The sequence below is a fragment of the Gossypium hirsutum genome, chromosome A03 (assembly GCF_007990345.1).
Source record: "Gossypium hirsutum isolate 1008001.06 chromosome A03, Gossypium_hirsutum_v2.1, whole genome shotgun sequence".
Taxonomy (NCBI): domain Eukaryota; kingdom Viridiplantae; phylum Streptophyta; class Magnoliopsida; order Malvales; family Malvaceae; genus Gossypium; species Gossypium hirsutum.
The window spans coordinates 104707268-104779356 of NC_053426.1; the positions used below are offsets into that span (position 1 = coordinate 104707268).

Consider the following 72089-nt stretch of genomic DNA (forward strand, 5'->3'; position numbering starts at 1 on the left):
CAAGATAGTTCTCGACGTATTCTTGGATTATCACAAAAGAGCTATATCGATAAAGTACTCAAAAGGTTTGGCATGCAAAGTTGTAGACCAGGTGACACCCCTATCGCTAAATGAGACAAATTTAGTCTTACTCAATGCCCTAAAAGTAACCTTGAAATTTAGGAAATGCAAAAGATTCCCTATGCATTAGCTGTTGGGAGTTTAATGTATCTCAAGTATGTACGCGTCCAGACATTGTACATTGTTAGGATGTTAAGTAGATATTGAAGCAACCCTGGTATAGACTATTGAATAGTAGCCAAAAAGGTTTCATAGAACAAAAATTTACATGCTTACTTATAAGATATCAAATCTTTTAGAGGTCGTAGGGTATTCTGATTCTGATTTCTCTAGGTGCCAAGATAGTAGGAAATCTACATTAGGCTATATTTACCTGTTAGCTGAAAGAGATATATCTTAGAAAAGTGTCAAACAGACACTTGTAGATTCGTCCACTATGGTAGCAGAGTTTGTAGTATTCTATGAGGCATCAAACAATGGAATATGGTTGCGAAAATTTTTCATAGGGCTGCGCATTTTGGAGAATGTAAAAAGACCACTCAAATTATTTTGTGACAATAAGTCAACAGTGCTATATTCCAATAACAACAGGAGTTCATCTAAGTCAAAGCATATTGACATAAAATTCCTAGTTGTAAAAGAAAGAGTGCAAAATGGTCAAATGTCCATAGAGCACATTGAGACAAACTCCATGATGGCGAATCCACTCACAAAAGGTTTACCACCCAAGGTCTTTCATGAGCACACTGCTCACATGGGTGTTACATTGTTTGAGGGTATCATGATTTAGTGGGAGTTTATATTTTATTTATTTTCAGACATTTATGTATTTGGTTATTTTCTAATCAGAAATGAAGTATTCAGTTTATTCACTCTGTTTATTGTTTTGAAACTGACCTCGCTTAAGGTTAAAGAGGACCAGTTGAAAATAGACATGTTTAGATCATATTGCATGTAATTTCCATGCTACACATCCATACTTGATCTATGTCATTTGGTTGTTTAATGTACGTGATCATGGATGGATTCAGTTACGATATATGCAACAAAAGTAGCCTTGGTTCTATGGTAACATAATTAATAGACGAGATTGTTCGGAATACCTTTTGGATATGATAGTAAAATTTTGAGCTCATAAGGTTATATAATGACATGTAATTATAGAGTAATTAGTATATATATATGTGTGCGTGGTCCAAGTGGGAGATGTTGGAAAATATGGGCATCACATATATAACAAAGGTAATTACATGTTATTATTTACTATCATGATAGGTTAGCCCAAATTAAAAGTGATCTAATTTGGTTAGAATTTTATTGGGCTTTAATTTTTAAATAAATTATGGGTTAAATATGTGTAAACTCTAGTAATTGAGTTCTAATCAAATTCTAATTAATGATGGGCTAATTAGAAATTGATTAGAACTAATATGCCAAGGTTATAAATATTAAGGTTATAGTCCCCAAAATTATACACAAGATATCTTTTCTAATATCACATCATTAGGAAAGAGAGAGCAAATATTCTTTGAATTTCTTATGTACTAATTTGGAAGATCAAATCCCCAAGATCCAGTAAAATTTCAAGGAATTCATGGATTCAGGTACACTTCCGCATCTAGTTTTGTTCTTAGTTTATTCTTGATGATTTGACATGATAGATCCTGGTTTATTCAGTTTTATTTTTAATTTTATTTTACAAATCTAACAGAACTTCCTTCAGCTATGCCCTCTTCTTTAAGGTGACTGAAGAAGATGTACTTAGAGAGAAAGATTTGGGAAGAAAAATTGGGAGGAATTTCGTTCCCAAACACGCCTATGTATATACTCCATTGGCACAGTCTCCACAGACCATTGTTGCCACTCAATCCTAACAATTATGTTTCCCACTATAGAACCAACCGGTTCAAATCTAATTAAACCAAGTTTGAAATTTAATTATCCCCAACTAGCCACTCAAGTTTCTAAATATCTCATTAAAGCCCTCAAATTCCCTTCTCCATCCAATTGGCTCCCAGGTTTTCTTTTAAGTTCAGATCCTCATGGGTCCGAATGTGACATATATAGTGTTTGTATGAATTGTTTTGATTATGTTCAATGTGGGATATCAAAATATATTACTAGAATGAAAAAAATTATGAAATACTTTAATTATGTTATGTGAAATGGTAAATGGATAAAAAGAATATGTTGTATATGGTAAGTGGTACATGTGATTTGATGATGAATTGGATTATAGTTGTGATTATGATCAAGTAATGATATGTACTAAATTGCAAAATGAAGTGTGATAAACGATCGTTATGTGATAGTACAATGTACAGGGTATGAAAATGCATATGTGACTGAATACAGGGTATGAATATGTGAGTAAGATGATTACATGTATGGAAATACTTATATATATAATTGATGCTCATGTAAACTTAGTAAAAGGTTAGAATAAGATTGGCATGCCAATAGAGTTTTATATGCGCTTGTACGAGATATGTGATTATACGGAGATCGTTACAGATTATATAAGGATCCAACATTCGTTACGAATCATCAAGTATTATATGTCTGGTCTTAAACCTTGGTGTGGTGGAGGGATGTATATGCATATGAGAATGGATTTGATGCCTAAGGGGTTTGCACTTCTGTGCTCTAGTTTGGTGTAGTTAAAACTCTTACGAGCTATTTGGTGTGGCGTATTTTACGCGTGTATCCGAGTCTATTTTACTAGGGTTTCATCGGATGTAACATTATATTTGAAATTGAAAAACTTAAAAAATAATGAAATAGATAAATAATAGAATATAGTATCGAAATGAATATGAATGAGTCGATAGACTCTAAAAAGAAATTCAGACGATATGTTAAATGGATTTTGATATGAAATGAACTTGATATTGAATGTCATAATGAATGGATTATGAATGTTTTAAATTGTGAATTGGTATTGATAGCTAAATGCCTTAAGATAGGTTTTGGTATGTGTAATTGGATTTGATTATTATTTTGCTATGATAGTTGAATTAGTTTGCCTTGATAATTGTAAACCTTCATATGTAATTGATTATATATTTGTGTTACAATATAGAATATGTATTAATCGGCATTGAGATTATAAGTATCATGGCAAGTTATAAATGTTACATTATGTTATATTATCTTGAATCATGAAAGTACCATTGAGGTTTATCGCTTAGTGTATGGTTTTTTGTTTAATGTGTAGGTGCATGTATTTCTTAAAGCCCCGGAAAGTGAAATCAGCATCTTGAACGTCATTTTCAACTCAACAAAGTTTGTATAGTTCATTTTATATTTGTCTTGTGGTATGTACCTAAGGATACTTAGCCAAATATTTCAAATGGTTAAGTTTGTACATATTGTGATCATATGAAATGCTTAGAGTTCATGCTTATATAAGAAAATGCAATGTTTAAATATTGTGTTTTGAATATGCTCATATGGTGAATGGTTGAACTAGAGTCTTAAGGTTAATGGTTATGCAATTGATGTGATACTTGGCTAGTTTTTGTATTATAAATGATTGAAGTTATAATTTGGTAGTTAATGTTTTTTTGAAGTATCATTTTGTCACATTTTGGCTTGATTTTGTGTGTGTGTATGTGATTTCAGGTCATTTAGACATGTAACAGGTTGATTTTTGAAGTAACAACTTGTCACGTCACAACGGCGTACCCCCAACGTCGCGACGAGAAACGTCCCAAGGTTCATGTTGCGATAACATAGCCTCGAGGTCACAATGAACCTAAGTCAGAGAATCACATCATGAAGACAAAACCCCCGAAATTGCGATGTCAACTAGAAATTTTGTAATCTTTACAATTTGATCCATTTCAACCTCGGGGTAACAAAAGAGCTTTCATAAGCTCCTATAAGATCCATAAATGATTGTGTCTTGTTTAATACACATTATTTGCTTGTGTTTAAATGCATAATGATGTTGGATTGAATATTATTTATTATAGTTGCTTCAGCAACTAATGTGGCATCCTGTAGCTCGAACCTAACGATCGGGTCGGGTATTGGGTGTTACACGTACAATTTTGTTACTCAACTTTTAGGATGTTTTCATTTTAGTCACCTAAGAATTAAATCTTTATTGGCGGTTGACTATACACACCAAATCATGTTTACACTTTCATTTTGGTCACCCAACTTCTACGTCGCTTTTATTTTGATCATCATTATTGTTTAAATGTAACGCTCCTAACCCGAATCCGTCACCGGAATAGAGTTACGGAGCATTACCGGAGTTACCGATTCATTTATCAGATATTTCATTAATCCGATATCTTTTCTTTTCCACGTTCAAGTCTCGTATTCAAGTCATCTGGATCTTTATAAAGAAATTTGATCATCGTTTTCATTTATTTCATGTTATAATACATTCAACTAATGCTCTAAACAAAATTATCATTTTACCCCTAAACTTTTAATTAATGAGGATTTCATCCTTAGGTTAAAATAAAATAAAATTATTGCAATTTAATCCTTATTTCCAGCCGTTATTCTCACACAAATTGATAACAACCTATGAATTCTATAAAATGTCATAATTTTCCATAATTTCAACACTTTTCAATTTAATCCTTAAAACATGTTTTTCCCTGATCTTGAGCTAAATTAATAATTTCATTCAATTTTGTAATTTAAATAATAAAATAATCCATTTCATGCAAATTGGTCATTTCTAACATATTTTTTTTACAAAATTGCCCATAAAATTTTACTTTTATTCAATTTAGTCCATGAGCCTAAAACATACAAATTAGCCATGCTAGCTGAATATTCATACATATTTTCCTCCTCCTCCTCTCCATTCCACATCCTTAATTTATATAACATGCAACAAGTAACATTATCAATAATTTCACTATTTACTTATGTATATTCAAAACTGTCCATTTGCGTCATAGTCACTAAATTATTTATATCTTCAGCTACAGAACTCGAAATTAAGATCTGCTACTTTTCCCTAAAACTAGACTTACTTATCTTATTACCATAAAATTTTCAGAATTTTTAGTTTAGCTAATAAGTACAGTTTATTCTTTAAAGTTGCCCCTGTTCTGCTGTCTGACAATTCCGACCATTCTTCACTAAGAATTAATTATCTCATCGTACGAGATTCGGATGAAGTTCCCACTTATTTCTATTGAAAATAGACTCTTTAAGGATTTTAAACATATAAATTTAATCTCTTAATTATTTTTATCCAAGTTTTGATGATTTTCCAAATTCAGAACAGGGGAACCCAAAATCATTCTGACATTGTCTTACAAAACTTATTATATCTCATGATTTACAATTCTATTGCTTACACCGTTTCTTCTATAAGAAACTAGACTCAATAAGCTTTAATTTCATAATTTATTCATCCTTTAATTAAATTTCTACCATTTTTAGAGATTTTTCAAATTTAGACTATTGCTGCTGTCCAAAACTGTTTTAGTGCAAAATGTTGATTTTCATTTTGCCCCAAATTTCACAGTTCATACAATTCAGTCCTTACTTAATTAACCCCTCAATTAAACTAATTTTCTCAATTAATACTTTTCCTAGACATTATAAGTTATTTCATAACTATTGAAATTCAAAATTTCTACATAAAACTCTAACTTCAAACTCTTTTACAATTTAGGTCCCAAACATTCACTTTCTATTCAATCCTTTCAATAAAATCAGCATATAAACAATTTAAAGCTCTAATTCTATATCAAATCATCATATACTTCCAGCACATATTCATAGAAACTTTCAATTTCTTTCATAGAATTAAGAACTAATGAATTCAACAAATGGACCTAGTTGTAAAAGTCACAAAAACACAAAAATTCCAAGAAATAATCAAGAATTGAACTTACTTGCAGTAAAAATATGAAAAACCAGCTTAAGGGAACTCTTCCATGGTGTTTTTGCTGATGAGAATGCAGAAAAATAAAGAGAAATCTAGATAATTCCACTTTAGTCCTAGCTTTATTAAGTAAATTTTGCAATTTTCAATTTTGCCCTTATTTTCTTAGTGATTTCATGCTCTTGCCGTCCAGCCCAAATAGACCTTGGGTCTATTTTCCTTTTAAACCCTCTTTCTTTTATCATTTAAGCTATTTAATCATTTATCACAATTTTGCATTTGATACAATTTAGTCCTTTTTGTTCAATTAGCTATCAGTACTTTAAAATTTCTTGACGGAACTTTAATACTAACTTATTAACACTCCATAAATATTTATAAAAATATTTATGGCTCGATTTAAAATTCTCGAGGTCTCGATACCTCGTTTTCAATTCTAATTATTTTAATATATATCTATTTGTACATTTCACTATTTCAAAATTTTTCCTAACTTCACATTTAACTTATAATCACTAAATTAATAATATTTCCTACTCATTTGTCGGATTTAGTGATCTCGAATCATTGTTCCGACACCACTGAAAATTAGGCTGTTACAACTCTCCCCCACTTTAGGGATTTTCGTCCCCGAAAATCTTACCAGAAGAAGTTGCTTTCAACACTCATAAAACACCTTTACTAACTTCTCAGAATCACAATTTGATTTAACCTCGAATGTCTTTTTCCATTCACCTTTGAACTCTAGAACACAATGTTGGAACATACTGTCAAAATTCTAAATTACCCTCTCAAGGATACATATACTCAGCTGATTTGTCAAATGAAAACTCTGTACCTACTGAAATGATCATACAGATCTTTCTTTGTCAAATGAACAACCATAAACTAAATAACATTTTCCTTTTTGATGTTAATGACAATCCCAATTCGAAATCTATAGTCATTCTATCTCATAACACACTAGTATTATCATTGACTGCAATAATCCTAAATGTTCTTAATGTTCGGCTTACTTGCTAACAAATAGACATCTGAACATGAACTCAAAGATATTATGTAACACTCATGCAATCACTAGTACATCTAACTCACAAGAAGATAATAAAGATCTTGATAATTTCTCAAAGAAAGCCAAAAGAAAAACACTACTTACCGACTCTGGACTTCCATCATAACAGAGATAATATATTTCCCGCATGTATAAAACAAAATCATAATCAGTAGAAACATAAGAATAGTCTCACATAATTTTTTACCATTAACTTCATTTCCAACATATTAAAATAGAATTCCAAGAAGATGGAGAAATGACGATCATAAACCGACCAGACCAATAGGGCTTTCGTCTAACATCATAATTAACTAGCATTCTCAAAACATCAGAACTCCACCAGAGACTGAACAACCACACACACATATCTCTGAGGATAAAAGAATATATAGAATACCCAGAAAAGATGATCATATTCGTTTCAACTGTAACTATCACACACAGACATCTTTACTACTCAATTATCATTTTTTTTTACTAATTTTGTCATCATGATCCCCGCATCATTCCATTCACTAACGAAAACCAATTCGGGAAAAATTTCAGCAAACACATACTTCAGACATTGTATCTGAATAAATCGACTAGCCGAGGTTAACTTTTTCTTTAACCGTGACATTACGTAATCTGAATAATCTTTAGAATAATCTGATATCTTTTTTTTAAACTGTATTCACTTGTCAAACTATTTTCAACTCCGTCTGCATTATTAATTATTCCATTACTGTACTCATTAGTTTCACATTTGTTTACTTATTCAACATTTTTTTTTGTAAATTTTCATTATAAAATACTACATTGGTAAGAGGGTGAGGTCGTAAAGCCTCTAACTGAGTTCTCATAAATACACACATATAACTTAGCGTTTATCATCAACATCATATCATCACAATTGCATAATTCACTTCAAACAAATTAACATACATGATTATGTTACACGAACTTTTCAATTATCCATTTCAAACTAGTGTACTTAAACATACATTCCATGAATTTTGAGTAAATTTACTCATAGCATTTACTTAACCAATCAAGTCAAACACATAATATCATATGAATGCCACACAAACATAGATAAGTTTATCACAATATAAACTTTCATTTCATTCACGTTTCATCATTTCTCAACTTTTGATTATCTCATTTCGTACATTGTCACATACATATCATGAACTTCTATTCTTACATTTCTAAGTTCCTTCTCATCATAAACACATTTCAAATATCTCAATATCACTAACTCATACTTCTCTTACCATATACATAATTTAAATTTAACATTTAATAATAAATAATTTGAATTATAGTAATATAATCGTACGTTGAGTATGTTTGTACTCAGTGGTATTACCATAATTCAAATTATAAATGCTATAATAAATAATAGACATCAAACATGTAACAATATAACTCATATGTGTTAATTATGCTTTAATTTCATATCTCGGCAATAGTCTTTCATTAAATGGCATCATATATCATCTATATTATCTTTAATCAATTCATGAACCTTTGGTTCAAGCTTTCAATCTCATATCTCTATTTCAATTCACAATTCACATTTCTTTTCATAATTCCACTTTTTCACACTTTCTATAGTTTAATCGATCAAATTCATTCGATTTTCTCATTTCATTTACTCAACCCTATTAACATAACTCGGACTCGGATGGATATACGGATCCAACCAAACACACCAGTAAGGTACATTGTACCTAAAACGGTACATAGTACCTGATCAGAATACGACACATAAGTGCCTGAAATACGACACATAAAGTGCCTGATCAGTAAAGCCGACAAATCCCGTACACTTCTAGTTCCTATGGTATGCCAATTATATCTGACTAGTCCGACAAGTTAATAGGGAATTCAATTCTCATTTCAATTTCACTTAATATTCATATTTACCCCTATTAACAAGACTCGGACTTTGGCGGATACACGGATTCCATCCAAACACACCAAAATGTCCAACCAAAACACACCAGTATAATCCTCCAAAACACACCAGTATCATATAATCCTCCCAAACACACCAGAATAATATAATCCATCCAAAATACACCAGAATAGCACAAAGTGCCTCTTCGGATAAATCCGATCAGCATATCCAAATCTCATCTCCAAATCCCTTCTCAAAATCCTATGGCATGCCAACTATATCCGACTCAGTCCGGTACAGTTAATAAGGTATTCAATCACTTTCCAGTTTCCAATCAATACACATTTCAATTAATCACATATTCATATCAATTTCATCACATTCCCGATCAATAAAATTTTCAAATATAACATATATCCAAAATTCTATTTCCACATCAATCACATATATCCATACAAATTTAATTCAATATTGATACTTACCTTAAAATTTTACTTACTATACACATAAATTTAAATATAACATTTATTCATACCTTTATGAGTTCCGACTCATCATAATCTACTTTTTCTCACATATTTGAGTACCGCTTTCAACATTATCGTAATTAGCTCGGTTGGGAAAGTATCTCTATCTTTAAGTAAAATAAATCTCATCAGAGCTGGAAGATATTAAATTATCTTATCACAAGTTATATAATGGCATGTATTTCTAGACTTCATATATGCTACGTTCGGTCCGAGAACCGACTAAACCTTAGCTCTGATACCAATAAATGTACGCCCCTAACCCGAATCCGTCACCGGAATAGAGTTACGGAGCATTACCGGAGTTACCGATTCATTTATCAGATATTTCATTAATCCGATATCTTTTCTTTTCCACGTTCAAGTCTCGTATTCAAGTCATCCGGATCTTTATAAAAAAATTTGATCGTCGTTTTCATTTATTTCATGTTATAATACATTCAACTAATACTCTAAACAAAATTATCATTTTACCCCTAAACTTTTAATTAATGAGGATTTCATCCTTAGGTTAAAATAAAATAAAATTATTGCAATTTAATCCTTATTTCCAGCCGTTATTCTCACACAAATTGATAACAACCTATGAATTCTATAAAATGTCATAATTTTCCATAATTTCAACACTTTTCAATTTAATCCTTAAAACTTGTTTTTCCCTGATCTTGAGCTAAATTAATAATTTCATTCAATTTTGTAATTTAAATAATAAAATAATCCATTTCATGCAAATTGGTCATTTCTAATATATTTTTTTACAAAATTTCCCATAAAATTTTACTTTTATTCAATTTAGTCCATGAGCCTAAAACATACAAATTAGCCATGCTAGCTGAATATTCATACATATTTTCCTCCTCCTCCTCTCCATTCCACATCCTTAATTTATATAACATGCAACAAGTAACATTATCAATAATTTCACTATTTACTTATGTATATTCAAAACTGTCCATTTGCGTCATAGTCACTAAATTATTTATATCTTCAGCTACAGAACTCGAAATTAAGATCTACTAATTTTCCCTGAAACTAGACTTACTTATCTTATTACCATAAAATTTTCAGAATTTTTGGTTTAGCCAATAAGTACAGTTTATTCTTTAAAGTTACCCCTGTTCTGTTGTCTGACAGTTCCGACCCTTCTTCACTAAGAATTAATTATCTCATCGTACGAGATTCAGATGATGTTCTCGTTTATTTCTATTGAAAATAAACTCTTTAAGGATTTTAAAAATATAAATTTAATCCCTTAATTATTTTTCTCCAATTTTTTATGATTTTCCAAAGTCAGAACAGGGGAACCCAAAATCATTCTGACATTGTCTCACAAAACTTATTATATCTCATGATTTACAATTCCATTCCTTACACCGTTTCTTCTATAAGAAACTAGACCCAATAATCTTTAATTTCATATTTTATTCATCCTCTAATTAGATTTATACAATTTTTGGAGATTTTTCAAAGTTAGACTATTGCTGCTATCCAAAACTGTTTTAGTGCAAAATGTTGATTTTCATTTTGCCCCAAATTTCACAGTTCATACAATTCAGTCCTTACTTAATTAACCCCTCAATTAAACTAATTTTCTCAATTAATACTTTTCCTAGACATTATAATTTATTTTATAACTATTGAAATTCAGAATTTCCACATAAAACTCTAACTTCAAACTCTTTTACAATTTAGGTACCAAACATTCACTTTCTATTCAATTCTTTCAATAAAATCAGCATATAAACAATTTAAAGCTCTAATTCTATATCAAATCATCATATACTTCCAGCACATATTCATAGAAACTTTCAATTTCTTTCATAGAATCAAGAACTAATGAATTCAACAAATGGACCTAGCTGTAAAAGTCACAAAAACACAAAAATTTCAAGAAATAATCAAGAATTTAACTTACTTGCAGTAAAAGTATGAAAAACCAGCTTAAGGGAACTCTTCCATGGTGTTTTTTCTGATGAGAATGGAGAAAAATAAAGAGAAATCTAGATAATTCCACTTTAGTCCTAGCTTTATTAAGTAAATTTTGCAATTTTCTAATTTTGCCCTTATTTTCTTGGTGATTTCATGCTCTTGCCGTCCAGCCCAAATAGACCTTGGGCAAGGTCTATTTGCCTCTTAAACCCTCTTTCTTTTATCATTTAAGCTATTTAATCATTTCCCATAATTTTGCATTTGATACAATTTAGTCCTTTTTGTTCAATTAGCTATCAGTACTTTAAGATTTCTTGACGAAACTTTAATACTAACTTATTAACACTCCATAAATATTTATAAAAATATTTATGGCTCGATTTAAAATTCCCGAGGTCTCGATACCTCGTTTTCAATTCTAATTATTTTAATATATATTTTTTTTGTACATTTCACTATTTCAAAATTTTTCCTAACTTCACATTTAACTTATACTCACTAAGTTAATAATATTTCCTACTCATTTGTCGGATTTAGTGATCTCGAATCACTGTTCCGACACCACTGAAAATTAGGCTGTTACAGTTTAAATCTTGATTCGAGTAAAAAAAGGTTAAGAATTAAAATGAAAAAAAGGTAGAAACTAAAACAATGCATTAAAAATATGTCAAATTGTACTTGTTTATCCTCTTTCCAAAAGTTCTACTTTTTTTTCAATATTAAAATTTTAAATTTCAAGATATCGAAATCAATTAAATAAATTGTTGAATTTTTTTTATCCCTTAATAATCTTAAACCGATTTGTTACTATAATATTGAAAGTAATTAATTTAATCTCCTAAAATTTTAAATTTTATTTTATGTTTCCAAAATATTCTTAACGAAATCAACGTCAAATAACTCATATTTAATAATTGTCTAGGAAACTTAATTTTTTTTTATTATATAATCTTGAATCTTCCTTACTAAGCTAAAAGCAAAGAGAAATCCTTACATTAATTAAATTAATTTATTGTTATTCATTTGGGTAAAGAAGTGATTAAAATAATTTTGGGTTTTGTTTGGCATGGAAGATAAACTTAATTATTTTAATTAATTATAAGGATTTTACATATAAACTTAATTATTTTAATTAATTATAAAGATTTTACTTTACTTTTAGCTTAACTAGAATGATTCAAGATCATATAATCAAAAGATATTTGGGTTTTGTTGATAATTATTAAAGGTGAATCATTTGATTTGATTTTAATTTGGAAACATAAAATAAAATTTAAAATTTTAGGAGATTAAATTAATTAATTTCAATATTATATTAACAAAACGGTTGACACGATCAAGAGATAAAAGTTCCAACAAACTATTTAATTGATTTTAATGTTTTGAAATTTCAAATTTCAATATTAAAAAAAATTAAAAGTTCTAGGAAAGGGGAAAACAGTACACAATTTTTATGTGTTGTTTTAGTTTCTACCATTTTTTTTACTTTAATCTTAATTATTTTACCCAAATCAAGACCTAAAAAAATGGTGATTAAAAGGAAAATACTCTAAAAATTGAGTGACGAAATTGTAAGAAGTTTTTTAAATCAAAATGAGAAAGCACTAAAAATTACATAACTAACTAGATAATTTAGTCTAAATATATTTATTATATAATTCTATGTTTCACCCATGTATCATAATTTACTATATAATTATATATACTACCATATATAAAAAAGCATTCATTTTATGAAACATAGCCATGGTTTTTCTTAACGTTATTAATAGTTAAATTTTATTTTTAGTTCACCTATTTTTTAAAATTATATAAAATATTATATTTTAATTTTGTCCCTTATACTATATTTAAAAAATTTTTTTATATTTTAATTTTTTTACATAATTTAATACCTCAACATTTATATTATTAATTAACATAATTAATGTAAAGACTTTATTTTAATTAAAATGCTGGCATAAATTTTAAAATTTATTAACACCATTAAGATTCTTTGTTAAATTTAAATTCATTACAATGTACTTTTTTATCAAATAGCTATCAAGTGACAATTTCTTTTTAGAATATTACACCAATAAATTTAATAAAAAAATTTAATAGTGCTAACAACTAAACCTGAATTCTTAAATTACAAAAATAAGACTAAATTTTTAAAAATAAAAAGCATGAAAACTAAATTTCAAATATACAAAGTACAAAAATTTACAATATTGTAACCTTTAAATTTAACTCTATAACCATACTAGTATAGTTTACAAATATATATATGTATATATATACTAGCATATATTTATTTTGCGGGCACAAAGGCAATAAAAGAAATACAAAATTTGCTAACACTATACAAAAATAATTTAAATGTGACATAAATGACTAAATAAGTCATATAGGCCAATTTTGAGAGAAAGCTTATTCAACTAGGTAAGCTTTCCATGCACATGTTAAGAAAGCTTGCCTGACACATTTCCTTTTAAGTTGTAACTTCTGACTTTTTTTTAATATAATTAGTTTCTTTAGTCAAATGTTAATAGTTTCTTTTGACTTTATACGTGAGTGTGAGAGAAATCGAATATGAGACTCAAAAGACAAAACTACTAACAATTAACCATCTGATCAAAAAAATTAATTATATTTAAAAAGTCAAAATTTGTAACTTCAAGAAAAACACGTCCAGCTAAGCAAGTTTTTTCCTTAAAATCGTCCTAAATAATTTTAAAATCGGCCCAGCCTATAGGCCTTATTTAGCATATATAAATATATAAGATTTAAAAGAAAAAACAAGAGTAAACCATAAAATTGTAATACATCCGTTTCAAATCAGTCCAGGAGCAGGAACATGACAGTATTCCTTGTTTCATCTATACATATGCCCATCCATAATGGTGAGATTAAAAACTTGTCCAACAAGTAAATCAACTTTCTTGAAAACCCCCATATTTTATATAAACATTAAATCAAATACACTTTTCTCCAGTACAAGAGAGAGAGGAGATAGGAATGGGCCTCCGCTTACCAGAATTCCAAAACTTTTAAGTTGCTTAAAACCTAATATAATCGCTTCCTACATTCAGATGTACCGCAGAAGCAAGGCAGTTGTTTTGTTTTGCCATCAGGACCAATAACGCTATCAATTGCATAATTGTAGTCGTATGTAAGTTCCTGTTTGTCACATAAACAGATTATTCTTCATCTTGAAATACAGTTGAAATTTGACAATGTTAAATGTGTGCGCGTGTATATATTATTAAACAAGAAATTGAAGCTAGGGGCTCTTCAAATAATCTTCTTGAAACTAAAAAGAAATTATAGTAATTAGTAGTAGCACCATACTGGAGCTGAAGCGTATACTCAAAGCTGAACAAGAAATGACTACTAGTTTCTGACAAAAATGTTATCACCTTGATTCTGACAAAAATGTTACTCAACTGCATCATACAGGCATGCTGTGGAATACACATGACAACATGTACATCCCCCTCATTTTGGTGTAGAAAGGGAAGGAAAATCGAGTATTTTGATTTTTCCTCTCCCTACTCTTTTATTTGTTTTATTGCTCATTTATTTAGCTTTTGTAGTATATTGGTTATATTGCCCAACATCATTATTTGGGCTTTAATTCCACGATTAAGTATGGTTCTGAAAAATCCATATAAAACCATGAAATTTCAAATACAAAATGCACCATATTCCAGGATAAATCTGAAAAATAAATAATAAGAAATATTATGGGGACTAACCTGCATTCGAGGAATATCATCTGCAGCAAAGAGGACTATACGGGCAAGTCTAACATCATGGTGAGAGCTTAGAATGCACTGAACAAAGAGGTTAGGATCACAACTGTGATTAATAAATCTAGCAACATTTCCAAAGGAGCTGGCATCTATGCAAAACTCAGGCTCAGGTTCACTTTCTAGAGTTCTCTCATCAACTTCATCCACAAGGTTTGACATAGGAAGAGAAACGTCACCTAGGCGTCTCTATCAGAAGAAATGCTTTAGAGAATATACAAAATTAATTCTATGCATGTACAGTAAGGCAAACACATAAAGGAACAAAAAGCATGCAGTGAAAAGAAAAAAAAAAACACAGCATGAAGGCCTAGTATGGATGGACTGCTTGGCATGTGAAGCTAACAAAAGTAGCATCTCAATAATTATAGTTTACAGTCCGTTGCCTATATATAATACACAATAAGTTGAAAGACTATTAGCCTATTTTTGTTTCTATTATCAATTAGCATGTATACCTCAGCACATAAGCTATCAAATCATGATCATACTGCACGTGTATGCTTTCTCATGTTATGCAATTATCAACGATCATGCATGTCAAGCTTTATGAAACTACTTGAGTTATTCCCTTGAACTGTACCTCTCTTCCTCCAATCCCTTTCATAGTGTGCCAGCAATCAATCTCAAATATGTAGTCATTTTCTGAAATATCTTCTAATTCATCATTCTTCCTTAGGATGCCAACATACTCGCAAACTGGTGCGCCAGAAGGAATAAAGTCCAAAGATCTAACTGCCCATCCTTTTTCTTTAGTGCGATAGACCTGTAAGGAATAAAAATGTTTACTAAATGTGCCAATGCAAGTATGCAACTGCATAACCAAATGCACTGCTTCGCAGTTATAGGTGTTATACCTCAAGCTGGTATTTTAGTCCCTGCTGAGATGAACGGTTAACGCACTCAGGCCTACAGCCACAATTTGGACCACATTCAAATACAACATCTTTAGCTTCGAACAATCTGAAAATTATTAAATGGAGAGAAAATGAACTAAAGTAAAGACAGAACGGTCTTGAAGAATAACAAAAGATCAGCCAATTTCAAATGAGTTTTGATCTCATGATCTTGTGGGAATTACCACAACACCTTGGGTTTTGTGGTTAGTTATTTTAACTCGGCAAAACCCTGAATTTTTCAAAGCCATATAATTCAAATCTCACCTGCCACCATCACGAGAAACATATGGAAAGTCACCACCATTAAGTTGAGCACAAGAACATGACCTTGGATTTGTGCACTTTCCTCTACAATTGCACCCAGGAGCATCTGGTGGGATGCTCACATTTTTGGCAACTTTAATGGAATTGATATATTTAAAGCCTACAAAGAAAAACCATTACACAAAAAAAGAGTCAAAAAAAATTACGAAGGAATAAGGAGACAAAGGAATGGAGACATCACATATGGGATATATTAAGGCATCAAATAAAATTTATAGAAGTAAAATCACTTCCTTTATACATAAGCATTCTTTGATATATATTGGTTGCACTTGCATAAACATTTGAGAAAAAAAGAAAGACATCTAGTTGAAATGTATAGAATAGCAATATCATTAAAATATCTTAAAACTAGTTGATGGATTTATAAGAATAATTCTTCAGAATTTTTTTTAATTTAAATGCATGAAATTTCACTGGCCCTTTTAATCCTACCAAGAGAAATGAATAAAGCAAAAATAACAAGAAAAAAAAAATACAATAACCTAAATAAAAAACAATTGTCTCTTATAGTTTTACCACATAAATTGATAATATAAAATGATTAATGTAATAGTCAATTTATGAGGATATCTGTGGATTGTTTTCTCTCAACAAATTTACTTCCAATTTCTATGCATATATTATTAGCTTAGCTGACAATCCAGAGATAAACACAGCCTTTTAACCACAAACAGGAAATAGTTTGCCAGCAAGCAAGGGCATCTAGCCCCATTAGCAAGCATATACCCAACCTTACTCAATATTTCAATTTAACTTGCCTGTTGGAGCCAAAGAAGGATTATAAAAATTAAAAACAGGGATGCATTTATCTTCTTGACCATTTGATAGGTCCTTGCACACAAGCCTTGGGAAAAAAGAAAACATGAAGTCAAATAGTGTGACTAAGGCACATAAAATTGTAGTGTTTGAATTTGACATCTAAGAAATCTATCTAGAAGCATATATATGTGGCAATTCATACCCAGGCAATTCTTGTTGAACTCTAGAAACTTTTCCTCGTACAAAGTGAACCTAAAATAAGAAGTCAAACTAAAACTGAGAATAGTAATATAAGCAAGCTACAGCCTAGTGCAAAACCCATGTCAACGTTACATGCACAAAGCAAGCTTAGCCAAACAATGAAACCCAAGAGAGATGAAGCCTAGGAGATGCTTCCAAGAAAATCCATGAAAAATATAAGCCACTTAATGACTTTTTAGCACAGTATGGAAAGCACTATTCCTCAACCACTAGTGGCTCAAGATATACCATGCTAAAAGGCAAAAAGAGAAAATAAAATGCAGGAAGCGTCTCATTAATAACTCAGGACGGAGTTTGTGTGTGTCCGTGTGTCTATGTGCACATATGTGCATGTGTGTTCCATATTCCTTGTGACCATAGATAAAATAGCCTGTATAAATCCAATGGACTGTGAGCCAAAAGAAAAAAATAAACAAATAAATTACCTGATTCTGGCTTGTTAAATTATCTTGTCCTCGTAGTCGTTTCAACCTGTACTTAAAAACTTTAAAGCCAGAAACACCTTTCTCATCCCAATAGCCAGTAACCTATTAAAAGGAAAAATACAAACTGAGCATAAGCAAATGATAATTAGTTCAATACTAACGATAGAATATCTTGATATTAATTAATAATGTAAAAGAATGTATAAATAATGAACAAGAATTACTAGTTTAAATTGGTACTACTGCATACCATCCCAAGATTCATCCATTATATTCCTAGATTCTCAAATAATAAAACATCTATAATACTCCACAATAGTAAGTGTACTAGAACACACCAATCAAGAAATAGATAAAAAGTGAGGGTAAAACAGAATGGTAAGAGGGCAGTCTCACTTCCAAATTATCATCCTAATTTGATAAAAATATATATATTTCTGAGTGGGGCAAAACCATATATTTATTTTTTCTATTGCCACAATATGAGAAAAATGTAATTTTTGTTTGTAGATGATAGGTAATGCACTAACCTAAAAAAATGTTCTATTGTTTATAGGGGGCGAAAGATAGGAGCATGCACACAAAATTGTTGAAAACAGTGATGTTATCAAACAATGACACTTCATACAAGCAACAAAATACTCCCAAGTCTACACAAACACATCAAGTAAATTTTCAAATGCAGCACATATTTAGTTTTAGAGATCAATTGTATTAAGAATTTTATTTCAAGACTTTAACCTTGTATAAGCCATCATATATGTATACTTTTTTGCTGTAACTATCATCACATTTATGTCCACGAATAACTCTAATGGGCACAGATTGCTTCTTGTTGTTCTGCAAATAGATTACAAGAAAAATGAGTAAAGAAACAATTTAAATTGCAAGTTAAATCAAACATCATAACATGTAGATAACAAAAAACAAGGCAAAAAGTGCAGCTATATCAGTAAACTGAGCTCAGAAAGCACTTTGGTTGAGAAGAGAAGAAAAATACACATACATATGACGGTTAACTTTATTCTAATTGTGTAGCTTCATAAGAGGCTATCAATACTTGCTGAAAGTCTTTTTCAGTTTAGATGGGTAAACATCAATAGGATGGTTTAAACCTTTTAATAATGGCTCAGCTGGTGAATCATTTATTTTACAAGAGCAATATTCAATCCAATCTAAATCTATCCTAAGCTATTAAAACCACTTCAGAATCATTACACATAGTTTTATACTTCTATTGTCATACTAAGAGATTTTATGGAAGTTAAAAAGAAGGGACTTCTACTGGAAAAAAACCACCTATTTGATTTTTTTTTTAACAGGCTGGAGATGACACTAATAAACTAAAAAGAATCACAATAGTCCAACACACAATTAGCCCTACCACCATAACCGTGTTCACAGCAAATGTCAGCTATATATTTTGAGAAATATAATTCAATTACATGATTTATTTATAACGCTTGCACCAAATGACCAGTTTATAAGTGAAAGAACAAATAGCTTTGATACCAAACATAAGGTAGCATACTATAACCTATCATGTCACTAAGGTATGGTTAAATTGCAATAAAAAGTTTAAAAGAATTCTCTAATTGCCAAAATCGGATGTTTCTAAAACTTTCACCTAAAAATAAAGTTTGGAATTTTTGTAAGTCAAGGTTCAAATAACAAGTGAGAGCATTGTTTTTCTTACCATATCTAAGCAAGTTTATATGTGGATATTGAGCAATACATGTCATCTCATAATTATTATGAAAGTAAACCCACTGATTAAAATAACTGCAAATAGTTTAAATTTTGATTAAAGATAAATTTGAAACTTGTAGCCATTACTAATTAATAGTTGAACAGCATTTCAAAAAAAAAAAAAACCTGAACATTTATGTTATAGCAATTAAGCATAGAAAGAGTGCAAACACGATAATGTAAATAATAAAGAAAGCAAGTCACATACTTTAAGAGCCAAATTACCACAACGCATAACTTGATCTCTGAATTGGCGTTTTTTACCAGGTATATCCTTTTCACCTTCACCAGTATAAACAATTTCTTCCCTATTACCAAAATCATCTTCATATTGACCAGACATCACAATTGCAGCAGCGAGAGGGAAGGTATAGCCATTGTACTCCTGAAATGCACCAAGAGATTACTAAAGCAAAGTAGGACTAGAGAAGCTTATAATTCAAATTATTTGCATAGGAAAATTATATAGGAACTTATAGGGGACTTGAATTAATCAGTCTTATATAAAAAGGAATATCTTCAAAAGTAATTAACCAACTAATGTGGTTTAGGGAGAAAACAGCAGCAATACGATAAAACAAAGGCTGAAAATGAGTAAGATAGAATTTGGAATACTTGAAAAACATAGGGTTAGATGAACCTCTAGTTTTTAAGTCTATTCATTAAAAGAACAATGTGGCTGTGAATCTATTTTACAGTACTAAGGTTATAAGTAAAGCTTTAATCCTAGCCCTAAGTCAAAACTCTAAAGATAGCTTATAATTCTGGCCATCCATCCATATGTCTAATAATTAATAAACAAGAATGAAACAATAAAATAGCAAAATAGTAATAGCTCTTTTGTCATCAACTCAAGCTAGATGAAATTAAATCATACCTACTTAAAGTCTTATAATCCCAACTTGAACAAATAAAGTAAAAAAAGAAAATGACAAATAGAGTAGAATGGTCATTACTCCTAGGCAGCACCATTACTAAGCATGTTCATGGGCAGTTATCTCTTGTTATGACAGAGAGTGCAGAATTCTGAACAAGTCAATCTAAGTTGAATACTAACATTGCTCTACCATGTGATAAAACACTTTTATGACTAATAGTTAATAAAATGTGATTTCTAGTTTATCAATAAGGTTAACAGTTTGTGTTAATAAAACTACCATTTCATGCCTGCCTACTCTGCTGCTCCAATGGAAAATAAGAAAAGAAAAACATGGAATCCTTCTGATATTTGATGTAAGCACAAGCAGAAGGTACAATAACCTACTGATTCAACATAAGGTTTTCCAATGTAATCAATTCTCTTCTGTAAGAGTTTATGAAGTCCTACAGCAACCATTTCAGCTCGAGAATAAAAGCGATGCCCAACTTCAATACCTATAAAGAAGCAAAAGAAATTATTTTAAAACAACTCCATTCGGAACTAATTGATATTTCAATATAAATATATATTAGGGAGAACTAAATTCACCAACCAGGTAGATCACCAAAGTATCTCTCATGACACAGAACTTCATTTTTGTTCAACATCTGTCATGAATTTTAAAAAGATAAAATATGTCATACAGACTTCATCAAGCAATATACTGATTATTTTACTGCTGATGTGGTAGCAAATACACAGAAAAGACAACTTTATTCACATTTTAGTGGCGAGTGAATAATAAACAAACTTTACATATCAATCTAATTCGAGCACCAGTTCTCTACATATTGAATGTATTCACATCAATCCTTGCAGACTAATAGCAGGAACAAAATCACAAAAGTATCACATTTTCATTGACTAAAGCAACAAAACGAGAAGAAAACCTAGAATGACAGCTGACTGTAGGCAGTGGGTTGAAAATGAAAATCCAATTCAAAAGCTTCATACAGCATAAATATTGAAAGTATATGTGCAGAGCATTAACCATAAACTTGCCTCAGAAATCGCCTTCAGATCAGGGCGCTTAGTCACACAGCCTTTGTGCTTAGATCGCTTAGCCTGCTTAACATGGCCTTCACATCCTTCTTCTTTCTGTAAATTTGCAGTATTAACAAAACTAATAAAGCATTTTCTTTTCATGTAAAATGAGACTGGAAGAGAAGAGAATATACCGCTATTAGAATCAAGTTGATAATATAGAAAATGAAAAATAAAATAAAACTAGAATTAAACAAAAATCAGGATACAAATTGCCTCTAAACCATAGAACAGTGCCTTTTTTATTGGAGTAACATCATTATGGAATTTAATCAGCAAAAAGAAACAAACTGGGTAACTAGGAGGTAATGTACCCAGATGTATTCAACCAGAGGATATTTAATGCCATATATCAAGACATAGACTGTCATAATTTAATATCTATTTTGCTTTGATGTCCAATAATGTTTTATTGGACAAATTCCTATCGCTTATCACTAGTTTTTTTTCCTGACTTGCTTACTGAATTTCCGCTCATAAAGGTTCCAGGAATCACTTTTAGCTTAAATTTGGTAAGTCATGACAAAGGCCCTTAACATAGAAGAATATAGCTTTAAAGAGTTTGCTTTTCTACCTTACCTAACTAACCTAATTAAAAGAATTGATGAATGCATCACTTCAATATAGGTCACTACCAAAAACAATTGCAATCAAAGCCGCTTCATTTTTATATTTAATCAAAACATATCAACGTGTCGCAGAAAAAAGCTAGCTTAGTGCACAAGGAATTAACAAAAGATTTTAACATAAGCACTCCAAGAAATTTTAAAAAACATTAAATGCAATAAAATTTACAGTTTAGAAGCTTACATCCTTAATTTTACCATTCGCAATTTCATGATCAGTAGCACTACCATTCACTCTATAGCATCTTGCATCTTCTGCCTATGCATAGAAACACAGAAATAAGGTACCTTGTTATTAGTTCATAAATAATACAAATATAAGAGCATAATTTGGGAACACAAACAGATCAAAGTTAAACCTTACTTGCATCCTATAACACAATATAAAATGAAATCATAACAAAAAGTTTGTTCCAAGTTATCCAAAGTACTCTATAATCACATTTAATAAAATCTTCAACTTCTTTCTTTTTTCTCCTTTTGCAGAACACAACATTAAACAGAAATTGCAATAAGTACTGCATTTAGTTTTTAAAAAATCCATAAAACATTTTCTTTTTACATTTTCCCTTCAACAAAACATATATAAACATGCACCAATTCTTACTTCTATACAAAACCATTGCAGAAAAAATAAACAATTCACCTTAGAGAAGTGGAGGAAATACTTATTGAACAGCCTGAGTTTATCTTTCACTGCCATAGTCGTACTTATTCCATGAATAGAGGTCAAATCATCACCATACTTGCCCCCTTTTGAATCAGTTTCCTGTAAATCAGCAACATCTTTTTCATCATTTTCAACTGTAACATAACCATTAGATAAACACCCCAGCTTTGCATTACCAACTTTGTGTTTTTTGACCATAATCTCATCTTGAGAATCATCCAACGTTTTCCTCTTCTGGCTACTACCATAAAAGGGTCTCTTCTCCAAAGGAATACTTTGGAGTCTGGGGCTAACTCTAGTATTTGGTGTCTTTCTTGAATCGGGTACATTCTGTATCTTCCCAATGTTTGAGTTATCACCATTTGGTAGATTTTGAAACCTTGGGCTAACTCTAGTATTTAACGTCTTTCTTGAGTCAGTTGCATCCCATGTCTTCTCAATGTTTGCGTTATCAACATTTGGTACATTTTGGAACCTTGGGCTAACTCTAGTATTTGATGTCTTTATTGAGAGAGTTGCATCCCTTAATTTCTCATTATTGGAGTTATCACCATTAGGTAGATTTTGGAACCTTGGGCTAACTCTAGTATTTGATTTCTTTCTTGGGTCGGTTGCATCCCATATCTTCTCAAATTTTGGTAGATTTTGGAACCTTGGGCTAACTCTATTTGATGTCTTTGTTGAGGGAGTTGCATCCCTTTTCTTCTCATTGTTGGAGTTACCACCATTAGGTAGATTTTGAAACCTTGGGCTAACTCTAGTATTTGATGTTGTTCTTGAGTCGGTTGCATTCCATATCTTCTCAATATTTGGTAGATTTTCGAACCTTGGGCTAGCACTAGTATTTGATGTCTTTGTTGAGAGAGCTGCATCCCTTTTCTTCTCATTGTTGGAGTTACCACCATTAGGTAGATTTTGAAACCTTGGGCTAACTCTAGTATTTGATTTCTTTCTTGTGTCAGCTGCATCCCGCATCTTCTCAAATTTTGGTAGATTTTGGAACCTCGGGCTAACTCTAGTATTTGATATCTTTGTCGAGTCAGTTTCATTCCGTATCTTCACAATCTTTGAGTTAGGGCTAGCTCTAGTATTTGATTTCTTTCCTGAGTCAGTTGCATTCCTTATCTTCTCAATGTTTGAGTTCCCAACATTTAGTAGATTTTGAAACCTTGGGCTAACTCTAGTATTTAATGTTTTTCTTGATTTTGTTGCATTCCATATCTTCTCAATGTTCGATTTACCACCGTTTGGTAGATTTTGAAACCTTGGACTAACTCTTCGCTGTATTTCCATTTAAAAAATTGAAACCACGCTACAAGATCTGCATGCAGAGGAATATTAGAATGTCGGAGTAAGCGGAAATACAAAAGAAATTTTCTACTAAAAACACGTCTACAGATCACACTAGCTCTCTAAATTTTCATAGAAAAAAAAAGAATGGAGTGAATTAGCAGAATCGATTTCAAGGTGCGTAGTAAATCTTTGAGAACATAAAGAACCAGCATTGTTTTATTAGACTCATTCTAGATGGAAAATTGATTTGCAAGTATAGAAAAAAAAATCGAAGAAAAAGGAGGGAAAAGAGAGTGGAGAAGCCTACCAGTGAAAGGAGAGCTGGAATGTTGGAGGAGACTGAACTGGAAAGTTGCCGTCTTTTAGAATCGAGTCTAGGGTTCGTAAAACTATTCTTCTTGACATGGGTTTTCCGATTTAGAGATTGAGAGCAGCGGGAAAGCTGAGATTTTGACGGATTTGAATAAAAGTCTCAAAGCATGATTCTCACATTCAAGATTCTGCTCTCTCTCATTCAACCTTTTTGCCAATACAATATAATATATATATACATATATAAACATATTATAAAATACAAGTATATAATATTTTAGTGAATACTAGAAAAATAGGTTAAGTAAACTACATTTAAAATGTTAACAAAAATATTAAAAATAAAAAAAAACGCACATGCTTCAAAAAAAATAAAATCAAGTGTTATAATATCTCTTAACTTGTAAGTTTTCATAGTACCAAAAAAATTAAAAATACATGTTTTTTTTAAATAAATATTTTCACTTTAATTAGTAAAAAAAATATCTTCATTCAGACTTTATTTATGATATATTTTTTTATATTATTAAAATACTCTAATTATCATAATAATTAATATGTTTAATTTTATTTATTTAATTAAAAACACATAAAATCATTCATGAAAATTGAGAAAAAAAGAAGTCCAAAATTATATTACTCCAGAGTTTGTGCCACTAGGCATGTCGAGGGACTGTAGGTAAGCCCAAATCAAATTCGAGTAGATTTTTAGGCATTGGGCTTCAAAATTTAGTACGGTGCTCTAAAAGAAAAAATATTTCAAAATTATACATAAATTTTAATTTAATATATAATATTATATATTTAATTTAATTTTAATTCAATTTTCACAATATAATAGCATTGTTATTTATGTGTCATTATTTTTCATCATATTATATAAAAATTGCTAATGCAATATTTTATTAAACTAAAACATAAATTAATAAATTTAAATTATTTTTACGTAGATTAAAAAAATATATATCTTTACCAATGTACTAGTGGAAAGATAATTTAAATTTACGTAGATTATTTCCAAAAAGAATAATTTAAATTATGTGGAAATATTAAAATTTACTAATTCATTTTTTAGTTTAGTAAAATATCAATAAGTAATTTGAATTTTCACTGACTTCAAGAAAAATAATGTTACTTAGATAATATTGTAAGTGTTACATGAAAATTGAATTAAAATTAAAATTTTATGTATAGAATTTGTACTAGACCGAAATTCTTGTATAATATTGTACATTAAATCAAAATTTATATATACTTTTAAGATTTATCTCAATATAAAATAACTAAAATTTAAATTTAAAAACAAGACATAACACAATAATTTAAAACGAATCTAAACCCAAATTTCAAATAAAGTAAACCTTGGATAAACTCAAATCGAACGAAATTCAAAGCATTCTATTTATATCAAGCTACTGCCTCAGAGCCAATTTTCTTCTTTAGCAGACTAATATGGAACACTGGATGAATTTTGGCATCATTTGGGAGCTCTAATTTGTAAGGTACAGCCTACAGGTCCAATTTTTTGAATGATAGTGTAGGGTCCAAAGTATTTGAGATTCTTTCTTGAGCTAGTAAAGTTTTCTTGTAAGGTTGAATCTTCAAAAAAAACCTTATCTCTAATTTGAAATTCTCTCTTAGACATGTTCCTATCTACATAATACTTCATCCTTTGCAGCGTTTTCTCAAATTGCTCAACCAACATTTTGCCAAGTTGTTCTCTTTTTTCAAGCAGCTCTTCAACAATAACTACTCTAGCATTTATGCTTGCTTCCCATGCAAAATCATGGGGTTTATAACCATAAAGAGCCTGTAAGGGTGTCATACCTATGTTTGTACGGAAACTGCTATTATACCAGCATTCAGCTAAAGGTAAGTATTTAACCCAATCCTTTGCTTTAAGGAAACACGTACATATTCAATCTTTCAGTTTGTCCATCAGATTCGGGATGATAAGTAGTAGTAAGGTGCCAACTGGTGCCTAAAAGCTTCATTAGCTCTTACCAGATCAAGCTGGCAAAACACATTATTCCTATCTCATATAATCACCTTTGGAGTACCATATAGCTTATAAACTTCTTTTAAGTAAGGTTTAGCTATATCAGCAGAGTATATGGATGTGACAAGGGTAAAAACTTAGCGTACTTGCTAAATTTGTTTATGATGACCATGATACAACCATACATTTGGGACTGTGGAAGGGCTTCGATGAAATCCATGGTGATGACTTCCCAGCTTTGGTGAGGAATAAGAATTGGTTGCAATTTCTTAGGATAAGCTACATGTTCAAACTTTTTTCTTTAGCGTCACATTGCTGAACAAGTTATTGTACTTATTTCAGCATGTCAGCCAAAAGAAATAAAGTTTGAGCCTCTGATATGTTGCCTGGGACCCTGAATGGCCTCCCCATGGTGACTCATGTAGTGTCTGAATGAGTTGCTAGCTCAAGTCACCATTCTGCTCAATGTAGACTCTATTTTTGAATCCTAGTATCCCTTGTCCAAAAGTGAAGGAAGAATTATCAGTATCCATTGTCAGGGATGTAATTTATTCTGCAGCATATGCGTCCCCCTTGTAACTAACTTCCACTTCTTGAACTCACTTAGGAATCACCATAGTAGTTGATAAGACTTGATAGGACCCCAGCTCTTCATGTTGTATAGACAAGGATCTGCAGCAGCATTGGTCTTTAACTCTTACCCTTATTCTTGGTGAATGTGACAAACAACTGAACGAGTAAATTTCCTAAAGCAAATTCAAAAGTTTTTGTTACTGGTAAACGTTTGACTGGAAGGCTCACCAATAGTGTTATACGTCTCATTATTATAGTCCATTAGCCGCATGAGAGATGAAAAGTATAGGCCAATGCCTTCATCATTCAATTACTGCGAAAATCAATACCAGCACAAAAGTCATCTTGTCAAATTGACAAATATGACAGGAACCAATTGCACATAAGTGAGAATGGATTCGACGGTATGATGGATCTCTTTCCATATTTTTGTGGCAATAAGATTCATCCCTCATTGTTGCATACAGAGAGATGACCTTCTTGCAATCTTTCATGAATAGACAGCCATTATAATGTTTCTATTGAGGTTTAGAGTTTTGAAAGAAGATACGCAGGATAGTTTAGAATATACAGTAAGGATTTTTTTTTTTAAATAAGTAAGATTGAATTATTTATAAGGTTTAAAGTCATGGTCAAAGAAATTTTGATTTCTATGGGTGTTGAAAATAATTTAACATTTTCGTGCTTTATTTTCAAATTTTGGTTAGGGTTCCATTATGGAAAACTTAAAACAAACCTTGACATTCCCTTAGACCTCGATGTCTATGGGCATTAAGACTTGTTTAAATTTTCCATAATTTTCTATAATAAAGAAGGAAAATTTAAGATTAACAATATATTAGGGTATTTAATTAGATCTCGGCACTCATGGTGTTGAGGCTTCTTCAAATTTTAATAAACCAAAAATTCTGAATGAAATTATAGAATGAATATTGACCTTTAATCGAGATTTCTTTAAATGGTAAGATTTTATCCATTAATTTACTTACCAACTTCAATGACCTCAAAAAATTTTGACTTAAATTTAAAATGAATCTCGACATTTTTTAAATGGAAAGATTTCATCCATTAATCTACTCACCAACTTCAATAACCTGACCTAAATTTAAAATGAATCTTAGATATTTATAAGTATCGAAATCTAATATATAAGGGAATAAAAACATGGTAAAGAAATAACGAAAGAAAAACACCAATATTTTGATCAATAATAACATAAAAGTAATATCTGGAAAAAAAAAACTCTTCAAAATTCTCGAACCATAAATTTTCACAAGTTTTCAGATAACTTCTAACCTACTTATTCTTTGTATAGCTTTTTACCAATAGAGCTTTTTACGATAGCAACATGATACTAAAGCAAGCATAAGCACCTTGTTGTTTGGACAAAAGCGATAAGCACACTTTTACAGTAAGAAATCATGTTTTGAATGTATAAGAATTTTTAAACCCATAAAATTTGCATAATATATATAAAATTACATTTTAGATAAAAAAAACATTGTTCATTTGATATTTTTTAACATTCTAAAATTATTAAAATTAAGATGCTTTTTAAGATAATATTCATTTTAATAATTTAATGGGAACAGAATTAAAAGATTAAAAAAAAAAGAGTTCAAATTTAAGTATTTGCAGAATGAAAATTTTATATTTGGATGGATGCAATTTCACATAGATTCTGGGTGAGGCTATTCTCAATAGGAAGATACAAAGTTCCAAGTCTTGAGGAAACCTTTTGTTCATACCACACAGTTAAGAAGCACATAAAGAGTTCAGAAGCATGAGTAACATCCGAATAACGAGTCTATGCGTTTGCATTACAGTCACACGTCAGCCTGCAAGGTAAATTTTCCCCCAAGGACCACTGATTAGGACATTGTTAACAACCTGCAAAACAAACGCACCAAACCTCTTTAGCCATAACAGCCGAATGTTAGTAAAAGCTTTATGTCACATTGCAACAAAGATATTGTCAAACATTTAGCAGCATCAATCTGCCATCGAGGGTGTTAAGTGGCTCCAAAAATAGTTTAAGGGCAGTGCCACGCACAAATATGTGAAATACTATGTTTTCAAGCCAACCAACCTTGTGGCTCAAAAGGTTTAGGGTTTTTGTTAGTAGACTTAGGTTCCTAGTGCTCCTAAACTTGGGAAGGTTCAGCAAAGCACTCTATTGATGATCCAAAAGATGTGAGGAACCACTTACCAGAAAATGCAAATGCATCACTTTGGATAGAGAATGTCATAGTGGCCTGGACGATATAGCAAGGAAATAAAAGGCTTGACAGGAACAGTGCTACCACCTTTAGCATTTGACTTATCGCCCGAAGTAGGAAGGAAATCATGATGGTTTACACTAACACCGCCAATGTCACAAGAGCTCCGATCAAGGTACACAACACGAATTGGCACACCCAGAGCATCTGAAAGGGCAGTAATGTGCACATGATCACTCTCTTCACCCATTGGCTCTACGGATGACTTGCAAAACTACAAAACAGATTATATGATGAGAGGGAAATTCAAGATCACCAACTTACCAGAATGCATTAGTATTAAATGTGATCATGCAAAGGAATTTTGGTATGATTGGAAGATACAGTTGATGTAAACTGTTCAATATTATAAACATTATCACAATGCATGACTTGGAGAACTGTCAAGAAGGCATAAGGAAACAGTTGCTGCATGTATTATGTTAGCATGAACCAGTAATCAAACATGGTTCAACCCTGAAAGAAAAAGAACAAAGATTGCATCTGTAAATAGCATGCTTATAAATAAAGTGCCATTCAAAACCCCATTTCTTTAATGATGCATGAAGGGATGTCATGTTCTTATAAGCATACAAAAAAGTTTTATTATATTAAACAAACCTGTTCCACAGTTGCATTTGTTAATCCCAAAATAAAGGGTTCGAAAAACTCTGATCGCTTTCGTATTTCACCAGAAGTAACAAACCTGAAGAACATTACAACTAACCAACCAAACTTGTTATGAAATATACCAAGGAGAAAGACACATTAATACCTCAAAATCTTATAACCCCCTCACCATAGTCGGAAATTGACTGATCTCGACTCCTTAGTATTAACTCATCCTGACTGAAAAATGGGGAAAACTTTGTTCAGAAGATCAGTCTAGTTTAATTTCCAATAGATGTAAGCAACTAAATTCAAGCTACACGGCTATCAGTCGGTCATTGATATCAGTACATGTGGTATGAAAAGAGAAAGCAACTTAAACAAGGAAAATATTAAGGCAAAGTAAAAATATGTACACACCTTATGGAATCTTCTTTTCCTTGAAGAACGCATTCCAGCTGCTCAAGGAATAACTGAAAATTTTTTTCACATGGAAGCACATATACAAAAAATTGGTATTACAGATGAGAAAACATAAGCAAGGTGCTTCATGAAGAAAACTGTTGGTCACAATATACCCAAAACAAGTAAAAAATATACAAGACACCATTTCTTTTTAAAAACAACTCATGAAATAGAAAGAAAACTTTGCACCCAAAAGCAACACAGGAAAACTAACTCTTCAAGTGTAGGAGAAAATAAGCTGCAACCTAGAAATTAAAATATTATAGCTTCCATACTCTTTATAAGACAATAAACCTATAGTTAAATTAAACAAGATAACTACTAAGGGCTTCTGTCCTGAAGAAAGTATGAAAATGCATGAGCAAGCAGCATTAAAACATCTAATAAGAAATTGTAAAATAACCCTGATATGTGTTGAGTTAATAATTCATTTTTGGAATGGTAAAGTAGGCCCCTAATGTTTGAAAACAGCAATAGGAATTGAAATACCATGATGGCTAAATATTTCCTGATTTACCCTGTCGCAAACATTTTTTTAAGCCAGAAGCAAGACAATTAGGTGGAATGAACCAATGTTACTGCAACCCAACAAGCATATAATAGGAACCGGGATTCCCACTGCATAAAAGTAACATCTGACAAATCTGTCAGAACTGGATTTTACAAGGAGTGCCTTGAAGAACTTGTAGTTCCCTTTTTTACCCCTACCCACCCCTTTCAAGAGGAGGCTTCTTGGGGGAGGGGGGGGGGATGTAATAATAACAAATCTGGAAGGTGTAGAATTACAACTTGATGGTAATAGTGGTTTTCCAGAAAACCTTGCATGATAAGGTATTTATACATGTCTACTTCAAGCATACACCTCAACATTTGTTATAATGAGGCAAAATGAAAAAAAACCAAGACATCTAATTGCCAAATACATAGGAAATGGAATAAAATAACCTATCAGCTAAGAAAGAAAAAAGATTGAAAGATATAATAGGTTACCGAAAAAAAGTCCTCAAATGTAAAATCTGTGTGGCCTAAGCTCTGAAGCGTCTTTCTACATTCTTCAACATTGCCTTTGATACGATCAACCTCAGCACGGTCTTGAGATTCCAAAATATGTTCCTATTCCATATTCAAAATTTTATAACTTACCACTCCTAGAGAAAATGACGTTCCCCCAACAAGAAGCTTGGAGATCAATTAGAAGAAGATAAATAAAAGGCATTCATAAAAGGTACTATGACATACAAGGTATGAAAACATAAAACTCCGGAAAAAGCAGTTTCCATCTCCTCGCGTTCTTCTAATGGCAGCATATTGCTGATCAAGCACCTGCATTAAGGATAATCACCAATGCCTCTTGTTTAGAAAAGTAACTAAATAAGCAAACAATTGTGGCACCAGGCAGTAAAAAGAACAAATGGACAGACAGCAATGAAAGCAAGAAACCTTTATTTTTTCTAGCAATATAGGACTTCCTGATTCATATTCAGCTGCCAACATAGAGAGTGGTTCCTGCAGTTCCATATAACAAAATTTCTCAATCCCACATGTGATCAGTATAGCAAAAATAATGAAAACTGTCCTTGCATTGTAATGTTCATGAAAAGCCAAAATATGAAGCAAGCGACAAAATAGCCCAGTTGATTTTCGAATATCAAATGAACAAAACAGCACGATACCAAGACTTGCATACTAGTTATTTAAGCTTTACAAAAATGGTGATGCAAGTGATCCACATAAAAAAATGACTCAACATGAACATACATAGAAATTACCATCCATTCTTCATTGGCATTGGATAATTGGTGTTTGATAAGGAAACAACACTAAAGGAATTGCCTTGGAACAAAGTGACGCATAAAGCAAGTAGGATGCAAGAACAGTCAAATTGCAACACAAAAGATACTACCTATATGAACTGATAAATTCAAGAACAGAAAAATAGACAGACTGCTTTTTATATAATGCAGAGCAGCAAATTGAATATTAAAAAAGAAAAAAAAAAGACCCAAAATATAATCCAAATGCAATTATGCAACCATGTTAAGTAATCTTGAAGAGTCATGTGTTTTTCTCACCTTGTCACCAACAAATGGAATTTTCTTGGCCTCCTCAGCATTAATGGCAGATTGTTGCTGCATGATATCATCATCTGCGAAGTTTGCCCAGTCATCAACTTCAGAAATGGGAATGGATACAGCAGATTCCTTTTCCCTATCAGCTACCGCTCCATCCTGATTTTGCATCTTTCCTTCACACAAATTCAAGTACTTGCAAATTTGTCAATGACCTATGCCTCGTGGCGTGAATTTTCTATCTGCAATTCCTCCAAAAAATATGAAAAATACGCTTCAGAAAAGAAGAAAATTCCCAACCAGACAAATGGTTAATAGCCTCCAATTAAAGAAAACTTCACTGCATTAAAGTAATAATCACCTTCATATTTTATTATGCATTTCATCAAAATAGAAGATCCCAGGCCCCATGCATACCATTTGCCAGGGTTGCCAAAACAAACTAAAAATACGTTAATATTACGATTTTATGATTCTACAAAGCAGCAATGGAGCCTGAAATCTTCGTATAAATTCGTTTCATGTTCTTGTCTATAGTTATAGATAAGTACTAAGCGTGTTTGTAGAGTGCAAAAATTCCACCACCACTGTAAATTATAAGCAGCCCGGAATTTAAAACTAGTAATCATTAAACCAAGAAACGGAAAATGGAAAATGTTGCGGCAATCAATCATGCAATTTAGACCTCCATGCATGATGAATCAAAATTCTTTAAATTACCGTGAAATTTTACAGAATCCATATCAGCTAACATTAGGTAGCGTGATTCTTATATTTCACTTTCCAGACCCATTAAAATGTTCTCTCGAAATACTCATTAAGCAACAAGATTTTGCTAAACAAAATCAATAAGAAACAATATTCTTTAAAAAAAAAATCATAACGAAAAGGAACCCTTTCATTCTTCAGGCAAAAAGAATGACAAAAAGAAGTGTGGGGTAAGTGTAAAGAAAGCTGAGCTTACCAGAAATTGAAGATATAGGATTTGATTTCTCTTGGCAAATTCTCAGATCGAAAGCAAAGTGTTTTACAAGGGGGATATAGGATTTGATTTCCCCTTCCTGGTGGCGAGTGGCGACTACCTTGTTTTTATTTTTTTAATTATTTATTTAGAATATATTGTTTCTTTAAAGAATAAAGAAAGATAAGGGTTACTGTTTCCGTAACAGTAAGTAAACAACACGCTTACTACCTAGTTACTTACTGGCTTCAGTTTGATTTTCTGGTCTTCTACTTTCTTTGGGCTTTGGCCTTTGGGCTGTTCTAAAAATGAATTAGCTGGATTTTATATTTTATACTTTTTTTTTGGATCAGTAGCAGTGACATAAGATACTGTAATGATAATATTAAAATCAATGATAAAATATGTATTTGAATTTAATAAAAGTATCATAAAGGTTCTTATATTAAGAGTTGAATTGTATTTTATCTCTCTATTAAAAAAATATGTAAATTAATCATTATACATTATATCAAATAACAAATTGGTCTTTCTGTTAAAAGTTTCGTTCATTTTTGCTGTTAAAAAATGGTTCATGTACGTCAGCATGAGGTATATATAGCACACCACATGTAATGTCTAGTAATTCCATTAGCCGAGCCAGTTTTTAACAGTAAAAGTAGATTAAATTTTTAACAGAAATGATAAGTTTATTCTTTAATGTAACGTATAGGGACTAATTTAACTATTTTTTAACTAAAGGGTACAAAATACAATTTGATTACTAATACAAGGACCTCCATGATACTTTTATCGTTTGAATTCAAAATCATCAATAGTGGTGCGATTAATGATAAAATAAAAAAATGATATTAGATAAAATATGCATATGTAAAATGTTGAATATATTATTAAAACTAATATTTTAAAAATAAATTAAGAAAACAAAAATTGAATATTTTTAACAATAATATATTTTATTATTTAATAATATTTACGTGATTACTTATTTTTATTGATATATTAGTTAAATAATAAACTATATTTTATTAGCTTATTATATTATATTAAATATAAATTATTTTATGTTTTAAATAAATAAATTAGAAGCAACTTTCAGTATTCATTATTTACACAGTTTAAATTAGTAAAAAGGACAAATTTGGAAAATTACTTTCCAGTGGCAGAGCATTTTCTTTACTGATGCACAAACCCTCAGTCAAAATATATGGGTCTAGTGATAATTGGAATGTTCCAATTGTATTGCTGCTATGCGATACAAAGGCAGAACAAGCGTGTGTTTGGGCTAAGAAGTTAAAAAATATTTACAATTTAAAATAATGTTTGATAAATATTATATATAAATTACGAACAAAATTATACATCAAAATTTAATGTACCAAAAAATACATATGACAATTTATAAATGTGTTATAAGATTATGCATAGGATTATGCATAAACATGTAAAAAAAATTCATAAATATATACATAAAATAATATTAACATCTAAACATTCATAAAAATATACATAAAATTATCATATTTATTATCTTAAAGAAATGAATTTATCATCATAAATAGTTTATGAATATATATATCATGCATTATAAAAATAAGAGTTATATATCATATTCATATATAAATTCAATACATCAAGTTTATTTTGTAAATCGAAAATTATAAATAAATCATATTTATATTGTACATATTAATCATACATCCATAAAAAGCGATATACATAATGTACATACGTCAAAATAAAAAAAAATTAGATATAAAATTGACTTTACCAAGACATATAAAACATAGAATCTTAAAATTAAAGACAAACAAAATTATTTGATCGACACTATTGTAATTTAAAAATTTTAAGAGTTAAAAAAATCGAAGGATTAAAATTGATATTTTAAAAGAGGAATGAAGAAATAAAATCGGAAATCCTTATTTAAAAATTGAATTTGCAAAGTTCAAAAAATTGAAAATGCAAGACATCAGGATCATAAAACTTCGATTGTTGGAGACGAAAACTTCAAAAGATTGTCAAATAATAATTAGCTACAAAATTTAAAATAAGAGTAAGGCAAAACAACAACAGAAGGAAAAATTAATGTCAATAATAGTAATAATAAATAATGTTAAATAATACTAAATAGATAGATAGATAAATAAATAGAATATAAAAAATAAAGAACTAAGTTAATTATCATTTTTTCACAATAGTTGTCATGTTAGCCGCCACCTCTTCGTTATTCAACTACGTGTAGGAGTTTTAACCCTTGAAAACTACATTTGAGAGGTTAAATTGAGCGCAATTTTTTATTAAGGACTTAATTTGTTTTTTAATTCTTATGAAATTTTTCTAGCATTTAAGTTTATATATACATACATAAAAATAAAAAAGAAAATCTAAAAATAATATTATTGAGAAGGAAATATTAATTATAAAACGAATATAAAAAATAGCAAAAAAATAAAAAAAAATGAAAAAAATAAAATAAAACCCAAAAATTATGAGAATCGAGTTTTCAAAATTAAACTTGTCAATCAAAATTTATTTTCTCTTTCTAAATTTCAAAGAGATGAATAATTAGAAATTTATATCAAACTAGATGCTCATAAGATTCCTCCTTCAAATAAAAAAAATATCTTAAAAATAACTTTTTGTGATAAAATAATAAAAAATCACTATTCTCATATAAAACCCCAATATATAATTATATAAAAAAATAAATACTTGAATGATGATAGGACAAATATCTTTTTGTATTTTTGTCCTACAAAATAAATAAAAATAAATGAAAAGCAATTGAATCCCAACCACATGTTAATATATATATATTATTTACATGTATCCAATGTAAGAAATTGCGTGCATGTGAGAAACATGTGCACCGTTGGTTTCCTTTGTATCACTATTTAATTCCTTTATTTGTCTAGCTTTTGTTTACAAGTGGATTTGTAATTTAAGTGACACAGTTAATATATGGGTATTTTGGAGCCCCAAAAGGACTGTCCAGTGTCGGATCCAATAAAACCCGAAAATTTCCTCTTCTAAATATCCTCCCCCATTTCCCCCATTATATAGTTTAACCCAAATATATTGCACCTTCACTTCAATCTCATAACCGTCGATCCCCTCCTGTCTTAATCCCACACATCTCTCCATTGATATACATTACCCCAGGCAGCTAGCTATCTAGCAAACCATTCTTTACATATCTGCGAACTATACATAGTATTAGCAGTGTTTTTTGGGAAAAAAAAAACGGTGGATCGAAGGCATGGAAAACGTCCGCTTCCATCCGAAACATCGGAGGAGAAAAGCAAAGGACGCGATGAATTTGCAGCAGCCGCAACTTCATGGACTGAATCCGCGGACATGACAGCCATGGTTACAGCTCTTACTCAAGTGATGGGAAGCGATGAACAGCTTAGCTTCCAACAATCACCGACGCCCTCATCAGTACAATCTGAAGCGAAAAATGAACCTGTAGTTCAAGATCAAGGTATATATATATACACATCTATGGCTACAGTGAAAGATTTATCTATTTAAAGGTAGGTGTAGCAACTAGGGTTGCATCCGGAAAAGCAAACAGATAAAAAAAAGAATTACGCGTTAAAGATGGGATTGTCAACATTTTTCAGCCGGTTGTGCTCCTTTTGTCTGTCGTCTTTCTGATATTAACTTGTTTTTGTTCGTAGCAGTCATGATCTATCTCTTTCTCAAGTTTTCCTTTCTTTTCTTCTGGTCCTTCAAAATTCTCCCCCCCCCCTCTATATATACATGTGAGAGAAAGAGATCTACCTGTCCCGATTTTACCTTTCCTTTTCCTTGTAGTCTGCAAGCGACTACAGGCTCGTCAAGAGACGAAAATGGAAATAAATGGTGTCTCCACGCTAGGGTTAGTCAAGTTCAATGTATCCAGCGGCTAAGGCCAAGCCTACTTTCCGTAAACAAGTTTCTCTCTCTCTCCGCCAATAAAATAAAAATTAGTGTATTGTACAGCGTTTACACTATATTTTTATATATTCTTTCATGCTAGCTTTTTCTAACTTTTGTTTCTAATATATATGTCGATTGGATTGTAGATAATTCCAGTTTTCTGGTCGAATAGCAAGCTGGATGTAACTTCTTCTTATCTATATGTTTACTACTGGATAAGCCATAAGTATTCCCGATTGTCAAAATTTTCAAAGAAAGAAACAAACAAAAAACAAAAGCCGTGGTCAATTACGTGGGATGCTTTCATTCCTTTTTATTTTCTTCTTTGACCTTGTGAACTTATCATTCCATTTCCAATCTTACATTCTTTGCTTTTAAACTGTGCCTAACTTTGAAAGTAACTAGTACTGATACAAAATCTGGGTTTCTAGTTTCTTTATCAATTCACACCTGTTTTCCCTTTTTTTCTTTTTCATAATTCCTTGACGTTATGCGTTGTAAGCTCGATTTATAAGTTTCTTCTGCTAATACACTAACTATAATAATAGATATCTTTTAGCTGGCTACTGCTTATAAACTTGTTAGCTGATTATTGGAAGAGAGAAAGTAGTGATATAAAATATATTGAACCGTCATGATTGCATGTATCTTTCCTTCTTTTTCATTACATTTGCAAAAGGTATAGTGAGAAACCATTGATCACAAGTAGTGCAATTGCTTGTTAGCATGTTTTTCTTTTTTAATTGACTCCAACATTTCAACAACTCTGGAATTAAGAAAAGGAAACAAACTTTGGTGACCAAGTTACGACATAAAACTACTTTCAATATACATTATGGTTCTAATAGAGCACTACCTAATATCCCACTACTTTGCTGGTTTCCGTTTGTGCCGTGATTGCATGCAAAATACCATGCAGAACTATATAAAAATATTATATGCTAAAAATTAATAGTGTTATTTCCCTTTTTTGCTTTTCTTATATCATAAACCTGGCTAAATTTGGAATTATTTTGTATGTGCTAAATATTGAAGGGTGAGAGGCAATTGGTAAACTTCTTTGACACTTGTAAAATCTTGGTGCTATATGTTATGCTATGTCATGTCTTCATCCATTGCCTTTTTGCATGTGAAGAAAACACGAGGAAAAGACATTACAGAGGAGTGAGGCAAAGGCCATGGGGCAAATGGGCAGCAGAAATTCGTGATCCAAAGAAAGCAGCCCGAGTGTGGCTTGGCACTTTTGACACAGCTGAAGATGCAGCCCTTGCATATGATAGAGCTGCTCTCAAGTTCAAAGGCACCAAGGCAAAGCTAAATTTTCCTGAACGAGTCCAAGGGAATAGGGAGGTTAGCTATTTAACTGGCCCCGGAGATTCAAGCACGGTCCATTCTGCACAAAATCCTACTCCTGTAGTTGCACCTTCATCGTGGTCTCAGGACTCATACCCTCACTTGTTTCAATATGCACAGCTGCTTTCAAGTAGTAATGATGCTGATATCTCATATTACACTTCCAATCTTTTCAATTTCAATCAAGAAGAGCCTTTCTCTCCTCAATTTTCTTCAATGTCAGCATCATCCACCCTCTCATCACAATACTACCACCAAGACCTCACAAGATTTTCAACAAATTATGACAGCTCCTCTGGTCCTGATTATCCTCACAACTATGGGAAGGACTTCGATCCTAGTAACAGAAGCGAGTAGACAAGTTTAGCTTCTCAAGCTCTACATCGAGGTTCAGGAGGGCATCCAAAATTCTACTATATTTGCACCAAGCAAAGAAATAAGAATGCCCCCATTCCAAGTCCCTTGCTCCCTCTCCTTAATCTCTACATATGCGCTTACTGATTTCTTCAATTCTTATGACAAGCATGCATGATCTCAACTGGTGCCACTTTTTGTAAAAGAATTACATATATACACTGTAATTTACATGTATGAATAGGGAGTGGGAGGATGATTCATATCCCTATCTCAGCACCATGATTTTCAAGTTCTATGATTTGTTTTGCTTCTATTTTAATGTCGTCTTAATGCATCAGAAGAAGGAAGAAGGAGAAAGACATAAAGGTTAGCTTCCAAGTTTTTCTTGATGTCTTTTGATGTAAACTAGCTAGAGACGATCAGTTTGCTTTAATTATTGTCACTATTTCAAGTAATTTAAATATATATATATATTCTTATTCTTGTGAGAAATATAGTAGTTAGTGATAATGCAAGTGGAGAATGTACTGCGAAGAATATATAATATTATTCCAATCTTCAAAAGGTAGTTTCTTGGAAGAGTAGCTCCTCTCCGATAAACTTAATTTAAGTCTTTTACTACTTTTGTCTAAACCTTTTAATCTAAGCTAAGGTGGTGCTCTTCACATCTAGTATGTATAAATAATTATATATATGTTAATATTGGATAGCATAATTATATATATATTAGTATTTGACATTCCTGAAATCTTTTCATTGCTTCATAATAACGAATGCTTAATGTACTTATACATATATCATTTTTTAGTAGTTATTTTTATTGAAGTTATGGGAGGTTTATGGATTAGCTTTTACTTGTTTTAATAACAAAACCTTGAGGTAAACATAGCTGATTATATTTAAAATATAAATATGTAAAATGATTTTTTTTTCTTCTCCAATTTTATAGAAAAAATTATTTTAATTTTTCATTTAATTTAGCTTCTTTTAGTTTTTAAATTTATATTTTTTTTGTCAAATAATCTCAAAATAGGTGAAAAAAATAACATTTGTTAATTTTATTAATGTTGCATACACGTGGCATTGCCACGTGGATGACACAGGGGCATTTAATTATTTTCTAAAAAAATTAAAAATTCAAAAATATATATGAAAAATATTTTTAAAAATTAAAATAATTAAAAAATAAATATATTTTTTAAATTTTAAAATTAATTAAATCTTGATGTGTCATTTAAGTGGCAATTCATGTGTATGCAACGTATTCTCGAGAAGTGGTGACATAAGAGCACTTGATTCGATTTATTTCTTTATCTCTCTGTGAATTGTATGTTTGTAACAAGAAGGACAGAATTTCTTCAATTCCAACCGACTGGGCATATTGTGTCGATTTTTTTGAGTAATATACCTGGAAATACCCATTGATTCCTTAGTAGCGCCGTTTCGAACTCAACTAGTACATTCCAAAATAATCGTTACTCGGACATCTTTACTCTTGGCCATGAACCTCCTTTGAGTTTTTAATTCACCTAACTTTTCTATTTTCCGATCAAAAGCGAAGAAGAAATGAATAAAAAAAAAAAGAAATAAAAGTTGCTAACTCAAAACCAAATCTTGAAAGTTTTTTTTGCAATCAATATAGTAAATCAATATAGATTTATAGTAATAGTAAATAATAAGAATAAGTAATACAACGATTTTGAACTCTATTTAGAATTAAACCACGGTAAGGTATTTTCAATAAAATTAACAAATTTTAAGAGATTTAAATGAAAATGGAAGTTTAAAAATTGAAAGAGGTGAAAAAATCATCATACCTTATAAATAAGATAAAACAATAAATCAAAACTTAAAGATAAAAATAATAACAAATGTATTTCAATCTTTCAAATCTTAAGATTATTTTATTAATTTTATGTTTTCTTACTGCACTCTGAACAAAACATTTGTCATTGAATCCTATTTATGGAGTGTATCAAATAATTTAGTATATTTACGTATCACCCGTTTGCATGCGTCCATGACCATTACAGATGCACAAAATTAACGAATTGGAAAAATTGACATTATCCTTCATAGAATGGCCGGTAGTAATTGCGTGCCTGATTTTACTGTTGATAGATCATGAATTCTTTTATAATGCTATCAAATATATCTTCAAATTTTACATGAACTACATCATAAATTTATAAGATGTTAAAGATGTACCATATTATGACACACTCGTGAAAAATTTTATGTAATAAATTTATAAAAAATTATATGAAAATTAAATGTAATTTTGATTGAAATAGTAATATTGTGGAAAGAAAGATTTTGAGATCTTGAATTTAAATCTTATTATATGCATTTATTTTTGTAAATTACATGCAAAAAAGATAAAATACTCTCAAAATTATGTTTGTGTTATAAAAATATTAAATTTTTGATAATTTTATAATTAAGTTGGGATCCGATTAAAGATGACATCCATCAACTTAATTAAAGCTTTAAATAAAAATACAAATTCTCTAATGTGATTTTGAAAGGTGGTATTAGAAATATATATATTATCTACTTAAAATGTTGCATTTCCTAAACATGAAGATAAGCCAGTGGGAGAAATTAAAATATATTCTGCAACAAATTTTACTTAATTTTTTTAGGAAATATTCACAAACATGTGCAACTAGCAAACTATATATGTAGAATGCGTAGTATATGAATAAAAAAGGGTACATATTGTAATGGTAATCGATTAAATTAAGGTGATTTAAAAAAGGTATCTCATAATTACTAGTAGAAATTAAGTTCCCAATGAACTATGTCCATATGTAGTAGTTTACTGCAGGAAGCAGCTACGTTAGCTCCTCGGGACTTGACGAAATTCGAAGCCACTTCGGACTTTGCCAATAAGCTATGGGTAGCAAATTAGGCAATCAATCTTTCATATTCTTTTGACCTTTATATCATAGAGGTAGATAAATATGTCATGAAGGCTTTTTGTTAAGTTGGATAGACATGGACGCTTTTGATCAAATGGACGTTGAATGGGTCCATATAAATACTAATTAATGAAGTTTGAACTTGGAATCTACCTTTTTCAATCTTTTGTATATAAAATAAAATACTTATATATATAGCATAGGATAGAAGTAAAGTAATGATGATAAAACATCAAGGGAACATTTGTATCTTAATTTATACCAACTCCGTTGTTCGATTCTTTGCTACTATATAGATAGATATCTATAGCAGATGAACATGCTCCTCACGTTGTTTGCTTTTCTTCTTATGCTTGGTTTGGATGATGATGCCATCCTCCTTATTTTACCAATGGATTATCTCCAAGGGTTGATAGATCATGATTAATCTGTTAAAGAAAGAAGAGATGCAAGTCGTGAAAGATATTGGTCGCACATGATGCTTTCCAATCAAATAGGAATAGGAGTTCTATCAATCAAAATCAAAGGGGGGTCACTTCACTTCCTATATGTACAAGATATGTGCAATTAGGCGCCTGCCTGCATGTTGCCTTTAGTTTTTATCAAAGGCTATCCACTAAATGAAATTATCCGCTTTATTCATTTTCAATCGTGTTAATCATTTTATTTGTATTTTTCTTACATATGAGATGTAATTATCAAGGAAATTTGAATTTGTCCGAGACAAATAATCAGAACCGCCCAAGATGTCATTAATAATATCACATGATTAGTATCCTCATCGTATTACAAACTACACGACAAGTACTTTTCTATGGATTTTAGTAGTGGAAATATTAAGAATGTTTTTCAATTTATTATATTACTTACTCTTGATAACACCTTTAATTATTATTATTATTTTTTTCATGTTATTGCAACCTCAAATATTCTCCTTTTCAACTTGAATGGCGGTGACTTGATTCTGCTCCTCTTTACCAAAGTGGGCAAGTGCTTCAAGTGAACCCAAAAGTAAAAATTTTTTCTTAAAAAAACAGCTCAAGAAGGGTCCACATTAATTATTAAATAATAATTAAATATATAACCCGCATGAGAATTTTAAGTTCTTTGCATGCTTTGGAACATGGGGTGATGTGTGTCCAGATAAATTTAATTTGAAATGTTTAAATAAATATTTAATTTACTTACTAAAATACAATTTCTTTTTCCTGAAGAAAGCGAGACGCTAGTGTGTTCTTTTTTTTTTATGAAGTTTACAAGTTCAATTCTTGGACATTTCTCCCATCAGGTGTAAGAAAAGAGATGATTCAGACTTGAATGTAATATATGATGTCAACAATGACTTAAACAACAAGCCAAAAATTATTTTTATGTTGTGACAACTATTTTTATTATTTTAAAAACTTATATGTATTTTATTAATGGTATATGATTCATTTATAAATGTAAGGAACGAAGACGTAACTTTTATTATAGATTAATCACAAGTAGAATGATAAAGGACTTGTACTCAAATTTATCGTTAGTGAAATTTCATAAACTAAATATATGCTTAAATAAAATAAAATAAATAACAAGAACAAATTTGTGACCCTACTTGTAAACGAGATAACAATCATTATTCTGAAAGATGTCGGTTTTAATGATGAATTGACCATTAAACAAAACGCATGCAGAAGCCGAAGTGGGCCTTGGCCTAGTTGCTAAAGAAAGGTAGGTTTAGTGGGCCACCCAGGATCCTCCAAAGCCCAAGAACTCACATAACGACACCGAAAAAGGCAAAAAGAAAAAAAAAAAAAAAGGAAGAGAGAAGGTTCTTGGTATGGAAATTCCGTAAGCCGCGTGAAAAATGACGTGAGGGTGCGGCTCCTCTTCCCGATGCCACGACAAAAACTCTTTTCAATTCAATAGGAGGTAGGGGACCATACAAAATTCATTGCATTTTAACCATCCTGACGTGGCCTACCATGCTTTCGGCTTCTGCTCGTCAAATTTTGCGGCTTCTCATCTCTCCGGCTCTCTTTTGTCCCTTTCTTGCTTTTTTATACATAAATATTCTCTCTCTCTCTCTCTCTACGTATTTCTAATTTTTATCGAAATATTCGTAATCATTCGATTTTATTTTTTATTTTGATAAATTTTATTTTATATCTCTTACACATTATTTAGTAAAGCTTTAAAGTCTTTTAAATTTATTTTTATTATTTTAAATGAATATTATTTATTTTTATATTATAAATAAATAAGTTAATTATAAATAAGTAACTTGTGAATCAAAACTATGTTCAAATAAATTATTAATATCTCAAAATTTTTTCTTAGTCCTGGCATCAGGCCATCACAAAATAAAGTTGAACTATTATGATCTGTCTTAATTCCTTCGGAAAATTCAGACTCTGCCAGCCCGCATGCAGATCAAACTCAGACCGAGGCTTTTCTACTATCCAAGTAAATTTCATTATTCATAGTATTATTAGAATTTTAAAAAAAAGTTGAAATGATGTGATCGTCATTCCTTTTTCTTATTTGTAATCTATGCAAACTGATTTGATGAAAACGATTGGGTGTGGCTTCGTTTTGACTAAACTGGCAAAATATAGTTCTATGATTTTCTCTGTTCATCATGCGGTAGAGGAAAAAAGGTAGGAAATAAAGAAAATCATGCAAGGATGATTACAAAAGGACATGCGTGAAAGAAACACTGGCAAAAAGAGAAAGCGAAAAGCAAATTGGCAAGTGATAATCTGTAATTTAGATATGAAATCATCATGAAAAGCTCTCTTCTCTGTTTATCTAAGCGTGTTTATGAACTATAAAGAAATGGGTGAAGGAGATTGGTTTTGAGCTTTTGTAAATTTAAAAGTATAATAATAGATTATGATGTGAATGGAAAATAAATTTATGTATATATTTACAAAAAAAAATCGATATAAAAATTAGCTGAAATAATGTTGAAAAAGTATAGATAAAAACAATTATATCTTTAAAATAATATAATATAATTTATTTTGTTAATAATAATATTATGATAAATTATTAATTAAATTAAGATTCAAATGATAAATAATATTAAATTAATCAAAGGCTTAAAATAAAAATCTTGCAAACTAGTTATTGGCCTAATGATAATAGATTCGATTTTGGACAATCCGTATGTCTATCCTATAAAAAAAAATTTATGTACTTATAATTATGATATGAAAAAGAATTAATATATAAGAGTTAAATATAAAATTAGCATTTGAATTTGTTAATTTTACTTAGATTGATACTTATAATTTTTTTGTCTCAAATTAGTACTCGAATTTATTTTCTGTTCACTATATTGGTACTTGACACTAACGCCGTTAATATTTTTACTGATGTGGTAGCACACGATTGGCCATCGCTACCACATCAATAAAAAATTAATAGCGCTAGTGTCAGGTATTAATATAGTAGACGAAAAAAAATTCAAGTACCAATATGAGATAAAAAAAATTATAAATACTAATATAAGAAAAGTGAACAAATTTAGATACTAATTTTATATTTAACGTAAAATGTACCTTTATAAATAACATATCATAAATATGAAATTATATGAAACTATAAAACCAACCAGAAATGAATACAATAATCTCTTAAAATTTATATAAATATAGTATATTTTAAATAGGGGAAAAACACAATTGCCCAAACTGGTCTAAATCTAATCTGAAGTAGTCTTTCTACTTTATTATTATTATTTTTATTTAGGTTTTTCGGAGCTTCCAATCCCAACTAAACATGAGAAAGAATAAAGTGTTACTTTGAAAAGTGAAAACTATTGTTTGGCAACTAGCAGTTAATAATGGCCAATGCTGTAGTCCTTGAAAAAAACTTATTTTTATTGGGGAGACGCTTCAAATAACGAATCAAAGTTGATTTCATTTAAAGAGGATTTGGTTCTTTTATTGAGAGAACAAAGCATTGAAGTGTTATTTTTTAATACGTTGATTTAAATTTTAAATAATATAAATTTTATTTTTAAGTGTATATACTCAATTTTACTTTCAGTTTTTTTGTCTTTTTTACTTTTAAAAGAGTTCGAAGATGTTTACAAAGTTTCGGTAGAGCTTTTAGGTCTACCACAAAATGTTTTGTCATTTTAGCCTTGATGGCTTCAAACTCGTGCCCTTAGAGGATAAGAACACTACCATTTAAGCTTCTTCTTTTTTTGTTAAAGGATAATGAATTTCTTTATTAAGCGAAGTCTTTGAAGTGTCCTTTAAGAGATCAACCTAAACCTTAAATAGTAGAGGTATTGTCTCAAACCTCACACAATCATATGTCCAAGATTCATTCCAATTTAATTCAAAACTATAAAAAAAAATTAGAAATTATAAATAATTTTTTAAAAAAATTCTAAAAATTTGAAAACAATTTTAAAATATAATATTTTTAATTTAATTAATAATTTTTATATATTCGAAATAAAAAAGTTTGAATTAATAATTTTTATATTCCAACGTTGTATATAAATTATTATTAATAAAAATTAATAATAATATCCAAACACATTTTTACCTCTTTCAATTGTTTTCCTGGAAATGATGGTTTATTCGAATCCTGTATGATATATCTATAGTTGGTGTCTTAACGGTGTAATTCTTTGTGCAGAGGTATTTTACCTGCCTTGGATCTCTTTAGTAGTAAATACTAATAGTAATACTATGGTGGGGGTAAGTTCACGCCATTAGGTTGCCATTTTCATAGTCAAATTTCGATTACATTATTGCCTTTATCAGTATTGTTTAGGATCATGCCATTAGTAGTTTTGTTAATAATCTGTATATTCAAATTTATATATACAAAATTCAAATAACAACATTATTAATTCAATTTTTCAATTGAATTTTTAAAAATTTTAATATATAAAAGTTATTAATAAAAATTTAAAAATTTAGAAATTGATTTATTTATACATTTTAGATTTTTTAAATAATTACTCATATTCTTTTATAATAGTTTTGAATTAATTTGGATATATAATTGTCCAGATTCAGATGAACATGTAATTTTTATTAATTATTATATATATATTTTTAAAATATCATCACATCGGCTTATTTTCATGTGACATGTCATGTGTCATCTCTTGATTGTTACCATCAACTACATTAGCGCCTTTAACAGTCAAATCGGTTAATTTACGATTTCCGCTAATCAAATGGCCTAATTGATATTTTATTAGTCATTAAGGACTCAATAAGGTTTATTTATTTTAAAGATCTAATGTAATATTTTTAATAGTTACATTTTATTCTCATTTCGTCATTACAATTGTATTTAAATTTAAATACACATCTTAATATTATAATAACTAATCTTACTATTACCGCTATTTTTGTGTTGTCCGATAATTAAAGGATTCCATAATCTAAAAGAATCCTTAGAATCCAATGGCACCCCAAAATTATCTGGACACGTTAATGGAAAAAATCTCAACTGGACAACAGATGTATAATTTTAGTTGGGCTATGGACCAGCCCATTTTCTTGATTGGTTAGATATTAAATTGAGTTTGATATTTGAATATTGGCCTTAGACCTAATTTGTTAAAACCAAATTGTTTCCAAAATTGAAAAACAAGGAATTGGGTAGTCAGGGGATGATTCTGTGGTTTCGGAGGTTTGAGATAAGCTGAGTTTTAAAGATTTAAGCCTAAAATGTCTATTTCTATTCTTCAAAACAACTATTAATTTGAATTGCTATGTAGAGAAATTATTAAATTTAATATATGAAGGCGGATTACTACTTAGCTTAATTAACGGAAACAAATTGATTGGAAAAGATTAAATACATATTAAATTAGGAGAAGTAATTTAGTTCATCTTGTTAATAATTGAATGATATATATACTTAACGCGTATAGTAGGAAAGTTTCTATTTTTGGGCATAGTTTCACTAAATGCACAACTATGGAATAAATTAATTTTTCGAAAGAAATCTCTTAAAAAATTAAATTCTTTTGTAAGTTAGCATTACTAGGGAGGAGAAATGATTTAAGTTTGGGAATATGGAAACTCAAAAATTTATTGACTTTTTCACTCTTTTTGACCAACAATTTTTGTAAATTTTGAGCTCTTTTTAGTATATTTTTTAAAATTTATTACAAAATATCTAAATTGGAAAAATTCAAGACAAATGTATATTTTTAATTATTTTTATGCTCAACTTACAATTTTTTGCCAATTTTTAACAGTTTTATGCAACAAAAGAACAACTAGACTCGGAGGCACTTTGAGAAATCAAATTGTTGAAGCATGTAATGACCTAAAATTTACGGGCATTGGAAAAGAACATTATCGGGCCTCCGTCTTAGCGAAATGGATTCGTAAATAATTAATAGAAATATTTATGAGTTTAGAGATGTGTTGAATTAGGTTTTAATTAAGTGAATTTAGCTTAATTTAAAGTAATTAGTAAAAAAGACTAAAGTGAATAGAAGATAAAAGTTTAATTGTAGATTGAAAGAAAGTAAAAAGGACTAAAAAGAAAATTAAACCAAAATCATGAAATTGAGGCGGTTTATGTTAAAAAAATGAGATTTTTTAAGTTAATATATATTATTATATTATTATATAACAAAGATATTTATTATTATTATTATTATTATTATTATTATTATAATATAAAGTAACGAAAGAAAGAAACAAAAGAAAGAAAATACAAACAGAACAGGGGACGAAACAGAAAGAAAAGATAAAGAGAAAAGAAAAGAATAAATTTAGGGTTTTTAAGGTTTAATTTTAAATTGGTAAGTCAAATTAAGTCATTTTCTTGTAATTTTTGAGTTTTTATGAACCTAGAACAAAATATTATTAAGTATGTGTTGAAATTTTCAAAGATATTAGATTTTTAGATATTAAATTTTATTGAGTAAAAGTGTGAATTGAGGATTGAATTGATAGAATTTCTAACTAGAAGTGGGAGATAGATTAAATTTTAGAATAAGTTATAAATTTTGTATGATAGGGACTAAATTGCAAGAATTTTGAAATCAGGTATTTATGATGAAAATTAGATAGTTAAGTTTAAGTTTAGTTGAAATTTGAGTAGAAATGAGATATGAATTGAGATGGAAAAATAAATGAATTTAGTTAGGACTAAATTGAAATTAAGATAGAAATTGAATAGAAATTTAATTATTCAATATAAATTAGTATTGTATTAATAATATAAATTATTTTTATTTTCGTAGCTAATAAAGAACTCGAGACATCCGCAAAGAAAGGAAAAGAGAAGGTTGACAAAGAGTAATCCGAGAATTACGGTTTATATTTCTATAAACCAAACATAACATTTAAATTGTTGTTTTTATTATTTGATGTGTATAGAAAGATATTAAGGTAAGTATTAGTGTTTTGGTAATGAATTGAATGTATGTGAATTTGTGATCATTATGAAATGAATATTGAAATAATTAATTACTGTGAATTGTGAAATGAATTGAATACCCTATTAACTGTATCGGACCGAGTCAGATATAATTGACATGCCATATGATTAGAAGTGTTCAGGGATACTTCGATATTGAGTCAATAAGGCACTATAAGTGTCGTACTGTTACTTCGACTTCGAGTCGATGAGGCACCTTGTGTGTCGTACTGTTACTGTTACTTCGGTTTAATCCGATGAGGTACTAAGTACCATACTAATACTGTTTACTTCGGCAAAGCCGATGAGGCACTGAGTGTCGTATTGGTGTGTTGGTTGGATCTGTGTATCCGTCTGAGTCTGAGCTATGTTAATAGGTGTAAACTATTGCATTGAATATGTAACGTCCCCTAACCCTATACCGTCACCGGAATAGGGTTACGAGACATTACCAGTCAGTACAGTCCAATTCTGGTCATTAATTAAAATAAATATTCACACTCATCCTAGTTTTAAGATGTCGTCCCATTAATGGGCCATCGCGGTCCAATATGAACAGTAAATTCAATTTGAAACTAATTTAGAATCACTACGAATTTTTAATAAATTTCAAAATTCATACTATATACCGTTGCCAACCATAATTTACTTATTTCATCAATACTTTTACAACCTAAATAACTCTAATTAAACATCCTAGGTACATGCCATTATCAATACTCAACATACTTTACCTCATTGAATTCGGGATCGACTTGGGATGCTAATTCAACAGTCTAGCCTTAACTTAACCTGCGCACGGAAACAAACCGTACGCTGAGTATACACTCAGTGGTATTTCTATAATCCGAACACTTAAACAATTATAAAACTTATTAATTTATATATATTGAACTATTCAAACTCAATGAGTATTCAAACATTCACTTTCCAACCATTGTTTTGGTCTACTTTAAATTTCAAATCATTTATTAATTTCAATAGCAATTAATCAATCAGTAATGTTCATTAACAATCAGAACAATTATTTATTCAGTGACAATCACTTATTCCGTAACAATCAATTATTCAATAATAACTAGTTATTCAGTATCGATCAATTAATCGGTTATCCAGTAACAGTCAATTATTTAGTAAAATCAGATATTCAGTAGCAATTAAGTTATTCAGTAACAGTCATTTATTCAGTGACAATCAGTTATTCAGTAATGATCAATTATTCAGTAATATTCAGTTATTCAGTAACAGTCTATTATCCAGTAACAGTCAATTATTCGGTAACAATCAATTATTCAGTAATAATCAGTTATTTTATACCTTTATTTACCCCTATTAACATAACTCGGATTCAGACGGATACATGGATCCAACCAACACACCAGTAGGACACATAGTGCCTCATCAGCCGAAGCCAAAACAGTAACAGTAACAGTAGCAATACGGTACACAGAGTACCTCATCGGAACAAATCCGGAATAGTAATAGTAACAGTAACAATATTCAACACACAAAGTGCTGAATCGATAACGGTAATAGTAACAGTATTCGACACACAAAGTGCCAAATCGGTAACAGTAACAGTAGTCGGCACATAAGTGCCTGATCAGTAATGTAACACCCCAAACCCGGCCCAGACGTTAAGGCCGAATCCGACGTGCCACTTTGAAGTCAAAAACCCGTGTTCCCTTTTTAGTGTTTTAAAAAGCCGACTTTTGTCAAACTAACCAAGTGAATGGAAGCTGGGCACCAGGTAGGTATCAATAACAGAGGAGGTGAGCCATGAAGGCTGCTTAAGTACCAAGCTCTCCGATTGGATCCAATCCTAGACATGCCCACATCCATTGCCACACTTGGTTATAACAAGTTGAAATTTCTTTGAGTGATTATCTTTGGTAAATCGAATATTCGTGACGTCGTGTTATTTAAAAAAAAAACAAGTATCGTTTTGAAATCACGCCCTAAGTCTAGCCCATTTGAATTAGTATCCATCAATTTAAAGTTGTTTTTAATAATATAATCCTAGAAAAATCAAAGAAGAAAATAAAGTTAAAATGGCCTTATTACAACCCAAAAATTAAATAGTAATTAAAAATAACTTAAGAAAACCAGTTTCTTTTTCAAACCCAAAAGTATTCACCATGGCCACTCTGAATCCCCTCCGGCTCCAAGTCACCCACATCAAGGCTCACCTGCAAGGTTAAAAAAGGGATGAGTTTGGGGAAACTCAGTGTGTAAGGAAAACCCATTCAAAGCCCAAGTCAGCTCAAGCCCATTGGGCCTAAGCCCATTCAGGTAACAGTGGTACTAGGCCAGAGCCCTTTTCAGATTACAATAAACTGGGCCTTAGCCCCTTATTCAGATAACAGTATGGCCCATAAGCCCATTTCAAAATACATGCAACATTAGTAAACATATGCAAGCCCATTTGGGGAGACTACTCAACCCACCAACCACTACACTCCACCCGTACCAGCCATACACTCCATGTGGGGAATAGCTCAATCCACCCAGCCCAACACTCCACAGTTGCAGCCTTGCTGCTCAGTTAACAGTAAATTGAGGCAAAACCTCCAGTACGTGGACAAGCCACTTTCAGTACTTCCTCCGTCAATATCCCAGTCCCATGCATCAGATAATAACAACATGGCATGAAGTAAATAACAACAGTCAAACACGCATTTAGGTCAATTTAACCCTAGGGGTATTTCGGTAATTTATCTCCTAGGGGTAAAACTGTAAATTTTCCACTTTTAAAGGTATTTCAGTAATTTATCTATTTTAGGGTTTTTAATGCATATTCCTACCTTTCACGTACTAACAGAATCACTACCGAGGGTTCTTACCGAATTGGGCCCGTTGGCTCATCATTCCAATTTTGGCCCATTAAGCCTAAAAATATCGAGGGCACAGAAATCATGCACTTTGCAGTCCAAACATTGTAGCTTACCAAAAACATTAATCGATTTACCTCACGAGCATTCACACACTCGCAAATCTACAAAATACCAGTTTTCGGCATTTCGACTTTTCGACTTTTGCTGATCTAGACTAAGAAAGAGGGTGTTAGTTACACACCTGTTTGCGACGATATGCTAACGAGATCCACACACGAACCGCCTACAATTGGATTACTAACACGATAATCTAACTATTCAAATACAAACTACGTATTAAACCCTTACAATATTCGGCCAACCACACCTACAGATCATAGTAAGCTTATAAGAAATCAATAAGCAACTCATTAACAAATTTTTGTCAATGTTTACCACATAATCATAATTTCACAGCAAGCTGTCTTCCTGAGCAACAGTCACTAAATCATTTATAACTGGAGCTACGAAACTCCAAATCAAGTGCCGTTAATTTTCCCTGAAAATAGACTCATATATCTTCTATCCATAAAATTTTCAGAATTTTTGGTATGGCCAATCAATACCAGATTTTTCTTAAAGTTTCCCATGTTTCACTGTTTGACTAATCTGACCACTCTTCATTACGAATCAAATTTCTCATTGTACAGAATTCAAAATATGTTCTCGTTTATTCCATTTGAAACTACACTCATTAGGCTTTAATTACATAATTTATGCAGCTTCTAACTCATCTCTCACAATTTATGGTGATTTTCCAAAGTCACGTTACTGCTGCTGTCCCAAGCAGATTTATTACCAAATCACTCTTTCACACCTAACTTGCATGCTTGTTATTTAAACATGTATATCACCAATCAATCATCACATATCTATAATTTTACTTAAGTATAATCTCCATTTCATCATTTTAAAGCACAACATGTTAGCCGATTTTTCCCCTTAGCATCTAAGGCACATGCATGCTCATTTGTTTGGCTCAACTTCACCTATCTTCCATTTTTCATCAAAAGAACATGAAACAACAACCAAAAACCAAAATATGCTTCATGAGTTAGGGTAGAATCAAGAAGAACTCATGAACATCAAGATAGAAGCAAAGTACCAAGAACTTACCTTCAATTTTTCCCCCTCCTAGTGGCCGAATATTCAAAGGTTTCCTCCCCTATTTGCTCTCTCTCAAATTCAGCTATGAAGAACAAAGAATGAACAAAAACCTTCCTTTACTTCCTTTTGTTATTCTTATCACTCAACATTTTATGACACATAAATGATATACTAATATTTGTGCCATACTCATGCCATAATTCCAATAAAAATATGCCCATAATGCTTACCATGCCCATCATCCATTAACTATTAAAATGCTAATGCCCATCATCCATTAACTATTAAAATACTAAAATGCATACATTATCAACTATCCATCACCTTGGCCGGCATTAAAAGTGGGGAATTTGACATGCAAATCCTCCTATTTTGCACTACTATTTATTTGGCCACTACAAATTAGCCTATAGCATTTTCAAACATTTTCACATAGGTCCTATTTCATAATTTCACTCCCTTTTTCTTATGGAACAAAAATTAACTAAAATTACCGGGTTCTATCTTAAGCTTGGGCCTTCTAGAGGCCCACTAACATAATTAAACCTATGCCAACATTCACAGAATTCGCGAAAATTGGGGCATTACAAGTAAGCCGACAAAACCCGTACTCTTCCATATCCTATGGCATGCCAACTATATCCGACTAGCCCGACTAGTTAGTAGGGTATTTATTCACTTTTCAGTATAATTTCTATTTTAGTTCAGTATCAATTATAATTTACTTTTTATTTTCATATAATTAAATTCCACAATAAACACATGTTCATAATTATTTCACCACATTTTCAAATCAAATCATTTCAATAAAAACACAATACCAATAATTCATACTTTAATTATTTACCATAACATTCAATTAAAATACAACAATTATTAATTAAATTCACCCTTCAATTTCAATCAATATTCATTTTATTTCAAATACTCTAATCAATGCACCTACCATACATAATAAATAATAGATTTAATAATTAAATATTAAGTTCGGATTATAGAAATACAAACCGTAATTTTCGAGCTAACTCCCGTTGACTTTGTCTTGTCCTTTCTTAGCTGAGATTTTCGGTACCACATTGACTATTAAAGTTTAAAGCTTCAAAGCCTTGATTTTCCCTTTTCTCCCTTTCTTTCTTTCTTTCCTTTCTTTCTCTCCTGTTCTTCTCTGTTTCGTTTTGCTTTGTTTTTCTTTTTCATTTCTTTTATTTCATTTATTTCTTTATTTCATTATTAAACTATTATAATATTTATTATTTATACATGTGTATATTTATTAATACACATATATTCATTTATCACCTTACACTTGTCATAACTTTTATTTATTTAATTAATTAATATAAAATAATATTAATATAATATACTTTAATTATTATTTTACTTATATAATAAGTAAATACACATGTATAATACATGTGTACCATTTATATTTGTACACATTTAACTTATTTTAACCATACATTTGTCACCTCTTTTTGGCTTATTTGCCTATTTAGTCCCTTCACTTTTCTTTATTCTATAATTAAACTTTCACACTTAATTCAATTTAATCTTTTCCACTAATTACTCTTAATTAAGCTAAATTTACTTATTAAAGTCTAATTAACCACTCAATTGTCTTCGTAAATATTTTTAATAAATATTTACAAATCCATTTTTCAGAAACGGAGACCCGAAAATTCACTTTTCCGATAACCGTAAAATTTGGGTCATTACAGAATATCAAAATGACTATATTACTAGACTGAATAACTGATTGTTATTGATTGTTTGATACTGAATAACTGATTGTTATCGAATAACAATAAACAAATAATTGTTATTGAAAAATAATGATTAATACTGAGCTTGTAATAAAATAGAACACTAAATTAAAATGTGAATATTTGAATAGCTATTGAATTTAAGTAGTGTTATATATGTATTTTATAATTATTTAAGTGATGGTTTATAGAAATATCACTGAGTGCATACTCAGCGTACGATTTGTTTTCATGCGCAGATTAGGTACAAAAGTAATTAACGACTCAGCATCCAAGCTAATCCCGAACTCAAATACGTGGTGATGTATTTTTCTCTTTTGAACATGTACCTAGGTTGTAATATGTTGTCATTTTGTTACAGAAGTATTACTGATAAATGATGGTAATAGTTGTTCCATACAATTATATATGTCTTAAACACAGTCTATGTCATAGCTTTGGGCAATTTTGTTGAATGATAATTTAATTGAATCAATTAGACATCTTATGTTAGATTGTTAAAAACACAAAAATGTTAGAACTTTATATTATTAATTTTATTATAATTAGAGATGTATAAATTCATGAATTGATTTGTTTGGATTAGTTGTTGTTTGAAAATTACAGGGAATGCTAGATATTTCTAAAGGGGTTATATTGAATTTTTATTAAAAAAAATGAATGACTTTATAATTATACTATAATATGCTTGTTATTTATTTATTTATTAAGAATTATCCGTAAATTGCCCGATTTGCCTTGTAATGCCTCGTAACCCTATTCTGGCGACGGTTTAGGGTTAAAGGGTATTACAAAGCATCCTTCAAAAGTATTTTTCATACAAGGGAAACCTGATTATTTAATAGCCATGGACGCCCAAAAAGATTTGGTTTGGACCCATACAATTAATTAACCCAGCTCTCAATTGGGATGATCAAAATTTGACAGCTTGATGCAGAGAACGAGACCCAAAATATTCAATATGAAGAGGACTGATTCATAAAAAGGGAGAGCAGCCCAAAATATCCCAAATTACTGCCCAAATAAGCTATTTTAAGTTGATTTCAATAATTATAAACAACCTCTAATCTTCTTCATAAAGCTGTTTCAACCCCTCCACTTTTCAAACCTTCCATTTTCAAGCCCCTCATCCTACAATTAAGGGCCGGTCATGGGAAGAGAAAATCAAGGCTCTCCCATGCTATTATAAATAGCCACCCTCCTTGTCTTCCGAAAAGAAGCAATTCACTCACCTCTCATCCATTTCTCTCATTCTCTCTCTTATTTTTCCCAAAGCCAACGTAGAAATTTTTTTGCAATGGGCGGTGGAGGGGTTACAGTTGGAGATTTCAACTAACAAAAAGTAAACTACAAAAGCCTCAAACATGTCTATTAAATCCACGCCTCCATTCATCTGCTGCTCCTACCTTCTCTGCAACTTCCATGGCTGAACCTAAGAGGATCTTCGCTTTCCTCCGATTGCTTTCCTCTTGAAAAAGAGAGTTTTGCAAGTCCTTGGAGTAGCAACATTCAACATCTTGAAGGCCTCTGATCTACAAAACAAAGTAGAAGGAGGAAAGGGGGCACACACTAGTCTGACTTCAGAGAAACACTGGCTTTGTCTTTTATTCCTTTGTCTTTATTCTTTTTAATTTGTTTTGAGATTATGAACATGTTTGCTAATTATTTTGATGCTTCCGATTTAATTAAAATGACTTAAATTGTGTTCGTGTTAGATTGATCACATTCTGTCTGCTAAAATTATTGAAATTATATTTTGATGTTATAAGCCTTGGTTAATTGTTCATTTAAATAAAAGCACATGTATTTTATTCTTGTATTATAATTGTGAGATGACAAATGAATTAATTATTTAATCGAATTGAAATTATAATTCATTGACACACTATCTAAATGGTGCATGTTTAATCTTTTTAGGATAAATTAGATTGTAATACGTCGAAAATTTTTACAGTAAGATATTATCCTTCATATAGTAAAATAAGGAAATAAAGTGAAAAAAAGGGAAATTTTGAGTTATGTCAACATTGGGGAGTATATTATGATATATTAATTCAAGAAATGAGTAAATTGTAAAAGTGGAAAAAGTTTTGTTGTATAAGAGTAAATACTCAAAATTTAAGGAGTTAAAGTGTAAATATGAAAAAGTTGAAGGACTAATAGTGTAAATATTTTAAGGGTGGAATGATCTAGAAACTAAGGAAAATGGATGAATTAGGACCAAATTGAATATGTGAAGAATTATAATGGACTAAATTACAATTTTACCAAATTTAAATGATGACTCAAGATGAAATTTTAAAAGATCATAAAGGGCAAAATGGTCAATTAGAAGGAGAGAAAAATTTAGAAGGTAATGATGATGTTGAAGATATTTTAGATTAAATAAATAAATATTAGTTTATTAATATTTTAATTTGATTTTTAAATGATATTTTATTAGTTTATTATTATTTTATTTAGTATATATAAGGAAAGAAAGATGAAGAGCCATCATCTTTTTCCCATGCACCCAACGTATGAAGAGAAAAGAAAGAAAGAAACTTTATTTCTTTTACAATTTGGTCCTTTCACAAAAAATCCACCATTTTCACTTAGAAATCAAAAGAATTTCCATAGCCATCAAGAGAGAAAGATGACAAGGAGACTATGGGGAGCTAGAATATCAAGTTAGAATCAAGAAATAGAAGCTGGAGGAGAGAGAAAATCAAGTTAGAGATTGAAACCAATAGAACAATGTGAGAATATCAAGATTTCAATATATTTTTAAGTGTAATACCCCGAAAATTTTTATAGTAAAATATTATCCGTGATATAGTAAAATAAGGAAATAAAGTGACAAAAAGAGAAATTTTGAGTTATGTCAATATTGGGAAGTATATTATGACATATTGATTCAAGAAAAGATTAAATTGTAAAAGTGAGAAAAGTTTTATGGCCCAAGAGTAAATACTCAAAATTTGAAGGATTAAAGTGTAAATATGAAAATTTGAAGGACTAATAGTGAAAATATTTTAAGGGTGGAATGATCTAGAAACCAAGGAAAATTGATGAATTAGGACCAAATTGAATAGGTGAAGAATTATGAGGGACTAAATTGCAATTTTACCAAATTAAGTGATGACTCAAGAATGGAATTTTAAAAGATCACAAAGGGCAAAATGGTCAATTGGAAGAGAGAGAAATCTAGAGACAATGATGATGTTGGAGATATTTTAGATAAATTAAATAAATAAATATTAGTTTATTAATACTTTAAAATTGATTTTTAAATGATATTTTATTATTTTATTATTATTTTATTTAATATATATATGTAAGGAAAGAAAGGGGAAGATGACATGATCACCTTTCTCATGCAACTAATGTGAGAAGAAGAAGAAGAAAGAAAGTTTTCCTTTTCTTACAATTTAGTCATTCCTCCAAAAATTCATTATTTTCACCTAAAAATTGAAAGAATTTCCGTAGCCATCAAGAGACAAAAATAGCAAGGAGATGATGGGGAGCAAGAATATCAAGTTGGATTCAAGAAATAGAAGCTGGAGGAGAGAGAAAAATCAAGTTAAAGATTGAAGTCAATAAGAAAAGGTAAGTACATAAGATTTCAATATGTTTTTAAGTTTGTTATTATTAACAAAGCATGAAAATAATGTTATAGTAGAGTTTTCTTACATAAGGTCCTATGTTCTTGATATGTTAGTGAAGAGAAAATAGGAGAAAGTGATGAGAAATGGTGTAGAAAAAGAAAATAAGGGTGTTATAACATGGTAATTAATATCTTGCACAAAACAGTTCTAGACAGCAGCAGTAGTCTAACTTTGAAAAATCACCAAAAATTATAGAAATTTAATTATAGGATGAATAAAATATTAGATTAAATCTTATTGAGTCTAGTTTCTTATAGAAGAAACGGTGTAAGTAATGGATTTGTAAAACATGAGATATAATGAATTTTGTGATACAAGGTCAGAATGAATTCGGGTTCCCCTGTTCTGACTTTGGAAAATCATAAAAATTGGATAGAAATGATTAGGGGCTTAAATTTATATTTTTAGAATCTTGAATGAGTGTATTTTCAATTGAAATAAAAAGGAATATCATTTGAATTCTGTACAAGGAGATAATTAATTTTAAGTGAAGAAGGGTTAGAACTGTCAGACAACAGAACAGGGGTAACTTTAAAGAATAAACTGTACTTATTGGCTAAACCAAAAATTTTGAAAATTTTATGAAAATAATATATATGAGTCTAGTTTCAAGAAAAATTATCGGATCTTAATTTTGAGTTCTATAGCTCCAGATATGAATAATTTAGTGACTATGACACAGATGGACAGCTTGAATATTCATAAAAGTAAATAATAAAAAAATATAGATAATGTTACTTACAAGTGTGTTATATAAATTAAGGATGTGGAATGGAGAGGAGGAGGAGGAAAATATATAAGAATATTCAGCTAGCATGGCTAATTTGCATGTTTTAGGCTTAAGGACTAAATTGAATAAAAGTAAAACTTAAGGGGGCAATTTTGTAAAAATGTCAAAATGACCAAATTGAAGGGGATGAATTGTTTTATTATCTAAATTAATAAATTGAATGAAATTGTCAATTTAAGATCGAGTGAAATTTGGGAAAATGGTAAATTACCAAAATGTCCCTGAATCTTGATATTTTTGCAATTTCGCTAGGTAAGTTCGTATAACTTGAATTATATTCCTAAATGCTTGAAATGTATGTTATTGAAGTGAATATGATTTGAAAGTTCATTGTATGAAAATTTATGAAACATTGGTATATTTGATAAAAAGGGAAAGAAATCCCGGTTGAATGAAAGGAAATTTCGATGGATCTCTGAGAAGGAATTGACGGTAAAAAGGATTTAGCCCGGACGGGTGATCCTACCCTGATATAGCCCTCCCGAAGAATATATGGAAAATGGATTTAGCCCAGACGGGTAATCTGAATTAGGGTCTGAATTTAGCCTGGACTGGTAATTCAGATCCAAGCTCATTAGAGTAATTGTCGTTGCAGGGGATTTAGCCTGGACTGGTAATCCCACTATAAGGATGAGGTTCGCGGGAGTGTGCTCTCTGATATGAAATGTGTAAGACAATGGTTGAAAGATACCATGGCAATCTGCTATGAAATGTGTAAGACCATGGTTGAAAGATACCATAGCAATCTGATATAAAATGTGTAAGACCATGGTTGAAAGATACCATGGCAACGTGATATGAAATGAATAAGACCATGGTTGAAAGATACCATGGCAACATGACGGGAAATAAATAAGACCATGGTTGAAAGATACCATGGCAACGTGATATGAAATGAATAAGACCATGGTTGAAAGATACCATGGCAACATGACGGGAAATGAATAAGACCATGGTTGAAAGATACCATGGCAACGTGATATGAAATGAATAAGACTATGGTTGAAAGATACCATGGCAACATGACAAAAAATGAGTAAGACCATAGTTGAAAGACACTATGGCATCATGTCAAAGATAAATAAGACCGTGGATGGGAGACGCGATGACATCTATTGAACAATTGATATTCAGGTAATATGCATCAGATGACGAATGGTTATATAAAATGATTGTGTGAAATGTTTACAAGAATTGTTCATATGGAAATATATGTACAAAATAATTGTATGAAATAATTATGAAGATAGATAAACGAAATAAGAATAAGTACATGGAATATAATTTATGTTAAGTTTGATATAAACTTTACCGGAATAAATATACATAAAATATATGGAAATGATGGAGCATGAAATATTGATATAATGAAATGATTGATATATACTTATAAAGAAACGGTAAGAGAATGATATGTTTCATGACATGTACATATATGATTATCTTTGCACTACAGCAAAACTGATTTTTAGCGGCATTTTTTAGGCCTTTAGCGGCGCTTTTAGGCGCCACAAAAGTTTGCGGTGTTTATTTTTAAAAAAACGCCGCTAAAGGTCATAGCCTTTAGCGACGCTTTTCCCACAAACGCCGCTAAAGGTCATGGCCTTTAGCGGCGCTTTTCCCACAAACGCTGCTAAAAGTCGTGACCTGTAGCGGTGCTTTTCCCACAAACGCCGCTAAAAGTAGTGAAATTTTAAAAAAATATATTATAAAAATATTATAAATGTCATGAAAAATTAAAATTCATTATCAAAATATTGAGGAGAATAATATCCATGATATAAATATAAAAATTTTCTATTAAAATTCATTATCAAATTAATTTTTCTATGAAAATTTTAACTTTAAAACTAAATATAAAATTTGATGAATTCAAATTTAGAATTTAAAATAATAAATTAATAACACAATTAAAATTCAAAAGTTAGAACTCAAGTTATTAAATATTAAAATAAAAATAAAAATAAAAATATAGAATCAAAACTAAAATAAATAATAAAAATTAGATTAAATATAAAGATATAAATAAAATACAGCAAGTCTTTTACTAACAGCAAGTCCAAATACAGCATCTTGTTTGCGAATCTAAACAACATTGAAAATTGAAAGGTTCGGGAACAAACTTGAAGTTGACAGACCTAGCCGAAGGATAAATATCAAAGTTAGAACTCAACAACACCCATCGTTGTGCAAGTAAAATACAGAAAAAGTTGTCTGAAAACCAACGAAGTGCAAAGTGCAGACCACTCTAACATACAAAATAACAGGCATGCTCATGCATATAAGCACCTGCTAGGAAATGTCATCTTGAACCTTTATCCCTTCAAAAAGTTACTAAAGAACAGTACTCCTGACCCCTAAAATCTATACAGCTCTTTGTATGAAAAGCTATATTTTTCAGAGGCAAGTTTATATTAAGAATCGAACTACTCCAAATATGTTTAATACCCTCAAAAGCAGTAACAGAACGAACATTATAATGCATATGTTTCATGGAGTGCTTTTGCATGAGTTTTAAAATTTAAGTTCATTGACAACAAAAGGGCACACAATCCTTAAGGAGATCAAAGAAATAATTTCTTATCAAAATGATTTATAAAGAAAAAATTTCTCAAGTTCGGAATTCTTTAGGTCATGTTTTGATCTTGCAATACAATATATAGTCCTATGCACAAAAGAAAACCTAATATGTAACCAAGCTGATGGGGCTATCAAGCTAATATTACTTGAAATATCAATAATAAAAGAAAAATTACATAAACAATATTTTTATTTACCACCATTCAGAGAAATGGCGCTGATTAATCCTGTCAATATGTTAGTAACAGGCAACTAAGGGGAAGGGGGAGCATTTTCAATACTATAAAATTACCAGAAGTGGATGAAGACACGTCCAAGATTAAAGGCTCGTGATATATATTCAACTGGAAATGATAATAAAAATGGCAGCCCCAGCACAATTTGCAGAACCCTTTACTGAGTATGTAGAAAAGAATCAACACACTGGCAGGCAATGCCCCCTACCACAAACATTAAGTGCAGTAGTCCAACTCACCTAACCACATTGAAAATAAGTTAAGATGCATGGAGATTTATATTTACTTCCCATGTTAAGAGAGGAAAAGAATGTAATCTATAAAGCAAGGAAGGGAAATAGAAATAGAAATCTCGATTAACAGGAAATTCTTAATGCTAATAATAAGTCCTCAAGGGCCAAAGAGGAATAGTTGACACACCTGTACAAGTGCCGCACCAGCTAAAGCTGATATTACCCCACTGATACTCATAGCCTGTTATAAGAAGTGATAACAAAGAAAGACAGAACTGTTTAAGTATACTATCTAACCTAGTTGCCAATTACTAGAAAAATGTAATCAAGCAGAAGTTAATGCACCTTTAGCATGAGTATAAAAAGAGATGGAGCATAGAGTAGGACATTCATCTTTATCGATAGGGCAGCACTACACATAAAAAAGAGGCAAAGTAGGATCCACTTCTTTTCTTTTCCTTCTTAGAAGGGGAAAAAGCTACTGATAAAATGAGCATAGTACCTAAAAATAATCAACCCCAAATGCCACCATCCAAAAAGAATAGATCCCATTGCAGCATGGAGGAGTGTCATTGCGAAACAGTCATTAAACAGACGAAGCACAAATATTGAGTGAACTCGCTTTGAAAGACAAAGCAGGATAAAAGCCCACCACGGAAGCTGCAAAGACGTTTTAAGAACAGTAAACCATAATATAGAAAACCAAGACAACGAAATACAGAGTAAGAAACATTAACAATCAAGAATATTTTCATTTAAATCACCAATCTCGAGTTTACTAGTTTCGAACTTTCAGAGCACTCAGACAAAGAAATATATTTATCAGCTTTACGAATTTTACATACCAAATCATATAACTAATCAGTAACAAAAAGCAACAAATGGTGTGGTTTCAACAAGTTCTTGCATTAAAAAAAGAAGGGATAGGAATAGCAACAAGACTATCATACCTAGTTGCTAAAGCATCAATTTCATCAATGAAATTTCCCATAGAAAACGCCACCATACTATATTGTACCAATATTCTAACAACGAGGGAGTAGCAATACTGACGGCTTTTAACCAATTCCAGGCATTGAAACATAATATTACCAGCAGCCAAAATGAAATTCACAAGCAAAAACAAGAAAGAAAGAAGAAAGAACCCAGAATTCAATTAAATTCATAAGAAATGGCATACACCTCTACATAGCTCTATGACAAATTTTCGGTATAAAAAGGGGTGAAAAATCTCGATTTAGATAAGATATGATAGGCAAAAATGGAAAACTATTTTCACTATTAGCAATTCCCATGGAACAATCAAAATAAAGTAACATCAAATTTTACCTCTTAAATTTTCGATAGATTGAACGACTTCACGCAGTTTATTGATGATCTTAAACCGAGGAACCCAGTCTTCATGCAACGGCTTGACCACTTCGAGTATTTCCTTGAGAGTTGACTCCACTTGATTTTGTGAATTCATCTTTTTTTTACTATATAACAATATCACTTAACAACAAAAATTTGCTCCTTTAAACTCAAAGTTCATAATTGAAACATAAAAATTTAATAAATAAAAAAAACACAAAAGCCCTCATAAAAAAACATTGATTAATGACAATAAAAAAGTATGAGAACTGGTCATATAGAGATCATATGCATCAACATTCATAAGTATTAACCAAAAAAACAAAATAAAAAAGCAAACATTTATTGACTTAATTATCAAATTGTGTATATATATATATGTAGGCATTGACAAATTCACAAGTTATAATGGAAATAAATCCAATGAAAGTAAATTTACAGAACATTAGAAGAGAAACTTTGGGTTAAATTAAACCCAACAAATCAAAATAAATTCTTTTTTAATAATAGAGCTAAAGTCTACACTCAGGCATTTAAACAAACACTTAGAAGAAATAAAATAATCACAGAGAAAAATAAAGAACAAAAACAAAGAATTTACCTTGAAAAAATTAATAAAAAATCAACTCCCAACTCCCATTAATCCTCATCTTTTGGGGTTCTTTTTCTTTTTTTGGATTGAATTTCTTCTCTCAGATTTTGAAGATCCTGCACCATCAAAAGAAAGAAACACACATATATACTTATAAAAGACAAAACCCAGAAATATTTCCCATTGCTCTTTCATAGAAAATAACAAAACAAATTACTATTATTTGACTATGGACATTAACTGTTTTGTACAGGAAAAAGGTCAGTTTTTTTTCCTTTGATTTTATTTCCTTAAGGAAGGGGTAATCTTTTTCTTTACCTTTATGGAATTAAAGAATGATTCAGAATTTAAAAGGAAAGAGAGAAAATGAAAATAGAAAAAAGGGGGAAACTAAGACAGATAAATAGACAACCAAGAGTCAATATTAGTGCTTTGCTGAGTGATAAATACACAGATAAATAGACAGAAAATGAAAGTAGCAAACTGTTATGGCAACAACAACAACGCCAAGAAACAAAAAATCCACTAATTGCTAGTGCTAATTAATAAAAATAACAAACACATAAAACCTAACTTACTGTGTATAGAATACTGAATGAAGTTCTGCAATAAATTCCTTCTTTCCACAAGGAATTACTCAGCAACTGCAGACAAAGTTTTCAACTTCCTTTTCCCTTTATCCTCTTCACCTGTGTAATACCAATCGCCCCATCCAAGTACAGCGGAGCCAGAGTAATCGTGGGCACCTTCGATAAGAGCTTGGAGACGCTGCTGTTGGAGAGTTTCTTTATTGAAAAGGGCAACAGAGGGGTGAGATTGGGAGTGTTTGGAGGATACTGATTTTAGGGGAAAAAATTAACAGCGTGTTCGGTTCGCCGTATTACCCAATCCATTACGTCCCGATTACGCGCGTATTACATTACGCCCCTAATCCGGCGTTTGGTTCGCTGTATTAGCCGTTACGCGCGTATTACATTACGCCCCTAATCTCCAAATTCTCGTGTTTTACAATCCGTTCCCAAATCGTTGTATTAGCCATTACGCCCGGCCTCCCTCCCCATCTCTCTGTTTTACCCTCCCTCCCTACCCGACCCTCTCCTCTTCCGTCCTAATCATTTTCTCCTCCCATTTCCCACTGATTCCATTGATTAATCTGTCGTCATCGTTTCTTCTCGTCTCGGCATCAAATTTCCCTTCCCCATTTCCTCCCAACACTATCTGCTCCGCACACCAAAACCCTCTCTTTTTCTCTTCAATATATTCACAAAATTGGAAATTCTAGCTTAATCCATTGAAGAAAGAGTGAAGCGTTTTTCGGGTCATCACGTAGGATCCAATATCGGGTGAGTTTTAAATTCTGACCTAAATTAATCTGCCAATTCTGACCTAAATTAATCTGCCAATGTTTTTCCCAATTGTAAATAACCCCTCTGCATGCTTTTCTCTTTACTTTTTTAAGCCTAATCGTCACCTGTTTTAGTTCCTACAAGTTATTTATGTATTGGTTATGCTTTCCATGTATATAATATCAAATCATGAATCCTCTCTGGCTTTGGCATTAATTTGATGATGTTATGCAAGGGAAATCTTGTGTAAATTTCGAACTACTGACTCTGGGATAGTATTGGGAACTCTATTAGACTACATCATGTGAAGCTGGTTGCGTTGTTGTTTTTAAGCCTTTTTGGTAGCAGTAGTTTCTGTTTTAGAAGGGAATGAGACCTTGGTTGTGTTAGCAAGGCATTGAGCGCCCATGTTCTAGTCGCCGTGTTGATAATTATGCTTGGGATAGTTCAATTTAGAGCTCTTAATGATTGATTTTGCTTGGAAGTATTGACTGTTGGATTGTTGGTACGGGGTTGTGACCGATTAATTTCTGTTGAAATTGCTATTTTATTTTATTCATTGTTGCTTATTTCATCCAGATTATAATGAAAAGAGGACACTTGCTGATTTATAACTCTTTTTGCATTCTTAATTGCTGCTTTGCTTTTAAATTATACTGCTACAATTAAATTTGAAAGTTGTTAATTGATGGATTGCTTGTTGAGTGTTCTGTGTGTTGTACTCTTGGGATTTGGTGTTTATGTTTTTTGAGGGAATAGTGAGAGGTTTGATATGGCTCATGGATGATGATTGGTGTATGGTTGTGATGTGCTTTGATATACATCATTTAGCTATAGCATAATTATTTTTTTTTTAAAAAGGTTGATCCGAGCAGTTTTCCCATTACAGGTTCTTTGTTCCAACTCTTCCACATCGCAGTCGTCCCTGATTTGCTCATTACAGGTTAGTTTTCCATTGGTATTCATGGTTTTGCTTGTATGTTTTCCCTGATTCCATGTTTGTATTGCTGTAGCAGCTTCTGTTGTTTCCCAAATGAATATGGTTTTGGTTATTGCTGTAGCAGCTTCTGTAGCAGCTTCTGTTTTTTGTATGTTTGTAATGCTCATTAAAGCTTTTTTTTATGGTTATGGTTATTGCTGCATAATTTTATTGTTCTTTTTTGAATTTAAATTAGGTTATATGTTTTTAAATAGCATTATGCCTACAAATAATGGGCTTCAAATCACAGTTATTTGTACATGTAAATACAATACTGTTAATAATAAATTTGTACATGTAAATGAGATTAAAGTTATATATTTTTTACAAAATGAAATTACCATTTAAAATGGTATAAAAGTTTATTAAACTTAAATCTTCAATCTTCATTTTATTTATTTTGAAATTAGAAAACCTTAACTAAACTAATCATAAATTAAAAATTTAATCAATGATCAAACTTAGAACATGCTTTATTAGATCTTAAATTTCATTATAAGAAATTGTATTTAAATTTAAATTTAAATGTCCAAACTATAATGTTCAAACATTGAACATGCGGTTTGGGAGTCCTATTTAAAGGTAAGGTTATTTCAAGTCTTTATTATATTATTTTTACCAAACTTACGACTAATATGATTTCCTCATTTTTTTAGAGTCACAAAGAAGCCGCCCAATTCAGATTTCGTACTTTCCCTTACTATGACCAGCTTACTACCATATACGCAAGAGATCGAGCAACTGGGAGAGATGCTCAAACAGCTGCTGATGTTCTTGAAGAAATACATGCTGATGATGTACGTACTACAGATATGAATGAAGAGAGAAACACATTCTATGACTGCGAAGCTGACGTCTCTTTAGACGACATGGATGTTTCTGGTACGGATCCGCGAGGAGATCGAGACCAAGGGGGTTCCTCATCTTCAAACAAGAGAAAGAAGAAATCTGATGCTCGTGATAATGTGTTTTCTTCATTTAATGAGGCTGCCACTTTGTTCGGGGAGAAAATCCAGGCCGTTGGCGATCAAATCAGTAGGAGTTTTGCCTCCGAGGTGGTAGTTCAGCAGAAGTCAGAACAACATATGGAAGAGAGAGCTTCAAATTTATATTCAGCCTTATGGTCAATTGAAGGTTTAACCGACGATCAGCGGTATGATGCATTGAGTAAACTTCCCGACCATCCAACTCAAATGATCGTTTTCTTTAGTTTACCTTCAGTTGCCCGATTGGAATGGGTTAGGAGATTTCTTTCTTACCATTAAATATCAATGTTCAAACTTTTTGATGTTGTAAAACTATATAACATATGGATTTTAATGTACAATTTCATTTTCATCTAACCTTTTCTTAATATAAGTTAATTATGTTTATGCATAATATAATTCTCAAGTTATATATTGATTTTAGTAAATTCATATAAGAACATTTTACTATTAAGAATTTTATGAAATTATATATCACTATATAATTATATTTAATATTAATTATTTTAAATTGTATAAATTCATATAAGAAAATTTTTATTATCAAGAATTTTATGAAATTATATATTATTATTAAATTATATGTAATAATTATTATTTTAAATTATACAAATTCATAAACTATAATCATATTAGTTATAATAATTTTAAATTTTATTAAATCATATATTTAATTAAATCATATTTAATATTAATTATTTGAAATTTTCTTTTATAGTATCATATATTATGATTTGAGTAAATTCATAGAAGAATTTTATTTATTAAGAATTTTATTAAATTATATATTTTAATTATAATATATTTAATAATAATTATGTTAATTTATATTTTACAGTATCATATATTATGATTTGAGTAAATTCATATAAGAATATTAATTTTTAAGAATTTTATTAAATTATATATTTTAATTATAATATATTTAATAATAATTATGTTTAAATATGATTAAATTATTTATTATTGATATTAATCTTATTAAAATTTAAATAACAATAACAATAATAATTTACCAAAACAAATTTATGCTAATTATTAAGAATTTTATTAAATTATATATTTTAATTAAAATATATTTAATAATAATTATGTTTAAATATGATTAAATTATTTATTATTGATAATAATAATCTTATTAAAATTTAAATAACAATAACAATAATCATTTACCAAAACAAATTTCTGCTAAGGGTATTCTAGTCATTTTAGTTTTTTCATTATGCTATTACACCTCTATTACACTTAACCAAACACAGGATTACTATTACGCCTCTATTCCATTACATTCAACCAAACAGTTGATTTGCTATTACACAGCTTTTCCATTACACCTCTATTCCATTACACCTCTATTCCAATACACCTCTAATCCAATACAGCGAACCAAACGTGTTTTAGTGCGGGAAATTTTGGGAAAATTTGCCATAAAAAGGCGCCTTTTTAAGAAGTGAAATGAATTTTTGTGGCGTTTTTTATAAACAGCGCCACTATTGCATACTTTTTGTGGCGTTTTTTTAAAAAAATGCCACTAATTCTCTAAATTTTCAATTAAAACGACACCGTTAAATTATTTTATTTTTTATGACGTTTTTTAAAAAAAGGCCGCTAATCTCTTAAATCTCTAGTTTTTAAAAAAAAACGTAAATTTACTTAAACCTAATGATATTGTTTTAAATTTTTTTATAAATGTGTACATGTTATTTTCATTTGATATTTATTATTTTTGTAAATATAAACAAGTTAAATATTTTTAATTAATTTTTTTCTATCAGTCATTAAATTATATGTAAGTTGTGGATTTAGTCATTTTACTTTAATTTGGTTATTTTTAGTAATTCAGTCAGTAATTTTTAAATTTTGAAATTGTAGTATTAATTAAATGGTAGCTATTAAATTCATTAAGTTTTGCTATTTCTAAAATCTAATGTAACAATCATATTACTCACAAAAAGCCAGTTATGGATTTAACGGTCGTCATTTGTGTCAAAATTAAAATTTTAAAATTTGAAAAGTATAAGGACTAAGAATGATCTAATTGGATAACATGAACTCAACCTACAGTTTTACACACAATACCAAGACTAATAGCATAATTTAGCCAAACATATATAATTGCTATCATTTGAGTGATCATGACTAAAATTTTAAATTTTGAAAAGTACAAAAGATAAAATTGATCGATTTGAAAAATACAGGGACTAAAAGTACTAATCAAATTAAAATATAAGGACTAAATTTTAAGTTTAAATTTCACTTAAATAAATTAAGTGTAGAGGAATTAATTTGAATTGAATTATTTTTAATATATCAAAATATTTTTAGATTAAATCTTAAACCATTTAATATATATATATATAAAGTTTATCTATTATCTCTTAAATAATTTAAACTATAATCATAAGTTTAATATATTCAAATTAATATTATCTCTTTTACAATTATATAAGAAATCGCTTAATATATAAATTAAAAAATACTAATTAATTTAAACCCTAAACCTCTTAACCCTATCCCATAAACCCTAAACCCTAAACCTTTAACCCTTAACCCCAAACCCTTACACCTTAAACTCCAACCCTAACCCTTAAACCCTAAATCATAATCCCTAAACCCATAATTCATCATAAACCTTAAACCCTAAACCATATATCTTAAACCATAAACCTTAAACTATAATGATAATTAATTCAATATTTTAAATTCAATACTATCTCTTTTACGATTATATAAGAAAATATTAATATATTGTATAACCATAAATTTTAATAATTATTGTTTTAGGGGTTATAGATTAGTGTTTATAATTTTTTTGGGTTTAGGGGTTATATGAATTTTAGCGGCGTTTTACCAAAAGCGCCGCTAATGCTCTATTTTTAGCGGCGTTTTTTACTAAAACGCCGCTATTGCTCTGTGTTTTACAATTTTTGCGGCATTTTTTGATAAAATGCCGCTAAAAACGCCGCTAAAGCCCTATTTTCTTGTAGTGTTGATATGTTGATACAAGGAAATTATGTAAGTAAAGACAATTATTAAACTCAAGTGTGACATGTCGAGAAAATAAGTATATCAATGTTGAATTTATATGAAATATGTGCAAGTATACTAACAATGATGTGGCTTGACGCTTAGACAAGTGTCAAGCTATTGACTGAATGGTAACATGTTTAATTATAAGAAGCATTGAAATAGTAAGTACTTAGATGAAAATAAAATTTAAGATTTTGCGAATTTTTTTTATGATCCCGATTTAATTCCGGTTGGTTTTTAATGTATGTTTGGGGCTTCGAGGGCCCAATAAAGAGACGTTATGATTATTTTCAAAATATGAATAATAAATGACTAAGAATTATCTGAAAATGTTCAGTAAACTCCGGTAATGCCTCGTACCTATTCCGGTAATGGATACGGGTAGGGGGTGTTACATTAAGTGTAATATTATTTAAAAAGCAAGGAAATGATGCGAATGTAGAGTTTTCTTATATAAATTTTTATTTTCTTGATATGTTAGTGAAGGAAAATAAAAGAAAGTGATGAAAAATATTGTAGAGAAAGGAAATAAGGGTGTTATAAACTTGGTAATCAACATTTTGTACTAAAATAGTTTTGGACAATAGCAGTAGTCTAACTTTGAAAAATCACCAAAAATTGTGTAAATTGAATTAGAGGATGAATAAAATATGAAATTAGATTTATTGAGTCTAGTTTTTCATAGAATAAAAGGTGTAAGCAATGGAAAAATAAATTGTGAGATAGAATAAATTTAGTTAGACAAGGTCAGAATGATTTCGGGTTCCCCTGTTCTGACTTTGAAAAAATCATTAAAAATTGTATAAAAATAATTAAGGGCTTAAATTTATATTTTAAAATCCTTAATGAGTCTATTTTTAAGAGAAATAAATGGGAACATCATCCAAATCTTGTACTAAGTGATAATTAATTTTTAGTAAAGAAAGGTTGAAGCTGTCAAACAGCAGAACATGGATAAATTTGAAGATTTTACTGTACTTATTGGCTAAATTATAAATTTTGGAATTTTTATGGTAGGAATATGTTTGAGTCTAGTTTCTAAAACAACAATAGGATCTTGATTTAGAATTCTGTAGCTCAAGATTTAAATAATTTAGTAACAATGACTCAAGTGGATAGCTTAATATGAGAATATAAGCATATAATGGAATAATGTACATATCAAGGATGTGGAATGGATAGGAGGAGGAGGAAAATATATGTGAATATTCAGCTAACATGGGTTTACATTAAAAATGGCTAATTTGCATGCTGTTGGCTCAGGGATTAAATTGAATAA

At 30.3% G+C, this 72089-nt stretch overlaps 3 protein-coding genes and 3 long non-coding RNA genes across 14 annotated transcripts; 2 read left to right on the forward strand and 4 right to left on the reverse strand.

Moving 5' to 3' along the window:
- Positions 1-14108: 14108 nt before the first annotated feature.
- LOC107886726 (histone-lysine N-methyltransferase, H3 lysine-9 specific SUVH4) lies at positions 14109-24609 on the reverse strand. 5 transcript variants are annotated; one of them, XM_016810778.2, is made up of 17 exons: positions 24395-24609; positions 22975-24115; positions 22771-22893; positions 22309-22383; positions 21457-21552; positions 21008-21062; positions 20800-20909; positions 19744-19920; positions 18528-18626; positions 17787-17888; positions 17303-17352; positions 17100-17185; positions 16279-16438; positions 15973-16078; positions 15699-15881; positions 15062-15304; positions 14109-14483 (listed from the first exon to the last, which is right to left on the reverse strand). In XM_016810778.2, the coding sequence occupies exons 2-17, from the start codon at positions 24085-24087 to the stop codon at positions 14370-14372; spliced, it is 2892 nt and encodes a 963-aa protein (XP_016666267.1). In that variant the 5' UTR covers positions 24088-24115; positions 24395-24609; the 3' UTR covers positions 14109-14369. The 5 variants fall into 5 exon arrangements, with proteins under 5 accessions (XP_016666267.1, XP_016666266.1, XP_016666265.1 ...); XM_016810777.2 differs by having other exon boundaries at positions 15973-16024; positions 22771-24115; XM_016810776.2 differs by having other exon boundaries at positions 22771-24115.
- A 3993-nt stretch (positions 24610-28602) lies between these two features.
- On the reverse strand, positions 28603-33539 carry LOC107886728 (OVARIAN TUMOR DOMAIN-containing deubiquitinating enzyme 1). Of its 2 annotated transcripts, none has more exons than XM_016810779.2 (10): positions 33337-33539; positions 32376-32614; positions 31744-31809; positions 31543-31626; positions 31294-31416; positions 30259-30311; positions 30029-30078; positions 29851-29951; positions 29181-29464; positions 28603-28861 (listed from the first exon to the last, which is right to left on the reverse strand). In XM_016810779.2, the coding sequence occupies exons 2-9, from the start codon at positions 32541-32543 to the stop codon at positions 29198-29200; spliced, it is 912 nt and encodes a 303-aa protein (XP_016666268.1). In that variant the 5' UTR covers positions 32544-32614; positions 33337-33539; the 3' UTR covers positions 28603-28861; positions 29181-29197. The 2 variants fall into 2 exon arrangements, with proteins under 2 accessions (XP_016666268.1, XP_016666269.1); XM_016810780.2 differs by having other exon boundaries at positions 32376-32623; positions 33337-33534.
- A 2597-nt stretch (positions 33540-36136) lies between these two features.
- LOC121220845 (uncharacterized) lies at positions 36137-37066 on the reverse strand. Its single transcript, XR_005918065.1, has 2 exons — positions 36931-37066; positions 36137-36784 (listed from the first exon to the last, which is right to left on the reverse strand). It is a non-coding gene; the product is annotated as an uncharacterized lncRNA (long non-coding RNA).
- Positions 36589-39449, forward strand: LOC107886729 (ethylene-responsive transcription factor ERF113). Of its 2 annotated transcripts, none has more exons than XM_016810781.2 (2): positions 36589-36820; positions 38396-39449. In XM_016810781.2, exons 1-2 carry the CDS (start codon positions 36694-36696, stop codon positions 38968-38970), a joined length of 702 nt encoding a protein of 233 aa, XP_016666270.1. In that variant the 5' UTR covers positions 36589-36693; the 3' UTR covers positions 38971-39449. The 2 variants fall into 2 exon arrangements, with proteins under 2 accessions (XP_016666270.1, XP_040956426.1); XM_041100492.1 differs by lacking the exon at positions 36589-36820 and adding an exon at positions 37544-37939.
- A 22010-nt stretch (positions 39450-61459) lies between these two features.
- Positions 61460-65450, reverse strand: LOC107886730 (uncharacterized). 3 transcript variants are annotated; one of them, XR_001680874.2, is made up of 8 exons: positions 65048-65450; positions 64479-64585; positions 63854-64018; positions 63027-63184; positions 62870-62936; positions 62712-62765; positions 62348-62530; positions 61460-61613 (listed from the first exon to the last, which is right to left on the reverse strand). It is a non-coding gene; the product is annotated as an uncharacterized lncRNA (long non-coding RNA). The 3 variants fall into 3 exon arrangements; XR_005918068.1 differs by having other exon boundaries at positions 61460-62530; positions 65048-65313; XR_005918069.1 differs by having other exon boundaries at positions 61460-62530; positions 63854-64002; positions 65048-65287.
- A 100-nt stretch (positions 65451-65550) lies between these two features.
- LOC121220853 (uncharacterized) lies at positions 65551-67509 on the forward strand. The gene is made up of 3 exons (XR_005918070.1): positions 65551-65812; positions 66705-66758; positions 67451-67509. It is a non-coding gene; the product is annotated as an uncharacterized lncRNA (long non-coding RNA).
- The last annotated feature ends 4580 nt before the right edge of the window (positions 67510-72089 follow it).

Coding starts and splice junctions, on each gene's coding strand:
- LOC107886726 (XM_016810776.2), bottom strand. CDS start 24,087: ATGGAAATACAGCGAAGAGTTAGTCCAAGGTTTCAAAATCTACCAAAC. Junction 22,384..22,770: donor ATTTCCTCCACTTCTCTAAG/GTGAATTGTTTA, acceptor TTCTATGCATAG/GCAGAAGATGCAAGATGCTA. Junction 17,186..17,302: donor GTTCAACAAGAATTGCCTGG/GTATGAATTGCC, acceptor TTTTTTCCCAAG/GCTTGTGTGCAAGGACCTAT.
- LOC107886728 (XM_016810779.2), bottom strand. CDS start 32,543: ATGCAAAATCAGGATGGAGCGGTAGCTGATAGGGAAAAGGAATCTGCT. Junction 30,312..31,293: donor CATTTGAGGACTTTTTTTCG/GTAACCTATTAT, acceptor AAAAATTTTCAG/TTATTCCTTGAGCAGCTGGA. Junction 30,079..30,258: donor GGAAAAGAAGATTCCATAAG/GTGTGTACATAT, acceptor CCCATTTTTCAG/TCAGGATGAGTTAATACTAA.
- LOC107886729 (XM_016810781.2), top strand. CDS start 36,694: ATGACAGCCATGGTTACAGCTCTTACTCAAGTGATGGGAAGCGATGAA. Junction 36,821..38,395: donor ACCTGTAGTTCAAGATCAAG/GTATATATATAT, acceptor TTGCATGTGAAG/AAAACACGAGGAAAAGACAT.